The sequence below is a fragment of the Centruroides vittatus genome, unplaced genomic scaffold (genome assembly GCF_030686945.1).
Source record: "Centruroides vittatus isolate TY-2023 unplaced genomic scaffold, ASM3068694v2 contig_1168, whole genome shotgun sequence".
NCBI lineage: Eukaryota > Metazoa > Arthropoda > Arachnida > Scorpiones > Buthidae > Centruroides > Centruroides vittatus.
In genome coordinates, this window is record NW_027120749.1 from 4,366,980 (window position 1) to 4,439,068 (window position 72,089).

At 26.8% G+C, this 72,089-nt stretch overlaps 1 protein-coding gene and 2 long non-coding RNA genes across 3 annotated transcripts; 2 read left to right on the top strand and 1 right to left on the bottom strand.

The window, feature by feature from the left end:
* Positions 1–5,194: 5,194 nt before the first annotated feature.
* Positions 5,195–16,688, top strand: LOC136981405 (uncharacterized). Its single transcript, XR_010881702.1, has 3 exons — positions 5,195–5,433; positions 16,059–16,405; positions 16,590–16,688. It is a non-coding gene; the product is annotated as an uncharacterized lncRNA (long non-coding RNA).
* Positions 16,689–17,457: 769 nt separating this feature from the next.
* On the top strand, positions 17,458–18,805 carry LOC136981411 (uncharacterized). Its single transcript, XR_010881703.1, has 3 exons — positions 17,458–17,564; positions 18,231–18,416; positions 18,739–18,805. It is a non-coding gene; the product is annotated as an uncharacterized lncRNA (long non-coding RNA).
* A 3,940-nt stretch (positions 18,806–22,745) lies between these two features.
* Positions 22,746–57,508, bottom strand: LOC136982344 (transcription factor LBX2-like). The gene is made up of 2 exons (XM_067278819.1): positions 56,832–57,508; positions 22,746–23,727 (listed from the first exon to the last, which is right to left on the bottom strand). Exons 1-2 carry the CDS (start codon positions 57,310–57,312, stop codon positions 23,378–23,380), a joined length of 831 nt encoding a protein of 276 aa, XP_067134920.1. The 5' UTR covers positions 57,313–57,508; the 3' UTR covers positions 22,746–23,377.
* Positions 57,509–72,089: the final 14,581 nt, after the last annotated feature.

A 72,089-nucleotide genomic window follows, 5' to 3' on the forward strand; every position in this document is an offset into this window, starting at 1 on the left:
AGCGGATGAATTTAATATACGGTTACGACAGACGTCTGGGATGCTTTCAATGGCAATCTTGACACTTTGCTACAGACGGCTACCGCCAATCAAGGTTTTACTATCTACGCCAATATTGCCTGATATCTGATTATTGGATGCCTATTGATTATATCTCAAAGGAAGAAAAAATATACTTAAAAAAATTGAATTTTCCCCTTCTCCTTCATTACCTTTTAACTTATTCTAGTCTCTTTGATGTCTTTTTGAAGGTTGACAATGTTGAAAGTTTTATTTTTTTTTTCAATTGTCGACATGTAGATTTTATTGTGTGTAATTGTATTATTTTCTTACAATTCAATTATTTTATATATGAATATTGCAAGTTTATCAACAGCATTCTCGTTTATTACAAGTAAGGTGATAATCTCTTCTATAATCGAACACTATTGATAATAATTAAGCTTTAATGATTAAATTATAATAAATTTTCGAAGATAAATGGAAACAATTATAGAATATTTTAATCTTATTTTCCTATTATATAATTATATAAAATATTATTTAATAATAAAATTATACTATTAAACGAATAAGCTATGCTTTGTATAGGATAGAATAGAAGAAAAACTAAAGTTAAACTTTAAAATTAAAAGAATTTAAACAAAAAATTTAATATTTAAATTATTTTAAAAAATAATGACTTGTTTATACGTATTAAAAACAGATTTTATAAGTTGTTTAGCTTCTTTATAAATAATTAACTTTGTTTTTAAACTTAAATGTTTATAGCACTAATGATAATTGGCCTTTACTTAAGCTTATAAGCCTATTATAATTATTAAAATTTAAGCCTAAATTAGAAATTTTGTTATTTAATAGTTATTATAAAATTTATATACAGGTTAAGATAATTTTAAAATATATCAACAGTCAGCCATGCGATAAATTTCAGTTTTATAAGATATCTTTCGTGGTCTGTTTCAAGTATAATATAAAGCAAGCATGTAAAATCTATTATATTATTACAAAGATAAAATTTTAAGCAATAATTAATTAATACTTATTAAAGAAAATAATCTATTATAGATTTACTGTCCATTAATACATAACTTTATAATAGTTTTAGATTTAATTTACATAGTTATAGCTTGCTCTATTGAGCTTAATAAGCTTTAAAATAGTTACGAAAAAAAGAGGAAATACTTTTTGAGACTGCAATAAAACCTATAAAAGCCTTAATGAAGGAGTTATATATTCAAACATTCAATAACTTACTTATCACAATCATGAATCATGTTTAAATAAATAATCATTTTATAGACATATAAAATAGCTTTATAGTATTTCAACAGAGAAAGAGGAGGATCCAATTGTGTATTAAAATAATATACAGCCTAATTTATATATTTAGATCTACGTTTACACATTAATAACGTTTGCACTTCAGTGACGCCGCTGCATGCAAAAAATTTCGACTTCATTGTTGTCAAATGTATAGAAGTCTTTGTTCGATATAATTTGCTTTGGGAAGAGGCAAGACTGAAATTATAATCTGTGCACATAAAATCGTAGGCCATTCACTTTGCTTACTAACTTTATGTACGTTAAATATTGTATAAGCAAAATGTTTCCATTCTTTTCTTAGGAGTCACAAGCATGTCTCTGTTGTGAAAACAGATGGTTCCTTGACTTATTCTGTGAGAAACTTTTGTCCATTTGAAATTGTCATTGTGTGAGGTCGGCAATACAAAGATAAAATACTGAGAAATTAACTGGAAGATATAAAAAAAATGTATTTCTATTGTCTTGTTTTGGACTTTTCCAACTTGTTATTATGCTTGGGGAATCTTGTTAGGTTAGATATTAATGATCTATTTTGTTTATATTTTAAATAAAATTTTTAAAAAATCAATTAGATATTATTTAAATGATATTTAATTCTATTCTCTTGCTTAATTGTACTTTTTGTTGGACGAAAAACAAATCGAATAGTAGTAAACTTTAGGATTTTGCTTGAGATATGTTCAATTTGTTTAAACTTCTGACATTTTTACAAGGAAAGATTAATTCTAAGCTATAGTTTTTCATTTAAAAAGTTTAGCAAGTTTTAAATATTTTATAACCTATTATGTCTTTAAAAATGGTTTTATCCTTTTATTTTCTGGAAGTGAAGTTGAGAAATACTTTTTCAGTTAGATTGTTATTTTAACAAACTAATAAATATTTAATTTAGTTTCATAAAATAATAATTAATTCAAATTTTAAAAGATTTGTATCATTTTACAGCTTCTTAAGTTAGAGAATTAATATCAAAGAATTTTTGATAGTAATTATGCTATGTACGGGAAAGTACGGTATGTTAACTATCAGAAATATAGCATATTTTCACGATTTATAAATAAAATTCTTTTATATTTTGCATATTCATTTATTGACGTTTTTATTTTGATTTTTTATAATCTACTAACAAAGGAATGATTTTTTTAACGACTATTTACTTTATATTTTTAAAAATCTAGCAGTAAAATTATTTTTCTTCTTCTTATCTTAATATTTTAATACACATTTTAATCTTGTAACAGTTTATAAAATAATCATAAATAAATTTATTAAATCGTTCTGAAAGTTAATTCTCATAATTATTCTTCTGTTAAATTGATTATCTTCATATAAATAAGTTTAAATTTTAAATTAGTTTTTAATATATATTTAATTTATAATTAAAAATAAATAAATTATATTGCCTATTTTATTATTATTATTATTTTATTTTATTTTAATACTTAAATTGTTACATTGTACACCGTTTAAGATAGACGACTCTTATCTATTTTTATAATTGAAAATATTTGACAGATTATAAAATTGATAAAATATAAAGTATGTTTTCACATCACGTATTGATGACAGGAAGCTTTTCTATCACGAAAATGTGTGACGTCACGAAAGGAGAAGAAGAAAAGCGTTAGATTGGTTAGGACCATGCAAGAGGACACATCACGATATCTAGCAATAGATAGCATCTCGACATCTTCTTGATAGATGACTTGGAAATGACGTAATTAAATACAGGTATCACTGTCACGCTCTTTTCTGCTTCTTTAAAAAAAGACAAGAAAAAAAATTTTTGTACATCCTTGGTCACGTGATTGAATTTTCACTTCAAAATGAAACAGTTTTAATAACAGTTAGATTGGGTTTCGCTAAAATAATTGACAGAGTGATTAATCATGTCGACCTTTTTCTTTTTTAATTTAGAAATAAGATTAAAAAAATAATCAGGAAATATCTTAAAATATATATTATGAAAATAAACATTGGCAAAGTGTTTATTTTTATTAAAAAACTATCATTTTTTTAGATGAATTGGATTTTTTAAACGGTTTTTCTGTCAAGTTTGTACAGAAAGAAAACAATTTACATTCGTTTTTTTTATTTTATTTAACAGTATCTTAAACTTCTATATATATTAATTTTTGAAGAAATTTATTTATTAGTAATATTTTATATCACTTATATATAATTATAAATTTGTTAAAGATAACATAACAAAAAAAAAAAAAAAAAGGATTTGAACAGAATTCATTCTTCAATCCTCTTGAGGGATGCTTTTTCTAAAGATGTTAAACTCGATTTCTTTCTACTGAAGAATGAAAGAACTTGTATAAGAAAAGAAGGTGTCGCAGTTTTAAAAACTATACGTCAGCATTTAAAAAGTATGAGAAATGATAAGCACTGAAAGAAACAATTATTGTACCACCTGTATGACGTCATTGTGTCTCCAGGGGTGCAGCACCGACGAGTAACAAACCCATCCCTAGAACGAAGGTGGGAAGTAGGCAATTAAAGTGCCATTATGGAGGTTATCATCGATCTTAATTCTAATTCTCAAACTTGGGAATCCGATACAATCATTTATCAAGTAATGTGTGATGGCTTGATTACCCACTGCTCTTTTAATCATACTAACCAGACATCGTTCTTTCTTTCATTTCATAAATGCCTTACACAATATGAGGCTTTATTTTTTTATTTTATTTTTTTGGGGGTACCATTCTGATTAATACTTTCTTAAAAATTATACTTAAACAGATATTATCTAATTTTTTTTATATATATATATGTACTGTACTTGCATAATGCATCGTTGAATCTTTTGCATTACTAAGTCATTATCTGTAATTTAATCTATGGAAAATTTTAATATTTATATCGATATATATTTTGAGGTTATCCTTTTTGAAATTTAATGTTTGCGCCTTGCAGGAATGATGTAGTTTATGTTCTTTTTAAATTATTATTATTTTTTTTTTTGTAATTTATAGAACGACTCGTTATCTGATTAAAATTTAGCTATAAAACTGTTTAGTAAATTAAATTCATGAAAATCTCAAATTTATTCTATCTATATTTATGATTTATTTTCTTTTGGATAGATGTTCTTGTGTTCTCTTCCTCATCTTTCGTGTTCATCTCAAATAAGGAAAATTGAAACCACTCGATCAAACTTTTTCTCTTTTTTAGATGTTCTGCATACATTTTTACTTTGATTAGAATTATAAATATAAAATGGAATTAATATAATATATATGATTGAACTGTATTTTACAGTTTGATCTAGTCTATACTTAATCTGCAACTCGAAGAGACTATTTTATTAGAAAAATCAATCATTTAATAAGCTATTTTGAACTATAAACAACTTATATAGCATGTATCTACATTTTACAAACATTGTTTACTGTCTAGAAGTTTTCCCCTAAGTGAAGAAATCCCCTCTTTTTAATGATATAAATTATCATTAAAAACAGGAGATTTTTTCATTTATGAAACAAATTTAGTCTTTAATGAATACATAAAGCAAATGAATAGCTAATTTTTATAATAAATAAATAATATTTAAAGTATATAAACAATATACTATATGCTTTTTTCACCAAAAGGAAAAAAAAATTAATTAAACCAAACTTATTTTTTGATGAAATGGCAAATTCTATAACGGATAAATCAGTAGTACACTCTTAATCTGAATATAATTGGAATATAATTAATTTAATTCACTCTTTTTTTAAAAAAGTTTAAAATTTTTAATTAGGTAGGCCTATACAAATTCCTATATAACATATCCCATTATTTAATGTTATAGTTCACATTTATTACATTAACAGAATGCCCTTGTATCATCAAAATTTAATTCATTTCTAACGACAATTAACGAATGGTCAATTGCCTAAGATACGACAATTTTTATTATTTGTTTAGAGTTCGGCAAATGGTATAACATTATTTAAAAAAAAAAGTAAATAATAATGACTGTTATTTTGAGTTTAAAATCTATACATAATAAAGAAAAAAAGTATAAATATTAGTCACAGAACTTGAGTAGAGAGCAGATGTGATTGATAAATCGTTATTTTACTGTCATTAGGAAGATTAAAAAACTATATTAAAGTAAATTTTCTTTTATTTTAAAACTTAATGTTATTGTTTTCAGAGCAGCCATTTAACAATTTAGTTTTATATGCATTAATTTTTTTATAAATAGTTTATATAAATTATAAAATTTTAATATTAAAATAATAATAATAGTTTATACAAATTTTAATTCTCTGCATTTATTGTTGAAAAGTTAATTATTAAAGTTATTATTTATAAGTTTTTCTTTAAAATTACTATAAACTCATATTTATTTTGATTGGCAGATTTTATGTAGACAGAGGGCATTAAAAACTTCTATTGTCAGAAGTTAATACATAATATACAATTTTTAATTGAAAATACCAATTTTTTATTAGTAATTCAATATAATTCTATAGAAATAAAAATTTTTTATTAAAAAAACTGCAAAAATAAAGTTCATAAATACATTAAACTAATTTATAAGTATGCCTTTAATTATAAACTGTATAGGCCTACAAATAATAGGCCTATATTGTTTTAAAAATAAAATATATTTTTCTACTAGAGAAAAAATTGATTCGTATTCTTCTAATATAGTGGATCTACATTATTATATATTTTTATTATTAATAAAATTATGAATAAGTTCAAATCCAATAGAAGATAGTCTCTCTCTTTCTCCTCTCAATTACTGTAGTAACCACATATAGTATATATTGGAAACATTCATTATTATTCATCATAAAAAAGTAATTTTAAATAAATCGAAGATGTTTATTTAATTTCTTAAGAGAGCATTTTTTCCCCTTTTAATCCAATTTGTTGTGACATCAGATGATCTCAAAAAACCTTTTCGAAAATGCGGTAAAATAATTAAAACCAGACTTATCTAGTAATCAAACATATAAATTTTATAATACGTTTATAATGCAAATGTTTTTTAGTCTATAATTATAATTAAAATAGAATTTTATTTAAAATCATTTGATAACTCAATTTATCAACGGCTTAAACTGCAAATACATTCAAATTTTATACAGGATGGAATTCATTTATTCTCCAAACAAACCGCGAATGAAATTCACTCTTATAAGAAAAAAAAATCAATAAGAAATACAATAATTAAATATATTTTATTAATTACAAGATTAATAACAATAAATTACAACGTTGGCACTAACATCACTCTTATTTAAACACTTTAAATTAATATTCAGACTTGTTATAATTACAACTTTAATATTTACAAGTGATTGAAATTGAAAGCAATTAAAGTTTTTTTTAATGTACAGAACACTTAAATACATCCTTTCAAACGTTGGTTATTTTATATCTACATTATTCCATATTGTTCCACTACTGAATCCCAAGGAGAGGTCCCCTTACCTTTGTAAATAGATAAATAAATAATCAAACAAGTATAGGAAAAAGATTTGAATGTGACAAACTCACTTATACATATGTATATCCGATATCTAAAAGTTTACGCTTTATCTATAGCGCTAGTAGCCATATCTACAGGGATACCAGGGATGAATTTAAATTTTGACGTTCCTTAACATCGATTCTAGTTACGCTACTAAGTCTGAATCATTAATAAATAATAATAAATTACTGTTTTCATAAATTTATATAGTTATGTGCAATGCGTCGTAATATTTGACCATAAACATTTTCTCTAAACAGTAACAACCATTTACAACGCATACAAAACATCTACATTGATAGTAAGATTAAAATCTTGATCTACAGAATAAAACAAGTTGTGAAAGCTTGTAAAAAATTCCTAAATTCAGTCGAGATTTTGCAAAATTATAGCTTAACTAAGCTTAAAATTGATTAAAACTATAGTTCCGCACAGTTATTGATTCACAATGAGTGAGCTTGTATCTTAGTGTCGTAGGAAAAAATTTTTGAAATGCGAACGACAATAAAGCTATAAATAGTAATTAACGACTGATAATATAAAAGACTTGAAAATAGGATAAGTGAGATTGAATTCCGGATTCCCTAGATGATAAACAGTAATTTTAAACATTCCATGCTAGCTACGTGTGCATGGTAAAATGGAGATTAACTAAACGATCCACATGCTTCATTTCTCTTGTTAAAACTCATTCCGTTGATATAATTCTAGAATCTCACTTAAAATGAACGATTCCATAGAAGTTTATGATTTAAACAAATCTATTTTTTAAACATAATCTACTTATTAAATATTATAATTTGTTTCGATTCTGAACAAGAAAATTCTAATATATATATTTTTATTTTATTTTTTTTTAAGTTTATATAACGTATATTTTTAAAAAAATTCTTGTTTTATAATTCGAATTTTGATTTTTATTTAATAGAAAAAAAAATTAGTTTTTAGGCAACTTAACAGTGGGTAATTTTAATACCTTAAATGACATACTACAGGCCTAAGGTATTAACAATTTTTAAAGTAAATGCCCTATTTGAAATTTAAACTTTCATTTACATAAATTTTAATGAGTGTTACAGAAAGGAAACAGGAAAAAATATATATAATCTTTCCGAAAAATAAAAAGGCATATTTTTTTATGCAAAAAAATAAATTTATATTCTTGTGACATGTTTAAAGGTATTTTATAAAGCTTTACTCTAATGCTACATGATTAGCTAGCTTTAAAACATATAATTTTCGTACATTTTTTAAAGAAAAAATTTAGTTATAGGTCTACTAAATATTAGCTTATATAATTTTAGAATAACCGCCCTAAAAAGTAGCCTTTATTATATAAAAATCTATAGTTTAGAAATAGTCTTGACGCAATTGCAGTTTAAAAATGTATATAAAAATTATATATTTCGTATCATCTAAATTAGCTTAAAACTCTAATCTAATGAATTCAGACATAATTTAATTGCTTAATAACGAAAAAAGTTAGTTAATTACACTTATAATAATCTGTAGGAAACAATATCTTTTAGCTTTAGACAAAGAATATATAATGTATAAACTACTGTCATTACTAAACCGTAGGCAGATATATTATAAATTCTCATAGTTTAGCACTGATATAAAGTAATTTCAAAGAAAAAAAAATTATTAAATTTATGTTTAAATAAACCCGTATACGGTATTTAAACATCAATGAAGTTGAATGTAAATACAGATATTTACAGCATTATTATAAATTATTTTTAAAACTTGATACATAACGTTAAAGTGGCATGAAAATTTCTAATGTAGACTCGTGTTTCTAGTAAAAGAATATCAAAAAGTATTCAGTTTTATAAATAAAACACCTTATTACAAAAAAAACCCACTCAAAGTCTAGTAACCTTTATCATATAAAATAAATATTAAGTTAATCTTGTAATATATATATTTTTATTGTAATAGATATGTCTAAATTATAAAAATATAAACGTTTTAAGATCTAGAATATAAAGTTTGATAACCTTTTTTTCTGTATTCCTGTCATGAAAACATGAATTTGATTCATCCTCGAAGGGTAGATCCTTGTCTTTATTGCGTATTAAGATGGTGGGAGGTTATATTTTAAGATCTGGAGATACTCAACTTAAGATATATAGTTCATTTTTATAAATTTATGTATATGGTTCTTTTACATGATTTACGGTTTAATTTATAAAAAAGAAGGAATTTTTCTTATATAAAAGAAAGTTATTTTTGATACGATAAGTAACAAATTTATAAAAAAAAACAGAGAGAAAAATGTTGGTATGTTGAATAATTTTTTAGATTAACTTATGATGTTTCGAATGAAAGTATGCTACTGTATAAACGAGTAACATAATAATACCTAATTATTTTCTTATTTTTTTATATAAAACATTCAAAGATGATACTGAAGATTATGCAAATTTAAATGTCTCTTCTCTACTTAGTAAGATGACAAATCGTGTTGAGCACATGAAAGATTTTTGTACGTAGGTGTTATCTTCATTCAACTACAAGCGATTAATTGAAAGGTTAAGAATAAGGAAGAAGAAAAACAAAACAATAAGTGTCTATAATACAAATTATAGATAAGTGCTGTGTAATTGTTATAGGAAACGAGTAAAACAAAATTATCTATTATTTTCGTCATAAAAATATATTTTAAATTGTCAAATATAAGGAAAGAAAGGATATAAAACGCTATTAAGAACAGTTATTTAAACTTTTAATATTAAATTTAAAAAAAACTCAGCAGTTATACGCTTGATAATGCTTTAATTTCTCTCATAATTAGACTTACAAATTAACAAATAATTGAGAAATTAAATGTATTTTAAGGCTTAAATTATTTAAAATAAATGTTAATATCAATGCTTAATAATAAGGAAAAACATGAAATGTTTTTATAAACTGTTATTTAGACTTTAAATATCGAATAAAAGAAAAACTGTTAATTGTTCGTAATGTAATTTTTATAGCTAAAAAAACTAATCTACATCTGAATTATAGGGAAAGTTTATTAAAATTTATTTTAAATAATTCATTATCTATATAATTAAGAAGTAGAATATTTTCTTAAATTATAGAATAAGATATTAACAACAATTCTTTTTTTTTTTTTTTTTTTTTAATTTAACATTCAAAAATGTAAATAACAGCTTATAAAAATATTTTATATTTTTTTCTTTATAGTTAAGCACTATTATTAGGATTTATTTTAAATAAATTAAAGTTTAAAACAGATTTTATTTTTTATCATTAATTAATTCATTTAAGTTAATTATAATAAGAATTTAAGCATAATTAAAAGAAGCAATTAGGACCTATATACATTAAAAAATAAAGTATTCAGTAAGTTCTAGTTAAAATTAAGATGAAGAATGTTGTTAAACTTAATTAAATTTCAAAATTTATTATTTTAAGAATATATATATATCATTTAATTGTCATTTAATATTAATTTTGAAATGGCCTTGTGTGAATTTTGAACTAAATATAGGCTACTGTTACCTAATTTCTTAGTAATTTTAAAGTACTTTATAAACTTAAGAATTGTTTAGTTAAGCACTTCATATTTATTTTTGCATTCTTCTTGGTTATTTATCATTTTAAGAATGGAAAGAAAAATGATTTGAAAAACCTCTCTAAACTCTTTTCTCTGAATTAACTTGATTCTTTTACTATTTTACATAAATAATATCGGTACAAACGGTAAACATGGTCAAAACTATTCGAAGAATTTATCAATTTTAAAGTTTATAAAATTAATTTTTTGATGATTAAATATTTCTATTTTTAAACATTTTATTTACTTGTTTATTTAGTGATTTGTAACGTTAATTTATATATACATTTTATTATTCAGAAATTTATTTATTTTTATCATAACTTGCCATTATATTTGTTAATTAGATCAGTAAATGCTAGTAATTTATATGCACTTTTTTTAATTAAAAAATTCATTTATATATTAAAAATATAAAATAAAATAACTACAGAAGGATTTTAAAAGGGAAACATTAATATTTAAAAAATAATAATAATAATTTTCTATACAAATGAATATTTCCGTTGCACATTTCTCTCCTAGACTAATGTTAGCCTAAAGGTGGATTCTCAGTTAACAACATTAAAAAAAAGAACATTTTTTCATTTTTTTGATTCATTCTGAAGTCGAAATAATTGAACTTTTTAGTAAGTAATTATTGCACATTGTTCGGAAGAAGTAAAAAGCGGTCATATGGCTAATTATAAGTAAGATGGTCAGAAAACCGCACCTCATCTATTACCTTGAGTACTGATTAGGTGGAAACCTAAAATTTCTTACGATTGATAACTGATTGCCGCTGTCCTCGCGATTACTAGATATTCCCTCAGGTTGTACTACAGGCTAAGGAGCTGATACATGCTGAGTAGAATGTATTTTTGGCACCTGACATATTATGGTCGCTATAGGAGAAGTTTCAGCTTGTCATGCTACGTCGTTCGTCATTTCACAGTCACTCTGCCAACACCTTTGTCTTCTGGATGCTTGCCAATTGTAGATAAACTGCCTGCATGGTAATTAAGAGCAGTTTCGGTTTCTAGATCATTGCAGCTGCTTAAATCTCCTTAAAGAATGCTATTTAAAGTGCAGACGGGAGTGAAGATTAGAATAATTTACTTTTATGTATTGTAATTTATAAAATAATTACAAGAATGAAAATGGTAAGCATCTGTATATATGAAAACTTTTTTTATGTTTTAGATGAGAATTTTTGTGGTTATCGTAAGTTATTTATATATGTATTTATATAAAAAAAGAAATTAGTTTTAAAAATGTGTTAGAAAAAAACTCAAGTTATTGTTTCTAAACGTGAATTTTTTATAAAGAATTTCAAATTAAAAATAAATACGGGGGGGAAAAATGCCGAATCTCCAAGGATTTCGTGCAGTATTGCAGTGTTAAATGTTCTAGAACAAAGAGTATAAAAATAAAATGCTAGTTTGTTAAATATGTCTGTAGAGGTTTTCGTTTTAACATTACATAAGCCTATTGAAGTTGGATTTTATTTTGTAATTAATTTTATCAGTTTTTTTTTTTTTTTTTTAAATCGCAAAAATTTGTATGGTTAAGAGATAGATAAGAAAATATTGGAGATTATCTTAACCGATATATTATGAAGAATATGTGTGATGACACAAAAATGAAAGATATACCTATGTTAACACAATAGAGGATAAAATTAATCTTTATTTTCCTTTCCTTTTTATATAAATAATAGCTTCATCCTATTGTTATCCTTTAGTCTTTTTTAAATTAAGTTGTATTTTATAAGAAAAATTCAAGGGAGGAGTGAGGTGTTGAAGTTTTGTAATAGCCTACATTTTCCGTAGGTTCCGTAGAGAGTAACTAAGAAAAATATGGTGCATATCGGGTTAAAGAGTTTAGTAGAGTATAGAGAAAAGAGACATTTTATTATATATAAGTTATAGAGGGAGTACAAAAGTAGGTATAAAGTAGGTCTAAATTGTTACGGAAAAAATATGGAGAAAAAATATAAAAAATAAAACATTTTTATGCTTAAATTAATTAAATAAGGAATACGGATAAAAGAATCCGGATGAAAAAATAATAATAATGAACATCAAACATTTGTTTTTCTCAGACTCATAACTGTATAGATGGAAAATTAATTATTTAATCAAAAAATTTACAAGTGTCAATGAAAACAATCATTAATTTGTTTATAAGAACACAACTATTAAAGTTTATATTTGTCGTTTATATAACTCTAATATCAGTTTAATATGCCAAAAAGGTTATTTTTTTGAAACAATTCAAATATTATTAAATATTTATTAGAAGTTTATAAAAAAATTATGAAAGATTTATCTATTGGTTATATTTAAATAGAAGGACGATATTTGTTTTAGATATTTCTTAATTTAAGTATTTTATCACTCTAAAGAATAATCAATTCAAGCTTTAAACTACTTTAAATGCGTAATTCTTAGAATTAATTACAATTCAAGAAAGGTTACAGTATGGAAGATAATGTAATGCGTGCAATAAAAACTTTATTGTAAACAATAAAGTTTAATTATAATTTAATTATAACAAATTAACAAATTACAAAATAATTTGTAAATAATTTTTGCAATTTTTCTTTTACCAAATTGTTGCAAAGATGCAATAAACTCACATATTGGCCATTTTTACGTAAGTCATTCTATCTTTTCAAAACTTCTCAGCTGTAAAATTAATAATACTATTAATAACACCATTTAAACTCTGCTCCTAATAAAAATATATTTAATTTGTTCTTATTAAATATGTATAAAAATTTATAATTTTTAATAATTTCATTTAAATACAAAAAAATTTTTAAGAAGCGCCAATATAGAAGAAGAGTTTAACATCTTAATTTCGGAAAAGTCGTTTCACGTCCACAATCTAACCACTTATTAAACTTGCCTCTAATAGATCGTCGGCCAACCTCTTTCAAACTAAGATATTGGATTACCTCTGTCCAACAAGTTACTACAGTGTTTCCATTTTGCTATATTTCCTACCTGATTTATGGTATCTGAGGTTAATGCGGCAGCAGTATTTCATGGCCAGCATATGTGACACGAATACTAAAGACTTTCGGCAGCACCCCACTGTGGTTTTCGGCAGAAATATTAGTGTCCCGCAAGCGAACGCGTGACCGGACCAGATAGAGTCGCAGAGGAGGAAGAAGAAAAGAAAAAAAAAAAGAATCCTTTCTTGAAGAACAAGTCCTCGTGGAAGGCTGATTAACTACATTTGGTGTCTGTAGATACCGACAGAGGTATTGTCTGACTCTGTTCACGTGGGGGGTCCACACACACTCCCTCTTTCGCCTCCACCACCTGATATCTCTTTAAGGAGACCTCCGAAAGTGGTTTAACGATCGTAAAACAAAAAAATCACTAAATTCGACTAACGATTATTGTTATAGCACTTGCCAAAAATAATAATCGGAAGGTCTTCCATTATATTTTCGTAAATTGTGACTGCCTTTTTGCATTCAAATTATTTTTGTCTACACTTTAATAGATCTAGAAACGTATTTAATAATAAGAAGAATTAATATAGCATAAATGTTATTAATTTGAAATATAAATATATGCAAATTTTACAATAAATTCGCTTTTAATTGATTAAATTCTAAAAGTTTTTAATTCGCAATTATTTTAACGTGATAGAATATGATGTGGAAGTGTTCTGAATTCGTAGTTATTATATTTATATGGTAAACTTTTCAAATTTCGGAACATAAAATATAATATACAGATGTTTATTTCCTTTTCAATGGTTAAATAGTGATGATTCTATGGAGCACCCTTGCGTGCATGAACCCTAATGGCATCGTGATCGTTCATGGGTAGCGTGAGAGGAGATCAGCTGTCATCAGAAATACTGAGCCCACCGTACAAGTATTAGAGAAATTTATAGGTGATGAGCGAGGAACAATCACGTTTCGTTTTAACATCTCACTTAACCTAGTAATCTCACACACCTCCAGAGTTTGATTCATACCTAGGTCTACATTTATCATTGTTAGCTAGCAGGAGACATGCAAAAATCTTACTGATGTTTCCGGCTAATCAATACCTATCATTGATTATCAAATTTTCTCGAAAAGAAATAGAAAATATTTTTTTATTATAACTTTATAAATTCACTTGTCTGTCTTTATAAATTATTCTTAGAGAATCTTTAAATGTACAGTACTTAACACAAAAAGTGAGAAATCTGTTCACACTTTTGTATTCCTTCTAATGAATACTTAATGTTTTTCTTTGACTGCAGCACCTGGCAAAGGTGGGAGAGAAAGTAAAGATGTGAAGATTTTATGAAAGAAGAGCCACGTTCAGGAAACAATTTGCCAGGTGCGCACATAATTACAACATTATTCAGCAAATATTTTAGTTATGATGAATATAACTCAAGTGCTAAAAAAAGCGTAAAATATATTTAATTAAATTTTCTCTTTTCTATTTTTAAAGAAGTATATAGAGTCTATATATTTGTAACTTCATAAATTGCATATTCTAAGGTAGAATTTCTCATTTTTTAGATAGATAAGTTTATTTTACACTTTCTCAAGTAGATAAAACTTATTAAAAATTTAATATCAATCAAATAGTGAACAGTTTTATGTCAATGTTACAGATGGAAAATATTTCTTTCGAACAATACTTCTTTATTATTTTATAGCTTGGTTTTTCTTGACCCAATTAATTTTTTTTCAAACAACTCTCGCTTACACTAATTGATTGTTGGGTTATAAACATAAAAATTTAACAACAAACGTTATTGTAGAAATGAAGGATATAAAATTTTATGTTATTTGTTTTTTAAATACTTATTAAAACAAAAGATTTAAAAAATACTGTATATATTATAATAACCTCTTAAAAATAATTAACTTTTTTTATTCATTAATAAAGTCAACACTCGGATAAATTAATAAATATTACTCTATGTACAGTATTTAAAACTTAGCGATAGATCAATTACGTAGAACGGATATGTATTTAAAACATCACCTAATTTTTTAGAATTAATTTTTTTTATTCTTTGATCAGTGAATAATAAATATATTCCCTTTTTTTAATAGAAAATTCTAAATTTTAAATCTAAATTTTGAATTGCTATATTCTAAAATGTTTATATCTTAGGAAAACAAACGTGTATTTATGTGAACAAGATTGTTTTCTCAAATCTATATAATTTGAGTTCGAATTTTTGAATGTGTATTAATTGTGAAAGAGAAATGTTCTGTATAATTTCTTTATTTTTTTCAATATGCAAAATGTAAATAGAAATGTAATAGATTTAATTTAACAAAACTTTATGCTTGTTTATAGTCTATTTTATAAATTATAGATTATAGGCCATAGTTGTAAGCATAAATTATGCATTTTGATGCATTTCATTTTATAACAATTAAGCAAAATAGTATCCATTCAAATTTATTTAGTTCATTTCATCAATTTCAACAAAAAAAATTAGATTTATATCAATTTGGTTATATATTTTTAAAGCTTAATAATTCGGAGGAAAAAAATTGTTTTGTTAGAGTTAGTATTACATTTTCTTAATTATTTAACGTTCCTAAACTGTAAGGTATGAGGTTTCTAATGATAAGACTAATCACGTTCTAAAATAATTTTATAACAATATTGAGAGAAGCAGATTCTTGCTTTGAATGTTTGCATATTTAATAATTAGGTATTAAGAGAAAGAAAGACGATAAGGTTGCTCTAACAACAAACTGGATAACCTGCAGAGAAGACACAAAAGGCCTTTTGCCCATTAATTACTTTTTTTGATGGTAACGATGACGTGGAGAATCACGAAGAGATTGATGCATCCTTCAGGTGTGTCACACTTCTGAGTGACGCTCCAACCCTCTTTTAATCCCTCAATCATCGACTGAGATTACATTCTCAGCTAATATTCCACTTAGTTTCAGCATAGACAAGTGTGTCTCTTATATGATTGATGAAGTCACCATAAAAGGACAAAATTGAGCATTAACAACATGAATTCCAATTTGTCATGTAACTAAGGAAATGGTAATAATTAAATTGATTTTACTTGATCCTAGCTTTTTAATAATATGGTATCTGCAGTTGATTTTAAATAATTTATGTGTTAATGATTTATCGTCTTGTATTTTTCATAAATTGAAAAAAATGAATTTGAAAACTAAAATCTTAGAAGAGTTTTTCTAGATTATATATGCCTATTTTTCTTCAGAAATCTGCTTATTGTTTCATTTGATGTTCGAATTGCCTCGAACACCTTTTATTAAGTTTAGCAAGAGAAATAGAATACATACTTTATAATTCTAAAATGATAAACTAAACCATCATTTCATCTACTATAGCATAGACCTATTATTTTAATTTTTATGGTAGATTATAATCTTAAAACAGTAGAATTAAAAAGAAAATAGACTTTGATCAATTCATAAAATAATCATAGACTTATTGTAAATATTGCTAGAATTTAAGTAAACAAAATTTTTATTGTTCTAATCTTATGAAATACCCAAATATTAATCATTTAATACGACAAAGTTTTCTTTAATTTAAGAATATATTTCCGAGTATGTAATATTCACTTAATTTAAATGAATTCTCCTCATTATCCTTATGCAATCTTCAAATGTATAAAATTTATTTTCAATTGCTTTTTAAAAATTTCAAATTTTATCTTAAAAACGTCATTCTCTTACGATAAAATTAAAAAAATAATAATTATTTCTTTCTGAGAAAATACTGATAAATAATAAATATAGCTTGCAAGACATTTATAATTAATGCTAAATATCTTGTATAGAATTTACTCAATTTATTATTAAAGATACTTCATTAAAGTATTTCTCTTAATTTTTAAAAAGTGAAGCAATTGAAGCCAAATTTATACATTTTTTTAAGTATCTAAATATAGTTTCCAATTAGATAATATTTAAAAATTAAGTGCTAAAGCTTAATTGACGCTTAAAAAAGAAACGATGAATAAAGTGTTGTGAGGAGTCTCAATTCTTGGATTATTTACATCTAAAGATTATTTCAGACCTTGACAAAGTGCTTATGCAGTTACTTCAATTGATTGAAGAGATGACAAACGAATTAGAACGTGACAGAAAATATATAACTCAGTAAATATAAAGGAGAGATGTCAACAGAATAAAATTTGACAATAGAGAATGGGATGATGCTAAAATTGGTACGAATTACTTAACAAACAATAGTCAACATTCATGCAAATGCTAAAACTTACATCAGCTTGTATACTTTCGAATGATCTCAAAAGCACCTCCTCTTGAAAATAATTAATCAAATCATTAAGATGTCGTCATAAAGGTGCAAAGCGTGAAAAGGTGTCTCGATATTTATAAAAATTGAAACCATTCCAGACGTATAAGTGATAATACTAACCTAAATATAGACCTAGATGTAGGTTGGAATGTTTCTGTGGGGAAAATCCGAAAGGAATATTTTCGTTATCGTTCCGGTGAAGTAAAAATGGTTTCACATAAAGAAGTATGTGCAATTGGACAATCTATTCCACTTTTATAGAAGATGAACAGAAATAGAGGAACCAAAGCTATCATTATCTGAAGTAACCATCATCTACTTGTGAGGTCTTTAGTGAAGAAACTATCTCTCCTATATTATGGTTACTTGATTGGAGCAATTTGACTACTCTGAGTTCGTGATAAATTGTGGTTGTTGTCAATGACTGCAGAGAAACCTTAAAATAATTTTGCCAATTTTTAAATTTTATTTTAAGAATTACAGTAGCTAGAATTCATTACAAGTATCCATCTCGTATGCTGTATAAAGGTATTATTAGATAAAGGTATTTAACGAATGTTTAAATTTATTCTAGGTTCTTAATACGATTTAAAACTAATTACTTGATCAAGAATGACAGATTATTCTTCTCCGTCTGACAAGAAACACATTTGCAACACGTTGAAAAAAGTCTACAAATTTCTGTTTCCTAATTGTAGATGCTAACTCGATATAACAGCCAAGAAATGATGCCAAATACTTTTTTTTATTGGTTTAAGATGTATTCAGAAGTAGAAATCTTTTAAAATTTATAATTACATAACTTATGTTGACATTAAATAAATTTTTCCCGATAAGAATTTTGTCAGAATGATAGCATATTTAATTTAATTGGTAAGAATGAATGGGATGAAATATGATTGATCATCGGAATGTCTATCGTGTTATCCATGGAGATGATCCAAGTACACGATAATTAATTTAAATTTAAATAAGCTAATCGGTCTACCAATCGTTTATATGTATAAATACATTTTTAATTTTAAATGTAGTTATGAAATTATAAAAATTACATCTACTAACAGATGTATTCTTTGTTACAGATCATATTAAAAAAGAAGAAAGAGTAACAGCTGCACACATCTGTACTGTGATATAACCAACTCGGATTTTATTAATATTTAGTCTTTTTTATTATGTACTTTTTTTTAATAAAATAAACATTTGGTATATGCTATTTTAGTTTTCCAGATGGTTGTTTATTTGTAAAAATTCAAACATAATCGATTACACATTTTTTTAACATGATATACAGGAACTTATTCGATCTTACAATTATAAAAGTTTGTATTTTGAAGATATCATCTGAATTTGCATGAAATTCTATGAAATAGTTAAATTTTGACATTCAACATGGGTAAAATTTAAAGCTGGGAAGTTAATAGGTAAGGATAGGAAGAATAAACTTCCCTATCCCTAGATTTCCTAGATTAATATGACAATATTAATGTCGTTTAACATATGATTATTTTCAATTATATAAATTAATTTATTAAACTCATTTCAGTTTAGTTTATATTAAACATTAAAAAAGTTAATAATACATTAAATTTTCAATATGTTTGTATTGTTACAGTCACATACAACATTTGATCCAACATAATAGTTTTAATTAATAAAATATTAAAGCAAAATTAATGGAGTTAGAAAGTAAAATCACTTTAACTATTTTCTGTGTGATCTAAGATCGAAGTTGTCCCTTAAATTTTGAATCTCCAGTCAACTTTATCTCAACTCTGGTCAACCAATAATAAACATTTCGTTGATTCACGCGACATAAACTATGAAGAAATTGAAAGTTAGCATAAACTGAAGACAGCCTAAACATTTACGTGAATAAATTTCTAACCTTTTAAGAATCGTTTAATATAAAAATAAACTTATATTCAATTTACAAAACTTTAAACAATGTTTTTCTTAATTTTTAAGTAGATTTTTTTTTTATTTTTTAAGCGAATTTATGGTTAATCAACTTTTCTAGCGCATTACAATGTAGCTTAAATGAATCTAGCTAAAATAACGTAAGAATAAAATTATTTCTTGAAAGATTAACTTCATTCTATTAATTTTAACAATATTATTCGTATTTCTCTTAATAACATACAAATCTTTTTGAAAGCAATTTGTTTTCTGAAATTCGAGTTTCGATAAATATTATTCAGTTTTCTATTTACTGTTTGATCTTCATATTATATTTTTTGATCAATGCTATTTAATCACACTTTAAATTATTATTATTATTTAATGTTTCTGTATATATAAAAATGAACACACAAAAACAATAAATTCTGGTAATTTGTGGAAGTTTCCATAAACTACAAGAATTTAATTTTTTTTTTCATAACTTGTAAAAAAATTTCGATTATAGATTTATAAATCTATATTCCTCTTAAATAGCTGGTCATTTGACAAATATTTATTTATAAATAAAATTTATAACCAGAATTAAATGACACATAAGCATATCATGATTACTGGTTTGAAGCTATTGATTATATGATTTATAGTTTCCACAAAACATTTATTCTAACTCTTCCTGGTATAAGGTATACATGTAGACTACTAAAGCTATTATTTAAGCAATAATAAATCGTTGTAAAAAATATCATTTTATTTTATTGACGATTTTCAATTTATTTTAAATATTTTTTTCATTGTAATTAATAATATGCTTGTATTTTATAACTTTAAAAGATTTTAATCCTATTTTACTTTAATTTTGTTTGAAAAATCTCAATTATTTTGTAAGTTAATCGTCTAAATAAATAAAATTAGTAAAGCTTTAGCTGATTCATTAGTTATAAAATTGTGATATTTAATATTCTTCGAAGTAAATTCGCTCGTTAAAAATAATTTAGTTGAAAAGTAAAATTTATTAGATAAAAAAGAGACTTCATCAGCGACAAAATATTTTTAATCGTCAAACAGAAGAAGGTCTTGTTTTGATTTCTTCCGGCGATTCTGCAGATAACTTGGAACAGACTATCTTGTTTATGGTCCAAGTAATCCCTATAATCAAAACAGCTGCCAAAAACCTGAGAGTGAGTAACTCTAGATGTCTTGTGACCCGAAACTCTACGTCAGAATGAATGATAATAATCTGTTGTGCTCTTTTTTGTCATATCTTGAATTAAAGTGGTAAATGTAAGCTTTACCTCCTATTAACTTTAAGAACATTAAAATGAAACTTTCACATTTTTAAAAATAAAAATAATTTCCTTTTATTTTATTATTTAAAATGTTCCGATTTTTCATATTAAATTAGTCTTTTATTTTCTGTTTTCTTAAAGGCCTAAATATTTTAACACTTTTTTTTATTTATATTCGTTAATAACATGTGTAAATTATCTTAATTTACTTTAACGAAAGATTTTCATAAATTCGTCTCAATTATTTCGTTAAATTTAAGGAAAAACCATTAACAAACTACATAAAACATTTGTATTAATTTATGTCATAACTTATGAATAATACTACTTAACTTTTATTGAAAATATTATTGAATTTTCTGGGATTCGTGCTAGATAAATCATACACAAAGTCTGATTATCTCGATTAAAATTGTTAAAACTGCCTCTTTATCTATTTTATATGCTTGAATTAAAAGATTAAATTGAATTCTAACGTTTTGATATATTGAAGATTCTCAAATCAAGAAATGTTTGATTTTATTAAATTTTAATATTGTTCAGAATCAGATATTTAATAATTTAGATTAATCGATTACCCGATTGTTTAACTTCCCATAAATTCCTATTTATAGTTCCGTAAACGTAGTTTTGGATGTGAACATTTAAGAGCAACTATTGATAATACACACAGGTATAAGTATCACATAAGTTACATGTGTATCTGCACATAGATATCAGTATTTTTAGCAGTCTAAGAGCGAACTTTTATGGGCGTGTGGCTTAATGCCTTCCTATTACTAGAATTATACTCTCCAATCCTCTAGTAAATGGAAAACTTGACTTCTGTAATTACATATTATATAAATCAATCTTTATTACATGTTATTAGAAGAAGGCAGTTTGACACATTAAATACAGAGCGAGCAACACCACAGGGTTTTGGTACACCCCTCTCCGCTTTTGTCTTGATATTCCGAACTGGAATCTGTTGGTGGATTGTCACTTGGTCTTAATGTCACCAAAACCCATTAACAGATGGATCAAGTGGCCAAATTGCCTTTAATAAAATTATAATTTCTATTAGATTGGACTTTTCTATGGGACCTCCTAAGAAAAGTTTTCCTTCTTAATTCATTGAAAATTCATTAAATATTTTATTATTTCTTTTCATCTAAACTTTAGTTATAAGTGAGTCGTGGTGTTTTTTCGAAAGCAATCACGCATTAATTTACACCAACGTTTCCTGTAAATAAGGAAACACTGGAAAACTGTATTCTACAGTACCTTGTAGGAAAATATTATTTTTATTATATTTTGATTCACATGAAAATAATTATTTTATAAATTTTAATAACGAGTTAATTAAAATGTAATTAAATTACTAACTAAACTTCAAAAAAAGTTACTTTCACGTACAGATTTCTCAATAGAATATTCAGAAAATATAATCTTAATAAAATTATATTTAAAAGTCTAAGATTTTTATATTTACTTATAAAAAAATGTACTAAATTCAAACAAATTTTTGATAAAAACAAAATTAATAACATATGCTATGACTTAACGTGGGCTAAATTAGTTTGCGATATCAAAATTCAGATAGGTCTGTTAACAGTCCCATTTGGATACAATTACAGAAAAATAATTATAAATGCCCATTAAAAGAATAGAAAAATATGTTAATAGGAAGTATAGCTTATAAATATGCAGAAAGGAAATGAATAATTACTTCCGTATTCACTATCACTAATAAAACCGAACAACACTTTATCATCCTTGAACACTTACCTTTACAACACAATCGCAATTCAACTTCTGACATTGTAACGGTCATTACTGTAATCAGAAATTAATAATAATAATACATGAATGAGTAATAAATATGTATTAAAAAAGACTACTAACAAATTTCTGTGGAAGTATATATTTTATTTCAAACACTGGAAAGTGCAATATTGCATGAAAAGCAGCCTGAATGTCGACCTACAGATATATATATAGTTTTATATATATATTTATTTTATATAATATATTTATATTTATTTATATATATATATGTACATATTCCCTCATGTCAGAACAATCACAAACAAGTGCAGATTCACTTGAAGACTTCGAGAGAAGAATAAAATTTAAAAGCTTTCTAGAATCTAGATACTGTACAGAATTTTAACATACCTACAAGCCTATAGGTCCTAGTATTTTTTTGTGTTTTTTTTTATTTAAGTAGTTCTAAAATTTTTGGAAAAGCTTTGAATAAATTTATACAAGGAGAAACATGAACAGATTCCACGCCGAAGTATTTACACACAAAATGCAAGGCACTCAGTACATCGGGGCTATGTACACGTGATATGTAAAATCATCCGGGAAAGTACTGATCACCCTGTAAAGTCTAGAATTATTATTATTATTATTATTATCATTATTATTATTTGTGTTTTTAATTATTATTTTTGTTTAAATTCTGAATTTATGTAAAAATCCAGACATGATGTATTCATCTTTTAAATAAGTGTAGTCTTTTAAAAGTAAAATATGTACACAATGGTCAATTAGTCTTTTTATGTAGTTCCTTTTTTAACAAAGTGAGATCTTCTATATTTTCGAGTAAAGCTGAGTGAATGGGTTGAATCTTAGCAGCTGTAACATCTTTCTTCAATTCTTCCATGTCTCTCTTCAATTTTGCTCTCCGATTCTGAAACCATGTTATGACTTGGGCATTAGTAAGACCCAGCGATTGAGCGATTTCATCTCTGTCTGCTGGTGATAAGTATTTTTGATATAAGAATCTCTTTTCTAGTTCAAATATTTGATGATTTGTAAAAGCAGTCCTGGATTTTCTCTTTTTCTTTGGCTGTTGTCGATTACTGAAGAGATTCAGATGATCTCTTGAAGATTCTAGAAATTAAACAAAATTTGATTTAGAAACTTCCCATTTACAATATTTACATTTATAAAAATATAGATAAAATAATTTGTTTTTATACTCAATATAAACTAAATATATATTATATATCCCCATATAGGCCTATAAAGTTTAAAATAAAATATTCTAGCTTAATTTATAAAAACGTTAAGGCTGTCATTTTGAGTGTCACGTATAAAACTTACAATCGAAATATATTTAAGAAATTGTATCTGTGCTCATATTCTTCATAACTTGCACAGATTTTATTTATTAAAATCTCTTAAAATTAGAGGAATTCTTTAAAATCTTTAATTAAAAACGAGATACACAGATTAGTTTGTTAGTATAAGAACCAAAATAGAACCTTGTTTTACTATCTTCCACTTTATCTAATTTTAAGAAAATTTAATAAACTAATTATATCTGTGCTGTAAATCTGAACGAGAATTCATTAAACTTTACTGTCAATCAATCCGCAACTATTTATAAATTTTAAATAATGTTAAATTTCGGAGTATTTACTGTTTTTATAATTGAATTCTTTAAAAAATCTCAAGTGTATGAATCAGAATTATATAAATAATATTCATTTGTTACATGTATAAATAATAAAAAATAAATAAATTAGCTTTACTAGGAAAATCTGTAAAATAATCAATTAAAGGATTTTTAAAAAAATGACAAAAATTTACAGAAAGAATTATTTTTTTGTGGTATAAAAATTCTCGTGGAAATTATATTGCATATCGCATTGATTAATTTTTTTCAACTGTAATAAAGAAAATAATAATCGTAAAACAAAATTATTATCTGATTTATCAGATATAAAAAAAAATTTATTACAGTTGCACAGTACTGTACATTACAGTACTTCATTGAAAAAACTCTACAAATTTAAAGGAAAATTTTTATCTATAATTTTTATTTTTAATTCAAATTATTGTTCTTTAATTGTTTTTTCAATTTTAATTAAAAAGAGAAAATCATTTTTTTTAAATATCTAAACAAAGTTTTACAAAAAGCAAAAAAAAATTGATTTTACGAAAAATGATTTTTAAATACAAACAAGTATTTAAAATTACTAATTATTTAAGTTTCATTTAAAAAATAAGATATTTTATAATTTTAACTTTTATATAACGTTAAACTTTAAATTATTCGAAGTTATAATGCAGAGCGAACTAACGTTTATAGAACTGTATAAAAATTGCGATGACGATGAATATTTTCTTTTATATTTTGAAATTTATAAAAAGAAAGATTTTTAAATGTATACGTAATCATTTTATGTATTATTTAACGTATATTTCAAATGAAATTCGTTTTGTTATTGTGAGTAGTCTTACGTTATTACCAAAATCTGATTATTATCAAGCCATTTTTATACATAAAGTTATTTTATACACTTGTGAAAAACTTAAAAGTGTAGTTTAAATCATGCAATCTAAGTTTTAGATAGGTGTAAACCTTATATAATTACATAAAAAGAAGAAATAAAAAATAGAGCACGCTTAATATAGCGCAATAGGGAAATTTGTAATATAATTACTTGACCAACTGCCAATTGTATCCGACATTTTATATAAAGATTTATAAATTTGATCAATTTTATTCTTATGTTGTCATGAATAAACGTAAGAAAATAAAACTTATTATTATTATTATTACGTGATTTATCAGTTAATTTTATAAGAAGACCGCTAATTTATTTGCCTTTTCGTAATCTGTTTTTGTTGCCTATCTGAGAAATATAATACTCTAAATTGAAAATGTCTTGTATTTTTTATGCTTTATTAAGTTATATATAAACAAATCACGTGCTATTACATTTTTATTTAAAAAAAAACAGTTTATTTCTGCTATTAACCATTAGATATTAATAGATATGTCTCTATGAAAATAAACATTACACATGAAAATTGTATCTCATATTAAATTAAAAACTTAATAATATTCACTAGGTCATTTAGAATCTAATTATTCCTAATTAGTGTAAATTAAACATAATTAAATTATTAATTTTTGACGTCAAAATGAATTACAGAGCGTAACATAATTGAATAACATATCTGTAACAATCATAAATATGAATGATAACATTTAAGAGATTTTTAGCAGACCAAAATCTCGATTGTATAAATTGTAAAAGTTGTTCTTAGTAAAGAAGCAGAAATTAATTTTATTATCTCAAATTTATTATTAATTTTAATAATTTTTTATGTGTCAATTGATAAATTAAACAATATTGTTAATGAATTTGATTCTTATATATTCAGTCGAATTAGAACGGGCGAAATAGATCCTGCCTACACGAAAATGAATATTTGCTTCAAAATTGAATAGGCCTGTATGAAGATAAATAGGTTCAAATAACGAAAAATGGAAGAGAAATGATACAATTTTCAATATAAATTGTTTTTTCACAATATGTAAAATGAATATTTATAATATTTATGTAAATTTCTATTTATTTAAATGAGAAATTGAAACTCGTATGTAATATTGCACTCCGTATCTCTAAGCTTGATATGGAAGGTATGAAAGCATTTCCATTAAAGTTAACGTGATCAATATTGAAGACAATTTTTATAAAAACTAAATTTAATACGAAACTGTGAAATAAATACAGTTCTAAATAAAATTAAGCGTAAATGTATAATTTTATTTACTACATTTAAGTTCTTACTTCAAAGTCTTCTTACTTTTGAGTAATAGTTTATCTTTCTATATATAGGCCTAATAATTTTCATTTCTTCTCTATTTATAATAATATTTTTAAAATATACTCTTCAGATAATATTCTTTTGTTTTGTTTTTTAGTAAATTAAATAAAAAGTCTTCAGCATATTATGGCGAATGAAACAAATTTGTGAAAGTGCCATAAATATGTCAAAAATTAAGTATTTATTATTAGATTTTTATGCTAAATCTTTACTATTTATTCTGTTTTGCATGAAATATAGAAAGATTAACTTATTTCATTTATAGATATAAAAATTAATTAATTACGATGATAATTAATCTGTTTAAAAGATTGTTTAAATTTTAAAAAATCTAACAAACGATATTACAGTTTATTAATATTATTAAATCGGTCCCGACGAAAATATTTATTTTTTATAACTTTAAACCTAACTATATTGAGATATAACCGACTATACAGTGAGCTACATTTGTAAATAGTAATTCTACAGTAAGCTATAACCTAATATAGAGTAGATTATATCTCTAAATAGTTAGATTTAAAATTAGATTTACTATTAGAAGATTTTAAATGAAAAATCGTGAGCTAAGTTTAACTTAAAACAAAATATTTATTTGACATTTCTCAAAAAAATAATTTATATATTTATACTAAGAATTGCTGTGTGCGTTAAAGGTCTATGCGTTAAGATGCATTCAGCCTCAATTTCATTAGTTTCTATGACATACTTTCGCCTTCTGAAATCCGAAATTAATTCTTTAACAGAAATCTATGAATTAAGTAGTTTACTTTCATCTTACTGGGAAATAATTTATGAATTTTTAGATGTTATAAATAAATTAAATTGAAATTTTTTTCAAATGATTCGCATATTTATTTCTTCTAAAGGATTAAAATTATATACTACGAATATGAATATAAAGATAATTTGTAGCTAGCGATTGCAGCTAGCAAAAGCTAGCTAACATCTAGACTAACTTTAATGATACATAGAATAACTAAAAAGCTATAAAATAAAGTTTATATTTAGATAAATTTGGTTTACAATGAATAGCCTAATAACGTATAAGCAAATAATTCTTTCAATTTTGTGGATTTTCTCATATAGTAATTAAAAATTTATTAAATTCGTTTAGTTTTAAATCATTTAAATTACTAGCAACGTTTCTGATAATGATTTTCAATGATAACATTTAATATTCTGCAATTTATAATACCTTATCGTACGGTAATTGATATGCAACTAAAGTAAGCAAATAATAGTTTGTTGTTAAAACTGCAAACCTTTTAAAATATATCAAATCTATTTTAGACTAAGCTTAAAAGAAAACAATGCTTTTTATCGGAATTTTCTGCGAATCTCATCTCATCGTATCTCGAATCTTATCCAAGAACGTAACTAAAACCCGAGTCTTGAAGGATAGAAGGGAGAGTGATGAATGTGCCACTTCTAAGCGAGAGACAGTCCCATGGTCAAACTAAAATTAGTAACAGACCAACGAAGATCCCCACCCATCTCATTTAACCAAAATCAGTCGACAGTTCTCCACGTAATACATAGCAGCAGTGACAACTGGCAGGCTGTCCCTGCCTACCCTGCTGTGTCTAAAGGGGCAATTAAAGGAACTAATTGCTCCCAGATCTCTCTACACGTTTTGGCTGAGAAAACAGGAAGTGTTTTGCTATTTTATGAGTTTTACTGACAGCGATATCTTCACCATAGCACCCTGTTCAAACATAAATACAAACGAGAAGGGCAGTACTGCTACTTTGCAATATAATAGATCTGTCCACTGAGGATTTTAGCGTGTGAATTCTTAGTACAAAAATCCTTATTATGTACGAAAATTTTCATAGTGATGCAACAAATAGATAACAGTTTATTAATTTTTATAAGTGGTACTCTCTGGCTTTAATATAATAAACCGTTTAACAATCAAGTCAACAAAATCGGCCAATCTGAAGTAAAATTCTAAATTTAAATTACTCTGAATCTATTAAATTCCCTGATATATTATGCGTTAGTACGCGAATTTATGAAACATAATAGATTATTCAGAGTGAATATCAGCTTAAATGATACGGATACATTAAGCTACTATTATTATCCTTCAACATCGATTGCAGCTAGCAAAAGCTAGCATCATCTATATATGAATAATGCGTATCTGTCTAAATATTCCCAACAGATCAAGTAGATAGACAATGCAGAAAAATCACATAAAATCCATTAATTTGATTGAATAAGCATGGGCTATTCTTTATGCGGTTTGAATGCCGTCTCCCATAATATAACATTTACCTTCATTGCCAGATTTAAACGCTTTTTGACAGCTATAATTCAGTAGAATCAGTCACAGTAAGAGAAAATTTACTGGTTGAGAATCTATTACGAAAATCCATTGTTACATAACTCGGCGGAATATCGATTTATCTCGTCGAAGGAGGAAAATGAAAATTTAGCTTTTCGACTTCGTTACTTCACTTTTAATTGAGTAATTATTTTCGATGAATAGTGTCAATTCATATGGTTATTAGAGAAGAGAATAACTGCACTTGAACGACGCCTAGACCCAATTGAGTGTAGTACATAACTAATATAAACAGACTAAAGTGTATTGTACTGCACCGTTGACATAAACAAACATTGTTTAAGTCTTTTTAAGTGGATTCTAAAGATTGAATTACAATGTTGACTAGTGCATTATTTTTATTCAGTAACTATACGAGTGGAAACAGTCTCGGCAAAGCTTCATTTAATACTTCGAAGCAGTGAAACTAATCTAACTTCTACTTAACTGCGATTCTAATTCGCTTCAAGCTTTCATTTCGATTTAAATTAACCGGTAATCAATAGCTTATCCATATCATGTAATTAATAACTGGATTAAATGCGAATACATTTCAATTAATGGCAATAAACGGAGATTAAAGTTCACTTAAAAATTTTTCGCTAGATTGCAACAAGTTTAAATAATCTTTACTACTTACAAAATTAAATTTAAATTTTTCAACTTTTATCGATAATTTAGAGTCTAATTAAATCTGTTGTTTCAATGGAAATCGCAATTAGTGTTTAATTGGGTTCACTAATGAGCTATGCACGCTCTAGATAAGCTTATTTAGATGTGTAAACAATTTAAAAGCTTTATTGTTTAATTAAAATTATTATTAAAATCGTAATCTATATAATTAGAGTCCGATAACTTTGTTAATCATTTTGAAAGAACTATTCGATTCAAGTAAATGAGTTTCTCTTATGATTAACATTCATTCCGTTTATTAAAATGTGTTCCGTGGAGACAAGAACAAATCCAACGTAGCACTCTTGCTTAGATGTACAAAAATCATTTTTATAATTGCATTAATGAAAATTCATTACTATTTATATCCATTTGAAGATATTATGCATTATAATAAGTTTTAATTAGCACTAACGAGTAAGAACAAAGTGATATTTTACTCTAAGCGTGAATGTGAATGAACATATTCTATAGCATGGTTTCGTCAGAACTCTAATCATATGTTTCTTAAATACAGATCTAACAATTATTAATCGAAAAAATGTACGATAAATTATAATTAGGCCTGCAGTAAATAAGAGAAAATGTGAATTTGCAATGCATATTCTTATATATTTGTAGGATATCTAATAACAGTAAGAATTACGTGAATTTAACAAGTCTTAAACTTAAAAATTGGGTTGAAAAGTTAACGCTTTTGAAATATTTACTTCGTAAATTTATTTTAAAGCTATTTAAGATGCTGTATAGAAGTTTATTTATACTTTGATCAAAATAAAGCGCTGCAAATGTATCTAGATCTTGTTTGTTAATTATAACTTTATATGAAATTTGATTTTATTTAAATGTTTTTTATATATGCAAATAAATTTATTATTATTTTACAGGCCAAGGAAACATTATTCACTATTAAAACTTTGTTACGTAATAAAAACAGGATAATAAAGAATATTGTCAATTTTTAAGTTTAATTTTGAACGAAAATTTATTATAAATAAATATATATCAAGCCTAGATGCTCATTAAACTTCACAAATTTTTTAAAGTTAAATAAGTATATTAGAATAACATTTGAACAGTGTAAAAATAGTGTGTTTCACTAAGGAAACAATCGACAATGAGACTGTCTGAGCTCGAGAGGGAGGAATGGTCGTGACATACAATAAAACTGTCAACTGACTCCATCAAAGCAAGAAACAGGTGTGTCTCTCTTAGGTGAGGAAGAGGAACAAGTGACAGGCCACCCTGGCTGAATACACAATCCAGATCCAAGTGGCATCAGGGGTATGATAAGAAATAATTCAATATTTCTTAGAAAATATATACTTGTAAATAAATAAAGCCATCTAGACTATTAGATGTGTGGTTAACAGGTGATTCTCGGTGGTTCTCGAGGAATAATGAAGACAGAAAGAGATGTGGACGTAAGAAAGTAAACAGAGGACATGACAGACGTCCTGGTTTCTGTATGTCTACTACACATCGTAAGCTACTCTCCTAAATCACTTGACTCAGAATCGAGCCATGTGCAATCCATAGGGAACTCGAGAAGTTTTACGATTCCGGTCATAATTTTAATAACTGAGTAGGACCTATCATTGATAACTAAAAGAAGAATTACGTAGAGAATTTATTACATTAAAAAAAATTCTTTCCCATAACTAATAGAAAAAATAAAGTAGATGTAGACTTGATGTTTCTGAATAAAAACATAACTGATAAATATGTTTATAATTCTTAAATTTATTCAAATCTTAGAGATTAGCGTAATAAATTATGTTTTACATCATAGTCAAATGTAAAAATGAGGAAATTTTAAAATAAAATTTAATAAAATATAATTATAAATGGCGTAGTTAAGTTAATTTTTTTCATTATTGAACATCTAACAATGAATTCTTCTGAAGGATACTTGACGCTTGTATAGGCCTATTGGCTTCAACTAGTAAAAACAACTTAAAGAAGATTCATCAGGTGCTTATAATGTCAAGATAGAAGTTAAAATGCCCGAAGATGATTGATTGCATCATTATTGATATCCGAAATCACAATATTTGACATATAGAAGCAAATTTGTTATATTTGCCTCTTAATATTTATCTACAGATTAGCCGGAAGCCATAGAAGTACTTGTTCAGGTTTTTCACTTAAAAAATTTATTACAAGCACTCAAAACTTTAAGTCGAAGTTTATTATTTTTATTTCCAGTTGATTACTGTATTTTCCAAGTGCATTACGATTTACTCGAAACGTTTGCATTGCTTCAAAATGAACAATTCGTGAATCATTTTGTGTAAATTTACACAAATTTTATTGTGTTTTCGTGACGAGTGACTTATAATTAAAGGTAAATTTTATAAATTTAATTAGAAAGTCGGGAATCAAACTTTTGCATAAAAACAAGACAGTTTTAGTATGTTAAATATTATGAAAGTCTTTTGTGATTTATTCAAATTTGCGTGACGCAACTGCAATTATTTTGCTTAGATATAATTTTCATTATATTTTACATAAATTGCTAAAATTTTCGGTAATTTGTTTAAAAAATTTTTATGATATAACTGATAATTAGAATGTCATAAATTTACTAATTTCGTGTTGGATAATTTTACAGCCGAGAAAATTCCCTTAATAACATACCCGTTTTTCTTTCTTTTTTCTGTCTACATTATTTTGTTTTCTTGTGATATTAAAGTTAATTGTTTTTTCCCTCGTCTAAAAAGATTAAGCATTATAAATTTAATTTATAGTTGAAGAATGTTATCGTTGCATTCTTAATGAATCACTTATGCTAGATGAATTTTGATATATTCTATTGTTTCTCTTGGAATTAATAACAATTTATAACTAATTGGCTTAGCTCGATTAACGTTTTTCGGTTGATTAAATTATTTTATAAATGAGCATAATTAATTTCTAGAAAATTATTTATTTTATACAACCTTACAAGTCAAATTCTGTGAAGATAGACTAGGAAAGTCTATTCACACGTTAGGAAATTTACATAACTTCCAATACGTACAAGAAATTCTACACTGCTTATGTAGGCCTATATAGTTAAATTCTTCTTAGTTTATACTTAAAGCCCTTCATATCTAATATCTATAGGCTTGTAGCAAAACATATTAGATCTATATTAATATATTCTAGAAAGTTGCTAGTTGACGCTTTATGGTTTCCGAATACATAAATATAGGAATAAATTGTGGATTGTGATAAAAATTAAGATATAAAATTGATAAATATAATAGTGTTTCATATTTCGCAACTGAAATAACATGGTTTGAATCAAATTCTATAAGAATAGAATTAGTTTTCGATAAAATAAACTCAGTTTCCGAGGAACAGAGAAAGAATATTTTATTTAATTAATATGGTTTTCCAGATATCTTTTAAAGATGTGTTTCAAATGATTTAAATATAAACTATTTTTCATTAGGTTTTTCCGTTGATAGGTTTGTAGAAAGCCTATAATTCGAAGGAAACTTAATCTAGATTAATCCGTTATTAGAATAATCGTTTAGTGAATATATGAAATAGAACACATTACTTTTTAAGTTGATATAAGCTCGATCTTAGTTCACATTACTTGGACCATTCATACTAAAAGTTTCTAGAATTGTCATAGATCTTTTTAAGTTTTTAAAGCAAATAAATTCTTATTACTTGAAGCATATTTACAGTATAAATTACAAATACATCTTTTAATAAATTTACATTATATAATGAACTTAAAATTAAAAAATGGCCCTATTTAAATGATTAAATTTGTATTACCGCATCTATACTATCACACGGTCTGTAAGCATAGCTATAGATTCTTTTGAAAGTAAAATATATAAATAATTTAATTAAAACTTTGAAAAATTTGAGGAATTTTATTTAAATGAACTTCTTAATAAGTTATTTAATGAATTCTTTAATATTTAGAAATAAAAATTAACCAGTGAGGCTACATTTTTTGTAATATGTATCAGTAGCTTGCTTATTCGGGTATATTAAATGTATTAAATAAATGAACAAAAATACAAAAAATTTATAAACTTATTTAAATTCTTATGCATTATCAATTTTAAAAATTGAATTTATTTTATAACATATTTAGGCCTATGACTTTTAAAGTTTATATTTTATATTTAAAAAATTAATTAACTAATTTTACATTTTACAGTATTTAAGTATGGACTTGAATGTTTGTTATATAGAGGTTATATTTGGCAGATTTCAATTCACAGAATACGATTTATACTTAGATTTAAATCGATTTTATATATATAAGGCTATATATAAATTTGTCTACCCAATAAGAAATTTAAGCCTGTGTTGTACTATTGAAGCTGTTTCATGGAAGAAAAGTGTGTCTAGGAAAGAAATTCTTCGCCTAATTAAAATCCAAATTATAGATTTATTTTTAAAGATGTTTAAGAGAATTATATTTAATTTCATATAATATTAACTAGTATTAACTACTTTAAATCAAAATATATAAGAGGCCACCACGCCCATTTGTCGAAACTAATTTCAATACTCCTCTTCTACTTGGTGTAGGCGTTGCGTACTAACTGAGTGATGTAATATACTGCACCCAATGTGATAAATAGCTGACTAACAATGTCAGAGTATGTGCTGGTGACGGGTTTCTTGTCACCAACCAATGGAAGATAAAATAGAAACATCTGGCTGCTTGTCCCATCTCAAATGTCTAGAACATGTTAACACGCAAGAGAGGAAAAAAAATTAGTAACAGATACCTTCGAGCAATATGTAATAATTTTAAAGGAATTTTTTAAATTAGTTTCTACCTATCAAAATCGCACGGTCGGAATCATGTCATTGCCGTTAGGCCATAAACAGTTGGCTAGATTACAACATTGTATACCTTTTCTTAGACTGTACTAATCGTGTTTGGATGATAAATTTTCTTGATTTATTAAGCAAAACCATTTAAATATATTTATAATTGAAAGTAATTATGAATGATTTTACTGTTATTGCTAAAAAATAAAAAAAATATGCCCACTTTATTAACCAAAATTTTCTATATTTTGAATTAGTTAAAATTTTTTAATTTTTTACAACAATATCGCGTTTAGGCCAAATTTCCGTAAATTTTTATTGACAAAATCTCTAAATAAAGGCAAATACTTTCAAATAAACTCTAAAATGTAAATTTTTTAATGAAATTTGTAATGAAATTTACAGGTTAAGCGCATAAATTTTACATTTGGCAAAATTTCATTAAATTTAGCCTTGATCAAATTTTATTGACAATAAGGCTTGTCACTGATAAAAATAATAATAAACTAATAAAAAATTAACTTGATTTTTATTCAAATATTCTTTGTTTCAGCATAATTTTTTGATATTTCATGAATATTCAATTTGCTAAAGATTATTCTAACATGAACTAAACAATAAAAATTTTAATTGCACAAATTATCTGAATATCTATATATAAGATGATGTATGACTTTGACACACATGAAAAAATTAATTCATTATATGAGATCGAAATATCATCAAATCGATAACCTTCGATAGAAGGGTCCAAGTGCAGCGACAAAAATTGCTTCTCCGACCGGTTTTTTTGTATGTTTGCGTGAGAAATCAATTCATTCTACAGTACAGAGACAGGTGTATGAGCGGCAGATGACTATCATTTCCACAAACCTGTAATCTAACGTGGAACCGTCTAATGCAGACCCCCCATCAAGAGAGTGTTGATGTGAACCACTCGGAACCGAGAATATTCCAATTGTATCACATTTTACAACAGTATCTGGATGATATTTGAGGAAGGCTCCATTAATGGCGGTTATTAAGGTCTGTTGACGTCAAATAAGGCGAGACAATGATGTTAAGGAATGTCACAAGTAGTTTACGATTATTACGCACGCTAACCGAAGTATCCCTTCTCTAGTTTAATGTTTTGAAACATAAAACAACCAAGCGCATTCCATTGTTTCCAAATGGACGATTATTTGCTTGAAAATAGCAAATTTACTACTTAAACCATGAGTTTAAACTTCACTTTACTATCGCGAAAGAAGTAAAATGACGAGGAAAAACTCTTAGAAAGGAAATGAATTTTTTAAAGATTAAACATTATAGAAACTCTCACTTGTAAAAGCGGTAATAAGAGCTTTATGCTGGAGAACTTAGAATTGGATTTTAGAGAAATTGCTTATTTTAAGTGCTTGAATTCAGTAGACAACTGCTTCTTCTTGTGAAATTAACTAGTCTAATTAAAAATTAAATTTTAAAAAATTCCAAAAATATATAATATAAAGCATAAATATTCCATTCAAACATTTAGATAAGAAAATTTTTATTCTTTTCTCACATTTACCATTAAGATATTATCAGAACTTCTCTATTGTCATCACATTGTTAGATTTTTTTGTAGATTATAACCTTGCGTTCATACAATAAGGGTTAATTGATCATAAAACAATGTAAAAACATCAAATCATCATGTAATAAAATAATATACAAGTTGTATTTTAAGGCCAAATAATAACTACCAGAAAAAAATTAATTAAATTTATCAAAATATCTTTCATAAACTTAATAACAGTCAAGATATTTGAATCAATTTCTGCCTTCGGTTAATCTACTTTCAAATTTGTCATCTTATTTTTATACTTTTCTTCTAAGTAGCCATGAATAAAAAAGGCAATTTGAGATTCATCACATTAATATGAACACTGTTAGAAGCCAGTCTTGTTGCTATAAAGATCCAATACATTATTCAAGGTAATTACCAGTTGGGAGTAAGGAAAAAAAAAAAGTAAAATATCTACTTAAGTGAGGTTTGGTGAACTTCCAACAAGAAAGCGATTAGACTTTGATGATTTCTTTTTAATATTTTTATCCTAAGAAGAAAAACTCATATCTATAGTATTTAACGTCAAAACTGATAAATAGAAAATTGATATTAAAGCAAAAACTTCCATGTAAAATAGTAAGAAAAAATTGTAGAGAATGTATTTGGCAAATTTCAAAGTGATCGAGAATCCGCTTCTTATATAAAATAATTAATTAGTTGTATGAATATAATAAATTAGTTGCCTGCAGGTATGTCAACATTAATATGTCAACACAACAGCTTTTTTTTTTCTTTTACAAAATATAGAAATATAAAGTTATGTTTAACATTGATAAATTGTTTAAGGAAAGCTATTGCGATTATAAGAGCATTTTAAACACACACAAAAAAAATAAAGATTCTTAGAATAAATTATTATACTTTTCATGTTCTTCACGTTTATTTTTCAAGAAATATTAATATAAAATCTATTCCTCAATTAAAAAATTAATGATTAATTTATTTTTAGATTATTTTACGATAATTTTGTTTGATAATGAAGTATCAGCTTTCTGAAGGTCATTAAGAAAAAATTAAATTTTTTCCGAAATTCTGATAAAGCTTTAAATTATTTTCTTCTAAATCTTTGTTGATGAAATTCTAAGAAGTATTTGTTTAAAGCTAAGCTTATCATAAAAAAGCTATGCGAATTTAATGAGTAATTCTGATTTTCACAGAAGTTTAGCTCTAATAAATACATTTTAATAAGAATTATAAACTCAAATAAATATTAAAGATGCAACTATTTCGAGATTTAGATAGATGACTTCAATTACTTAAAAACAAAAAATAATTTTCTATTTTTAAATTAATTTTCTCGAGATTAATTTAGATAATTTTAAAAAAGTATTAAATTAAATTTACACCATATAAAATTTAAAAAATATCTTAAATTTATTTTATGTAGTAATTAATTAAAGGATAGAAAAATGAAGTTTTAATTGATGAACCATCGAAGAGGGGACATTCATTAGAAAGAGATTATAACCTAGTTTTTAGCCTCAATTTTTTTAATATTTTTTTTTTTATAAAGAGACAATATCTTTCAATAACTATCAATCTAGCACAAAGTTAGTTTCACAATGAACAGGAAATACGAGACATAAGCCTATACATCAAAGTAGCTAACATTGTGATTGATATAGGAGAAAAAGCCTGAGGGTCTCCTTTGCACCGCGTGGGCACGTTAAGCGTTTCGCCCATCTGACATAACATAGGAAGAGTTATTAAGATGTAGTCGGGTTAATTAAAGACAAGCAAAAAACAAGTTTGTTAGGTGGACGTAAATGAGAAGAGGCTTGGCATGACTGACGCATACACGCATACAATATAGTGTAAGATCGGGGAAAGTTCCTTGTCAAAAACGTTAATTTTGTATCTTACTCATTTTCTACCTTTTTTTAAATTTCATATATTTATTTTTTCCCCTCGAAATAATTTACTTTAAAAAATTGTTTTCGTTAGATATTATAAATTATCTCGTGACTTTAATTATTAAATATAAGCCATATTTTTCATACTAATGTAGAGAAAAATAATTAATTTTGTCTGTCATTTTGTTAAAAATTTAATATGCTTTCTTCATCTCTTTCGTACTCGAAAGTTAAACAAGTTTAATATGTTTAAAATGTTAAATATTTCCATGTAAATTTATACGAAAATCATCAAGATGTATGTAAAAATACTATTCATTCGCATAACTATCAAGTAGAAATTTAAAGTCTAATTTTGTAAATTTTTACATTACAAAGATTCAACAACACATTTTTATATATTCATATAACATAAAAGTGAAAAAGTAAACCGAGAGAAAAATCAAACCCCAAAAAATCCATTCCTCTCGTATAAAAGTAAACATGCCAACAAAAGTGCGGAGTGTAAAAATCCATTTTGTCAGATGGTTTAGCTGTAGCAAAAGTGAAAAAAGAAGAGAAAAAAAAGATTATATTTATCATCTTTACTCGACTAAATGTAAGCAAGTCACAGATATACAATTTGCAGAGAGATAAAATATATTGTGAAAGCGGATAGGGAATGACAAATAACCGTCTACTTTACAAACCCCAACATAACAGTAAGCAACGAACCAATGGCTGATCCTCTCTAGTCGACTGAGTATTTGCCAGGAATCTGCCATTTGTAAAGCCATAGAGAATTCTGTTGAACGGTAGCTGCAAAATGATAATACGGCTGAGTGAGCAACCAATCCTGCGCTAAAGTGATGTCATCTATCTCTGGATAGACTCCATTATTCTTGCACTCTACATACTCTTCGCTATCGTGTTGAAGCAGATCGATAACTAAATGATGATATCGCACTACAGAAAGCTAACGATTACAAAGCAAATTTTGTTTCTAAATAGCTTAACAAATAGATAATCAAAGCTTTATTATCCTATTTAATTTAATATTCAAGTTTAAACTCTTTATATTCTAATTCTATGTGATCTGTAACCCTTACACATTACTCGATTCAGAAAAGTTAAAAATTCAGGAAAATTTAGCAATTAATTAGGAATTTTTTCGTGCAAAAGTCATATAATTGTTTAATTAAAGTAGATTTTAAGTTTAAATAATAAATTTTATTATAATTTTATAATATAAGATTTATCTATTTGTCCATTTGTCTCAACTATAAACATTTCATAAATATTCTTCAGTTACAGTTTTTAAAATAAAAATTATTTATTTAAATCTGAATTTAATAAAAATTTATTTATTTATTTATTTATTTACTAATTTAGTTAAAAATCACTAAGTTTTTAAAATTAATTAATTAATGACGATTTTAATGTAGGTCCTATATGAAATTGAATAATCGTATAAGAAAAATAAAATAAATTAAATGCAATTAAAATTATTTTGTTTAATTGATTAATAGGCCTAAATCAGATAAGGCTGTTTTTAGAATTTAAATAATTAAATAAATCTGCTTAATTTGATAATATAGTTTAAAATGTGACTCGTGTTAAATAGGTTTAGAGTTTTCAATATTGTAATTAAATTTCGTTAAAAATTATATTAAAAATGCCTTTTTTGACATTTTAATATATTGAATTTTATGCTAATTCATAATAATAATAATAATATAGTCTATATAATATTAATATATGATATTATTGTAGATAATATGTATACTAAGCTATCAGTGCATTTAAAATGTATTTCAAGAACTCTAAAATAATTTAAAATTATTAAAAAGTAAACTTTAGAAAATAAAAACATGTAATTATGGGAAATTCAGTTATTTTTTATATAATATAATTTACAAGAACATATCCATCAAAATAATAATATTAAAATAAAATAAATAATAATAATAATATTTAAAAACACAATTAATAATTCGATAAAGAACAGTTTCAATTTAAATCGACAAGCCTATAGGCATTTTTAAAGCAAAATTACAGCACGTGCTACAAGCCATCATGCATTGAATATGGGATAAAGAACAAATTGAATCAAAGTAAAGGCAGAGCAGTCTTTCCTTACTGTTAGGCGCCGCTATATAATCAGAAAGGCACGATTTCTATGCCACCCCTAATGGCAGTCAGACCCCCCACCCCATGCACGAGCCTTGCAGTAGGATGTCGAAAATTACATGCTGTATCTGATCTGTGGTGAGATGGGACGGGTAAAGTAGGCGATACTGCCACAATAAGTTTGCACCGAATCAAGTGTAGCTTATTCACGTCATCATTTTTCCTCCCATCTCTCACTCTGTTGCCTCGAGGCTTTAAAAATGTAGTTTCATAAACCTGTATCCTACAGGCTTATCGGAATTGGCTTATCATAGTCCACAGAGTGTAATCGTTACCGCTTCAGAAACAAAATGTTTATTTTGTAACATATTAAATTAAAAACTTTAACGTGTATTTTATGAATAAGAATTAATAAAAATTAATTCAAAAACTTTGCCATTTCTTTAATCAAAAATTCAAATTAGCTAATAAAAATTTAAGCAAAAGTAAAGAAAGAGAAATTATTAATGATGTTTCAAGATGTATTGTATATTTAATAAATGAATTTAATTCACTAAAAAAGAAAGTGTTTGTACATAATTTCGCACGAGTTTTCAATTATTTTTCAAAGTAAGAAAAACTCACGCAGAAAGAAACATTTCAGAATCGAAAATGAGATCTTCCCAGTTATATTTTTAAAAAGCAGAGCTTTAAATCTTGCAACTCACGTTTTTTTTTTCCTCCTAAGTAAAGAGATATATTCAGACAAACACGTGTGTGGATGTTAATTTATTCGACGCCGTGTAATCTTTCATCAATCTTAATAGTAAAGGCGAAAAGTATTGGCCAACCACGTGTTAAAGCGTGCCTAGTAGGCCGGAAACAAACCACGTGACACTATTGTCGGCATCGGGTGGTGTGATTTACACCCTCCAGACCCGTTAAGTACGCACGGTCCACGGATAAGTTAAATACAACAGGAGTTGCTTCAACGGGCCGTGAATGTTGCTTCGAATCAATCTGCGTCATGCAGAGCTCCTGCAAGGCATAAACTCAATTTAAGTTGGTATGCTAGGCATGACAGACCATGCTGTAATGAACGGTGGGATACAGAGAATCTCTCGACGCCGCTTGAATTGATCGTCTACACTCTAGGTGCTGATACTGAATTGGAGATGTGTAACGTTCTTCCTTTACCGTTTAAAGAATTACTCTCTTAAAATGTAGGGCCACCGACAGCTGTCGAGCTGTGCGTAAGGGCAGGTGTGTTGAGGCCTTCAAAAAACCATTCATACGTCCAAACCCATTAAGGAAGGCCTTTGCTTTTTACGCTTTCTCAAAATCATTCCTCCAGGCCTTTATATTTCTAAAAAGTTCTTCAATTATTAAAAAAAAAAGAAATTACTATTTTACCCTACTGACCTTATTAATTTTGTAAAATGTAAGACCAACACGTGACAAAACCTATAACTTCCCAATTCTTTTCCGAGATAATTCGTATTGCAATTATTATTTTTTATATATATATTTTTTATAAATTTTTTTATCTGCGTGTGTGGGCATCGTACAAATAATTTTTAGTGCATTATTTATTAAGTATTGTGCGCCATTGTGCAATTCATAATATTAAATTCCACAATTGAAACTGAGAAATGTGAATGGTAGAGGAAACGGTCGACTACACCCGACAAAATGACAAACCGCAAACAATGGAAGTGCAAGTGAAGTGCTTACAACGAAGATGTATTGATACATTTGGGCCGCTGGCTAATAACAGCAGAGCTGTTCCCTACAAGGTACCACAAAGGAAGCCGGCAAGCGGGCAGGACTTGAGCGTGACCAAGCCCGGAGAGCCGACGTGTAATTAATCCCGTGAGGTGCGAATTATTGGGCCAGCAGAGCCTAAAGTGCGAACAAGGACCGGACCTATGGCACCACGCCCCGTTATCCCCATCCTTTAGAGTTTTTCCGACATGCTCCTGTCTTTTCTATGCCACTATTGAAACAGGTGCAACTTTCGTCTATCTTTTATTCTAGCCTGATTTTATTTTTTCGAATATTTATATCGTTTACAGGATGCAAAACCTGTTCGGAAGTCAAAATAAGCGTCCAAGAGCCTTATAATTTTTCGTTCGCGCCTATCGTAGGCGTTACTATAATAATAGCCTTTCAAGAGCCTTAATGTGTTAGGTATTTCTCTAAGGTATATAAACTTATCTAAAAGCATGTTTAAGGATTTACTGATTATTAAATTAAAAAAAGAATATATAAAAAAAAAATTTTGGAAACAGATCTCATTTAAAAATTCCTAGTTATTACGCGCTAATGTTGGTGAGAGATAAATCATCATTAATTTATATTTCGCCCTGTCATCATTATGTTAAATTATTAAAAAATTAACTTATATTTTAAAGTTCGTATTTTTAAACATTTAAATTTCCATAAATTTATTAAATTTCCAACTTTAAAAACATATTTATTGCAATTTAAGCTTCATATTTATATGCCTATTAAGTTTTTGTACTCTGTTTCTTTAATTTTACACAATTTAATTAACAATTTTGAGATGCTTTGAAGTTAGAGTTACGCTTCAATATAAATTAAAAGCATATAAAATCTATAAAAAATTGATTTTATATGTTATATAATTTGATACAATATTTTTTGCTCGAAAAAGAATTTTTTTCTCAGTTTATTTATTAAAATTTATGAATTATTTATAAGAATATTAGCATTTTCCAATAGAAATAAGTAGGAAACATTGTTGTCGTGGTCTACGTTCATTTGTAAGGATAAACTAAGATAAAAATCACTAGATTATAGGCTTGAAATATATATTTTAAAACCACTTTTATATTAATGATTTTTAAATTTATAACTTAAACCCAAAAAAGTGTATAAATTTTAAGGATTTATAAATAATTCTTAATGTATTTTTACAAGACAATAGAAAGTTAATCCAAATTTACGTCATACTTCGTAACTTTTTAAAAACTTTTAAGAATAGATTTTTAAGACGTCATAAATTTATATTTATATAATATAAAATTACAATGTCTTTTCTTATTTTCCTTTTAATATTTAAATGATTAAATATCATTCAATTGCTTAATCTGTTAACAGTTCAGGCATATTGCCAAGCTAATCCCAACAATAGACCCACTTGCGTGATAGTAAATTATAAGGTATACAAGTAGTTTTAGAAAACTTTAAACATCAATTCTTCCCTATATAATTTATCGAACCTTTTTAATGATCTGTGGAAAATAACTAAATTAACTCTAGTCTATTATTCTTTTCGTCTTAACGATGGTATAACTTATAAATTTATTTTTATAAATTATAATGATAAAAACCATTTTTAAATGCTTTGCTAAAAATTTTAGAGTTTTATAATTCATTTTTGATAGAATATTGGCCTTTATAAGTTTGAGAAATCACGCGTGAAACGAAGACCAGGAAGAATTTTGGGATGGTTAAAGACTATTTTCCACTATTAATTAATTGATGATCTGTTCAAATGGCGTAACCTCAGATTATAAACAAAGGTCAACGGTTAAAGTCTATCGACATTGTAATTTTAATATTAATTACTTAAAATACACTTCCTGATCATTGCATCCTTTATGATCAATAGCATTTTTTTCATTATTTTGAGCTTTCTTTGTTAAGCTCACTAGCTACTGAAGGGAATAATTTTGTACGCTTTTATGTAGTTATAGCCTTTTAAAAAATGTGTAAGCCTTTAAGCAAGTTAGATATATTTAGTAAAAATTTAATTAAAATGTGATATTTTAAAGAGATGATTTAATAAGAACGTGATAAAATTTGGCATCTAGAGAAATTGCTAAGGACAATCGGAGGTGAAGACAGACAGATAGCGAAAAGTTCTTTGCCCAAACCAATTACATTATATACTAACATTTGATTTATTGTGTCGAGGTAGGTGGTGTGCCGGAGATGTAGCACGCACATGCGCAAAATAACGGTTCAAGACATTTTAGTTTTCTTACGAGTCACGAACATTGTATAGACATGCGGTAGTCGATGGACAGTAACATATATCCAATATATTGTCTATAATAAAGTTATAATTATGTTTTTCCAGTTACATTTCTAGAGAGGAAAGATTAAGAAATATGCCTTTTTTCCTGTTTTCTTTTATTTATATATTTTTTTAAATAGTTAGCTTAAACAATGGAAATTTGCGACAAGTAATTTAATACGCTATTAAATCGATTTATTCCCTTCGATTCTATTTTTGATAGAACTAAATTAAGGAAAATCAGACTTTTTAACTGTCTTATATATATCTTTAGCTGTAGGTCTATATTAATCCTGTTTTTTTTTTTTTTTTTTTTAATTATTGTGCTGATAAACATAAAAATAAAATGTATGCAATGACGTAGAGAAAATATAAGAAAATTTACTCCAAAAATATAAAAATTTGCGTGTTAAAGTTGTACGATTCGATCAAACGTTCTTCATAAAGAAAATTCTGGTTGTAAATTGTTATAATTTTCCAAATAGAAAAATTACTTTTTTAGAAATAAGGTTATACCTAATGACAGTAAATTAATATAATGCTATGAGACTTTTAAGAATATTGTACCGATTTATATATGTTTATATTCTACAAAAACCCTATTAAAAGTTAATTATTAAGAAGCTTTCATGTTTAAAAAATATATAAAATTTTATAAAAATGCTTAAAAAATTTTAATTTCATCTTATAATTAAAATTTAAGAGTGTTTTGATTTATTTTGAAGAAAAATGATCACAAAATGGTCTTTCTAGTTTTATAATCTTCTAGCAAAGTAGAGGCCCTAATAAATGATAAATTATACATTTACGTGCGTCACGAACCTACAAAGCAGAGTATTGATGCTTACATTTGTCGAGAGTAAGACAGTGTGTGATGGGTGGCACTGATCTTATCTCCAAAACAGATGGGAGGTTTAGTGGTTTAAATAGTGGTAGTTGGAAATAAAAAGGGCGGAGCCTTCACACTTTTATCTCAAAGTTCCCTACCCAACGCGGGTGGCAAAATACCCCAAACTTGCAAATGTGCATGGGAGGAGACATCATGAACTGAAAAATTGCTTAGCTTTTGACTAAACTGCGCATAATTACGCCGTTCAAGTAATAGAAGCGCTGTAAAAATTTATGCTACTTCAGCATCAGAGTGCAAGCTGGAATGACAAGTTCAACACTTTACTACTATTAAAAGGTTCAAGACAGGAAAAATGGAGGAAATTTAGTTTGTTCCCAACGTCAAGCTTCAGAGATTTTATTCACTAAACAATGCTAAACGTACAAACAGTACAAGGTCATAAATCAATCTAATTACCTTCTCCCAACACAAGCAGTCTCTATGGCTAGTCCGCACACATGCACACACACACATAGTTTACTTTGCGTTAGAAGAGCATTAAAATGAATACTTTGTTTACTGAAATATTTTTACATAATCTGTTTTTGTTATTAATTAATATGCGTTTGTTCTGCGTTAAGTAAATTTTTTGAATAAATGTGTTATTTAAACATAAATTTTTATTAAAAACCTGTACATTTATTATCTCTAATAAGTTACTTTTATAAAGTTGACCTATTAGAATTAAATTTTTTAAAAATTTATTTGGGAATTTTCAATTTCGAATTGATAGGGATTGAATATAGTTAAGTAACACTATAATTATTGAAAATAGTTTTAATTGATAATATCTTAAATTATGCAACAGAACTAAATAGTCTATATATATATAACTATATATCGAAATTAAAAGCGTGGCTTAAATCTTTTGATTTCTAAGTTCAGATTTCCGAAATGAGATACTAAAATTCAGTAAATAGACTATAGGCCTATATTTAAGAATATAGTAGGCCTAAAACAGTAGACTTAGAATATATCTTCCAATGAAGAATCTTGAAAGATTATATCTAAAAAAAATGCAAAATATATTTAATCTCGATATAAGTTAAAATGCAATTCAGAAATTGTCTAGCAGAGTCTGGAGGCCTAATTGTATAAATCCATTTTTTAAAGTATATAACCGTTCCAGGAGAATATAGATTTTTCAATAAACTTATTCGAATTAAAAAGTTCCATTATACAGACTTTACTCTCTTATTTATTAACCTATTGAACCCGAACCTTAAAGAAATATCATAGATAAGTATCAGACTTTTGAAGCAGGCCATAAAACTGGATTAAATGTCAAAGTTAGCCAAACACATGTGACTGGGTCAAATTCGTTAGTGCTTATGTTTATTTATCTATCACAACATTGTAGCAAGCTGATCTTTAAGCCCTTCGAATCGTTGTTAGAAGGGCAGGTCGGGTCGAGACAGAGTTATAAAATTCTAACCGTTTATTTTTCTATTGGTATCCGTTTTCTAAAGATGTAAAGACATAAATCTCGCTTCCTTTTAAAATTATTTAATGTCAAACGAAAACTAAAATTTTATACGAGTCTACCAAGATATACGCCTATTAAATTCCTCAACTACGCTTATCTTTAGATAAGTTTACTCACTATAGATAGGTTATATCTTACATAATATCTAAAATTTAATGCACTCAATGAAAATGAATGCGAGTATCGGATGTAAACCGAATATTCTAAATTGGAATATCGCTATCAGAATGATCTTTTGAAGTCGGTTCAATGATTTCGTTATTTAAATCCTATTAATTAAACGGTAAACCTATAGATTAATGAGTTAGATCAAAAATCTTTTAAAATGTTTGTGGTCCGTATAATATATACAATTCATCCACATCAACTAGAATTGTATCTATAGAAAAATGATTGATACCTATATGCAAGCCGTGTTTTTATGGAAAAGCTTTTTATTTCTTTACTTAAATTTTGATATCATGTAAACTTATCAATTAGTATGCTAATTCGAGTTTGTAGCCTAAGTCATTTAATAGTCAACATTGAACACACCAAGGTCAGTAAAATCGTGTAACTATGGCCATACAGTCATACTTAAGATATCTGGCCTAAATTTATAGTACACGTTGATGTTCTGTATTGAATAAATAATGCTAAGATCAATTTAATAGACTCAAATTGAATAGGCCTAGTTACTTTTTATTGTTACATTCTATTTTAAGCTTAATTATTTTGTAATTTTGTATGAGTGTATATATACTTAAGCTTATACTATAGCATGTATATATTGAACTGTGATAATAAATCATTCTTAATTCTGAAAACTCAGTTTAGAGTTCAATGTTTATAAGTCTTACATTGATGATGCTATGTTGTATTAATGTTTACAATAACATCTTGCTTATTACATTATTTAATTACATTAACTTAGATCTAGGCCTATAATGAAAAAAAAATATCGTATAATTAAGAATATTAAATATTCAATTAAATAAGCATAAAATTATAAAATTTATATATATAATCAATTTATAAGAAAGGACATTTTAAAATGTAGATAATAACAGGCCACATGTTCTAAACTTACTCGTAACTGGGTTTAGGCCAACAAAATTTCATTATCAAAAATCTTTCAAACACGAATTGTCACTTTTGATATATTCAAGAGGTAATTTGTAACCTAAATCTGCCAAGAAAGTTAAAACCGAAACATATTATCATGCGGAATAAAATAGAAGCTTAACCATTGAAAAGGTATTCACGAACACAAGTTTGTAGAGGTTAACAAGTTTTAAGGCATTCTCTATCACATCAAAGTTCTTAAGAATACCGTCTGAGAGAGAGAATTCTTGATAAATGATTCCAATAGACAGATTCATATGACAAAGGAATTTCAAAAATTTATCAAGTAAACAGTAAAGCAAAGTATTCAGTATCTACTTTGATTATTGATTTGTCACTTCCACTAATAACCTGTAGGCGGTATTATTTAACTTTCAAGCACAATTTAATTTTTGTGGCCTGCTGAAGGATAGGATTTCGGTTGTAGATGTTGTAGGCGGGCACTTGTCAATCTATCTTCGGTCTAACCTCTATTTTGACAGAGCTGTTGGACAACTTTGATTTGTGAAATGAGTAGTTTTCGAATCAATTTTAACGCCAACAATCAAACTACTACGACAACCGTTTCCTTATATAAGCTGTATTTTTTTATATTCTCTATACTTTTTATGATATGTAACGTTAATTATAAGATTAATAACAATAAATTACATAAATTTAAAGTGTCTTAAAGTAATTTATATTAAATTAAACTGTTACAATATTGCTTATCCGGTTTAATCATAAAGCATTACGAGTGTTGTCGCTTTTCGCTATGTTCAAAGAGCTTTAGAGTAGGAATTTGTAGTAAGTTAAATTGACACGATAAAGTTCTGGGTATAGTTTAACCTAGAACCTAATAGCTCTATAAATCCAAATGACTTATCTAGACTTATCTAGAAGAAATATTAACGCAAAAACTTAGGAAAATGGACTCAATAAAATAGACTGTCATTGCATAGTTATTATATATCGAATTCAATCTTCTTACAAATGTTATATCTCTCACGAACACTTATCTTTATTTTAATAAATTATTTTAGATTTCGGATTTTAAATTTATGTATGAAATTATAGGCCTGAAATTTATCTTAGTCAGTAAATTTCCGTTAAAAATGATGAAATCACGAAGAATAATGCTGCATAAGTTTTATCTCAACGTCTTTAAACTAACACAAATTCAAACCGTAGAATAGGAAGCATGGAGCCTTGCCAGTAGAAAAAAAATCCTCAAAAAATTAATATATTTGCTTATTTATAGAACTAATCTAACATATAAAAATAAATTTCTATTAAGTTTTAAATTTGATTTAATTTTACCTGTTTTATAAGTGTAATCAAAAAGCATGAACAATATGTTATGACGCTGTTTTTTTTTACATTAAAACAGTTTAATACTTATATTTTTCTTTAATATATTGATTCATAAATTATTAGAATAACTTTGATAAATATTACAGACAAATAAAAAAATAATTTAACTTATATAAATTAGACCCGTTAAAATTTTAAAATCAAAACTTAGCATCAATGTCTCTTCCCGAATATGAATGTTTCGCTTGGTAGCCTATATGATTTTGATTACGTTTGAAGATTAGTTTACTTAAAAATTCAACTTTGAATACTATACTAAGTCTAGAACTTATCAGATTGCCTATAAGTAAGATATGATGCAATTGCAAGTTTATAGAATCTTATTCAAAAATTACATTTCTATAGGCAAGGCGGATACTTTAATTTCTTTGCATGGAAAAAAATCTTAAACACTCTTAATGATATATCCAGTAAAAGAGGCGTTACTTATGAATAGGAAGATGCGTATGTGACTAATAAACATTAAATTTTGTAACAAAAGCAAATAAAATTAAAAGTATAAAAAAAAGATCGAGGTCAAATGTTGAGGTCTCGCCTGTAAAATGTCAAAGGTTAGACATTTTCTTAATGACACCAACACATTTAAGACAATGGGTGGAAGCAATAATTAATGGTGCCCTTTAAGAGATTTCGAATGCCTAAGATGAAAACTATGTCCATTAAACTTAAACATGCTAGGCCCATTTTTTAATTAGATACCTTTAAAGAAGACCTTATCTTTTGATGACAAACAGGCTATGAAAACTCATCTATATTAAGTCTAATTTGAATAAAAACTAACTCCGCCTAAAAACTTAAAAAACCGCCTGTTTTAGGCGGAGCTTACAATGTAAGTGTTAAAAGAAATTTATGTTTTGTTTTTTTAGTTTTTTTAATTGAAATATTTTACGGATTTTTATGCATAAAATTAAGAATTAATTTCTCGTTAAGATAAGCTATCTCATAAAATAAAATTTTCCAGGTATATTTAATAAAATATATATAATTATGCTAGAAACGTAAAGAATAATAATAGCTCATTAACTTATTCTGCGAAATATTTTTATTAAAATATATTAAAGACGTCTTTACAAAACTTATTTTTGACGTAAAAATATATGCAATTAATAATGTAACGTAATTTATTAAAAAATATTGATATTTTAATTAATTTACTAGCCACAGTTCCATTAATAAAATATAGTCTACATATATAATTAGGCCAATGCTAAAGACCTAAACAATCATTTGATATAGGCCATTTATTTAGGCCTAAAAGCTGCTTAAATTAAATTATATTTATATAAAAAAATTTTTTAACTTTATATAATTTGAACTTATTCCTATCATCTATGCCTAATTTTCAGTTGTGTAAGCAAAGATCAATTTTTTATACTTGATTTAAACCCAGCTTTCGATAGTTTTTTTAGTTGTTTATTCAAAGGAAAATGACAAATTCGAAAGCGTAAATCCACAGTTGCTATAGATCTGAAGTGGTTAAATGAAAGACAGAGATTTTTATTGACAATAAATTCTCTAGTAAAAACTGTTTACAGGTTTCTTAGCTGTAGAAAAACTTTTATAAGCTTTAATTTATAATTAGTTTATCTGTTTTATACTTTTTTTTTATGGTAGTTAAATCTTTTATCGTGTTTAATGAAATGTTAAAAAATAAACCATATTCTCATCTGTTTAATGATTATCCTGTGCATTTTCTAACTTTAGAAAACTTAATATTGAGATTTTTTTCATTTTCTTTAAGACTTAAATAATTTATTTATTTATAATACAACTTTAAACTATAGATTTGATAAGTGTTGAAATATACAGGTAAATAATAATATAAATATTTGTTAAGTTAAAATTTCCAAAGGTTTTAAACTAAGTGTTATTATGAGAGGACATATGCAAGTTTCTGGATTTATTTAATTAAATTAATTAAATCAAAGTCACAAGTGTCCAAAGGGAATTAAAAAAATATTTCAGGTCTTTCTCCTACACAAGCGATCACGTGACTAGTTGACAACCTCTTGACATTTGGCAGCCAGTAAGATTTATAGTTGCTTGGTCAAACTCTGCACTTCTCCAGCGATCTGCGGTCTACAGCTGCCGGCAAAGCCTTAACGGCCAGCCAGGCGACGATGGACAGCCAGACAGACCGCACATCGCAGTCGTAAATTATACAGAACGTTTGTGTATAGTTTTGCTAACACATCGCAGCCATTTACTTCTGTCGACCGTCTTTCATAATAGGATAGATGCATAGGCCTTAGCCAAAGTGTTAATAGACTGTCTTTTAAAGAGAATCATTGTTCTGTTGACCAAACTGTGTTTCATGTTTAAAAAAAATTATAGCTTTTTAGCTTAAGTGTTTTTCACACGCAATTGTTGCATTTTATTTCTTAAACTCACGTAAGTTATGGTTTAAATAGATGGGTTGTAAAGCAAGTTCAAGTTTCTCATTTAAAATTCTTATTAGTAAAATGTAAACAAAGAATAAATGTAATTTTTAACCAACGATATAATTTTTACCTGATTTATTTTAATATTCTCCACATTATCTCCATTGTAAACAGTTTTGTTCCAGAGAATTTATTAAATATTTCAAACTTTACTAGGCTCGAGATTATTCTGTACGAACTAAAATGGATTTGAAGTTAGAATTTTAAATAGGCCGATCTATAACTCTAATTTTAGATCTAATTTCAAAATTAACTTTAATTCGTATTCATTGTTAGATTTTAAAGTTTATGGTAAAATATTATAGCTTTTTATTAGGAAAAAATCTCCGTACTTTTCGAGATAACTTAATATATATTTTAGCCTGACGACCGCAATAATTTATTATTGAAAACATTAGGCCTACTACTGATCTAAATTGTTGAATTAACAAGATTTGACTTTGTACTATATTCGGTTTCTAACCTATCAGTTCTCACATTATTGTTTACATTATTATTTCTTATAACTAAATTTAATGAGAAATCGTGTAAAGTGAAAAATCGCATTTATAGTTTATATGTTCGAAATTATCTTTTCATAAACTGGACTGTATTATAATGCATTTTATATTTAAATTTTTCATACATTAATTTATTTAGTGATTTTAATTACAAAATAAGTTAGTTCTGTTTCTTTAGGCCTATATTTCAGATTGAAAGATTCGTTTTAGATTTAACTAATTTATTGTAAAATTCTGGTTAATTTTTAAAATAAATCTGTTAAATTTATGTGAATTATTTGCTTAAGTTTTAAAATCTTTTAGAACCAAATTCAAACTCCGATTCAAATTCTAGGAATTTGAAAAATTTGAATTTATTGATCCCGAGCATCAGATTAATTTAGGTCATTTAAGTAGTTAAGTTCTCTTTAACAGCCTACAAGATATAATGAATCTTTAGTAAATTTAGCTTATGATCTGATTTAAGGATGTGAGAACTATTAGTGCCGTACTTTTATGTCTCCGAACCGATTTTTATAAAACCAACTTCACAATTTCCGATTATTTTTTTTTCAGACATCTATTCTTACAATAATCATTGTACAGCTTCATTTGATAGTAAATATTTTATTAGTGTGCGATCATCATGATATCCATTAGTCACGCATCAAATTTGATCGATGAATAGACATTTTGAGCTTAGGGATTTAAAAATTCCACAATAAAATTCCAATGAATGAAAATAATAATCACATTATTTTATGCCATTAACCGTGTTATATAATTATATAAATTACTTTTTTTTTCCTATAGAATAATATAGTATTATAGGCCTAATAACTTTATAAAAAAAAAATAATCTTAGTTATTTTGACATTCATTAGATACAGTTGACATAGTCTAAAATCTTTAATGATGCCGAAATGTAAGATGAGTCCGTAAGCTTTCATATAAAGTAACATGAATCATGAAAGCTTAGGCCTGGATCATTAACTAGTGAAGTAACTTTTATGTATCAGTTGCTTAATTTGATATTTGTTTCTATTAAATTTTTCAAATTCAAGAAAGAAAAAACATTTCCCAATAAACAAAATACTTTATTAGTAGACTTAGTAGTGTTACGTCTTTACTTACATTTATAACAGAATTATGCCTAAATTCCAAACATTGTCTAAAATTACTCATTTGTATCTGGTATTATAAAAAATAAAATATTTGAGTGATGATTGTTGATTAATAATCAACAGCATAAATTCTTCTATAGTTATATTTAATATTTGTGTGATAGAATATTTAGTTTTTCTACAGGCGGCTTAGTTTTTGATTCGGAAATTCCTTAAACATACACTCGAAAGCTAATATTGCACTGTTGTAGGCCTCGATTGATTTTGTTTACGCCCATGTATCAAACATTTAAAAAAATACATTTTGCAGATCTAAATAAAAAACAGCTTAGGCCTATATAGGCTACTTTGTATTTCATATTATTCAAATATTATAAATTCACGAAACTCCAAGTTATCATTAACAGTTTAGCCGATAGGCTTGCAGATGCTTAATGATTGCTGGAAATATAGGTCCCTAAGATTAATATAAATTTTTACATAAAAAAATGGATTGCTTCTGTAGTAGGCCTAGGCTATATGTTAACCCCTGTAATAAAGATTATGTTAAGTGATCTTTTCTAAAAGCCTATAGGGACTAAAGTTATTTTAAATTTGAAGATTAAATCGCATTATAGAATAGGAATATACTAATCATATTAAACTTTATTCAGATTTTTGTTTATACACAGTGTTTATAGTGTACAGAAATCTTGTCTTTCTTTATTTTGTAATAAACTCTTAGTTTAAGTTAAAATTATATGCCAAAAATTATATAAAATGGATTAGAAAATTTATCAGAATTTAAGTTCATTTAAACAAACTCTTGGCCTATTACAGCATATCTTCATTGAAAAGATCAATGGCCTAATATATTTTTCACTGAATAATTCCTATGGTCTAATGCTGTTCATCAGTATCGAACAGGTCCTACGGTTTAGTCTATCTTACTGCATAGGTCCATTAGCCTAGCACAAAATATATTCATCGAATAGGCCCTACGGCCTAGAACAGCCTAACTTGATTGAACGGCCCTAATGGTTTAGTACAACTTATCTTCATGAAAAATATTGTTATTTAGTCCTGCGGTACATGGTTGTTATTAACTTCTTTACATATTTAATAGTTTTACTTAAAAAATTTTCAAAATTATTTAACTCATTTTTTTTCTTTTTTTTGAGATTAAGCTTTATAAAGCAATTTTTTAAATAACTTTATTATGAGGTATAGTAAGTCAGATGGTCAATTATGAACCTCGTTAAGATGAATATGATATATAAAAAAGATCTAAAATCGAACGTTTTATTTATTAATATTACTTAATTACATTTAAGCATTTCGAAATGATAGACACAAGCTAAATATTAAGAACTTTGAAGAGGCAGAAAAATAGGCACGATTGCAGACACCTATAATTGAAGTCGAACATTTGTCGATCAGCATTTGGAAAATATCCGATTCAAATGGATGTTTAGTGTGACCCAAAGGCATTTGATGTCACCATGAAATATGAACCAGCTACATACAATCCTTCTTGGGCCATTAATAACTGCGAAAATTTCCTACGTCTTATTTTATATTAGCTTCGTGTATAAGGAAATGTGAAAATGAATTATGATATTTCTATAAAGTCGTACTATTCATTTTTCATGTGGAGACGAACGTCAAAGTAATAGTTGATAGAAGAATGATTTAAAGATGTTGTTGCTATCGAAAATAAGAAGATTGCTAGCCTTTCATAAGGAGAAAATAGTGATAAATAGATTCCAACTAGGCTTTTTCTGATACAATTATTCTTTCGACTATTTGATACTAATAACTTTATCGATTCAATAATTATTCCGTTTTAACGATTATCACGCTTAATATTAACTTATAAATAACTACGGACTGTTATTTTGCTATATATTTGTCTATGGAAATGATCCGTTTATTGTATCAAAAGTACTCATTATAACTTAATTTTAATTTCAGAAATAAGCCTAAGGCTATATTTTATGATAATGTTAAAGATGCAAAGTATATTTAATAATATTTCTTGTATGAAATAACAAAATATATAGGCTATATCTGACATAAAAAATCTGTTTAGCTATAATTTAGCTAAATTTAATAATTATTATACTTTAACCAAACTACAATTAAAAAGGTGATTAGTTATGAATACATAGAATTATTTCTGAACGAAAATATTATTTTAGTTTAGTGTTTACTCCATGTTTCAGATCTTACATTATTCTAGGCCTTAACCTTCATCTAGATTTGAAATATTTATTTTTCAAGTTCCAATTATGATTTAAGAAACGTGCTAGTTATCACCTAGTTACTATTGTTTTGATCTTCAGTTTATATTTTAATTTTAATTAAATAAATAAATCGGTGACAAATTCAAACTTTATTTTTGTAAATTAAAAATTAAACTATATATTCTCTAGTCAGTTCTGAAGTGCTGATCTACTCTGAAAATTAGAATAGGCGATTGACAATGAACCAAATTCATCAATGATATCTAACTCAGAAATTTGTGATTACAGTAATTCTTTATTTTATTTAAATTCATAAGATAACGTATATAGGCCTAATTATTTAAAATGTAGAGAAATATTTTCAAAACATCAAATAACTTAATTAAAAAAATTCATACATGCCTCATATATTTTTTGAAACTTTATCTAGCTAACGAATAGGTCAAGCATATTTAATATTACATCTAATCTATTCAATAATTAAAATCTTTTTAATGTAAATTGTTATTTATTTAAATGCACGTGTCTATATGTTTCCTTTTACATAATATAAAGAAATTTTAATTGTTAAAATAAAAAATTCTTATACATAAATTTTACAGCTATAATTTTTTTTTAAATAGAAAATAGTATTAATTATTTTTATTTGGTGAACTTAAAGTAATTAATTATTTTTACTTAACTGAATACAACTTACTAAATTTATTATAAAAACAAAAAAAATTCTGATTTCTTTAATGTTGCATCTTGAAATTCTATATTATAACTTACTTGAACATATAATGTTTTTAGTATGTGAATGGTTTATAAAATGTTAGTCGCATATAAGCCTACGTAGGCTATAATGTTACACATTGAATATTCATCAACCAATTAGATTTATAATTTGGAGTGCTAATTAGACACAAATAAAAAGTTGGTTATATTATATAAATAAGGTGATCCAATTAACTTTTAGGCTAAATTAATCAATGATTCGAAACTTAAGCCTATTTTTATATACCTAACTAAATTGCAATATATTTTAAAATAATTTGTTAGATAAAACCAATCTTCATATTAATTTAAAATATTATTAAAACAAATAAACCGTGTAAAACATTTCTTTTATTGATAAAAACCATCCTTAATAACCTAAAATTTAGGCCTATGTATTTTGTCTAAACTCTATTTATTTCATATTCTACTCTTTCATAATATAGGATATATATTGTAGATTTAAAATATTTTAGTGTAATATCTAGATTTAAATTGCAATATGCCGTGACCGATAATATAAATTGACGTAAACATTACATAAATGCATGTAGGCCTAGGTTATTCAAATATAAATCGAATTCTGTTTGTTGTAGTGTATCTATCCTCTTTAGTATAGTCACACGGATTTTTGAAATAATTTATAGCATTTTGTGTTAACAAAATATGACGATTTTACTTGTTAGAAACATTTCGCATGCTAAAGTAAATTTTAACAGTGGATATTGATTACAACAGAAAAGAAAAGTTGTACTCTGTTGACAAGAACATATCTACTGTCAACAATCAATCATTGAGTGTTCTCATGATTTCACTTTCTATTGCTCTTTAAACACTCCTCTTTTTTCTTCTACGCAGAATGATCATAAATCAAATCTACCATATGACTATGTCTTACATCTATTAAAAATCTTGTAAAACATTTAGCGCTTGTAAAATCCATTGGGACCTTTAAATTATAGCTACAAGTTAACTTTCTAGCTTTACTAGTTAAGTTACATGCCTACTGTTCAAGAATATTGAACTAATTAATCATTTAAAGTGCTACTGATAAATAGGTAAAAGGCCCCCGGGTTAAGGATTGCCTATCAGACGACTTAATCCTATTGTCATTATTAAAAGAAAACAGAACTAACCGGAATTCTTCTCGTTAGCCTCCAGACCTTCGAACGCTTTGCTTGTCATCTCAAATAGTGCATCTAGAGGAGAGGTATTTGCGTTTGAAACGGATGGACTCTCGGGAGAATCACTTTCGGATCTTTCAGATCTTGAGTCCTCATCTGCCGATCTGGGCCGTCTGCCAGAAACGGTACTGTTGTCCAAATCCCAAGGCCGGACAATTCCCTTGTCCGTAACGTTCGTAGTTCGCCTATGTGTTGCTTTATGATTCAAAATGTCCTTGATGAGAAAAGATGTCAAAGGTTTAGGTTGATTCGGTACCGGATTTGGCACCATTCTTAATTTTTTTATCGGTTTAAAATATTCGTCTTCAGAAAGTTCTTCTACCGCTTCTATAGAACTAAGGCTTTCTCTATCTTCTTTACTCACTTGACAAGGCGACATGGCCGAAACGTCGTCCGGAGAGAGACAGTCCGAATCAGCAGTTGACGAAGACATGATTAAAAATAACACTTAATTATTCCGTATATAAATGTAGGCCTGGCCTTTTGGCAGGCCTAGGCCACACAGTCGTTAGGATTTGGTGACAAACTGTCTGACAAATATGGTGTAGTTTCTGAGATGTCAGCACTTAGTCCACCAGGCTACTATGTTCAGCCGGCTGAAGGTGCAGCCACAGCAGTGAGAGTAACTAGACGGCTTGAAGTCAACAAGCTGAAAGGCGGACCAATCCAGGGCCTCTGACTATGATTGGCGTACGTAACAAACGAGCCGACGAAAGGAGGAGGAGCTTATTCGTCTTGCCATGGAATTCATGTGGTGATCTAGAGACGTCCCAATGGACGGATACAAAGTGAAGTATGATGTCTCATTGGTTCGTTTTGCTTTCTCTTTTTTATACTACCAATGGCAGAAAGAATTTGCAACTCGACAAATTAATTCACAAATGTAGAGATTAATGATTAAACTGTATCGACAATACCAGCTAACTGATTTGTTTTCTTTATTATAAATTTAAAATATAATATTTAAAATTTATATAAATTGCTAACGATTACATTTGTTTGTTTTTTAATTGCAGATGTTCATAAATTAATAATAATTTACGAAAAAAAATTCCATTTTGTTATTACGCAGGCCTACGTTAAAATTTATTTCTTTCGTAATTTAAAATGTGAAATAACATAAATTTTATTTTTAAATAGTTAATATAATAATTGAGATGCTAATAAAGAATAATCTTAAAAATAATCATTAGTTAATGAATATAATAACATATCATTTAATTATATATATTAAAAAAATCGATTATCAATCATATAATGTAATTAATTTTAAAGATAAATTTCTAATTATTTACACGAAAACATTTTACTAAGGAATAGAAATGGAGGAAAACATAAAGAATCAACGGCAGGTGAGTTACGAGAGAACAAAAACGGCGTTGAAGGTTTTTGTGATTGATGGAAAGGCATCGTCCAGTCAATGGTTCGTCTAGTGGCTTTGTATCCGCTCCCCTTAACACGGTACGGCTCATTGAGCCCTTAATAACGTCACTCTAAACTCGAACCACAATAGTCAGACGACTGAGGCAACTTTCCTCTCGTATACAAAAGATTGGCCAACTGGTAAGTTATGGAGTGTAACAGAAAGTCGCTTGTTCCTACTTACAATACTTTGTCAGCGCAGTCAATAAAGACTTTATATCGGTAGAGGAGTTGTATTCTGTATAGACTCGCTCCTACTTAATATATACACTTTCAGCCGATAACTTCATTGTTGTTCTTTTATAAAAGACCCACTCGTATTCTATCTCAAATACAATTCGGGTTTTTTCTACTTGACAATTTGTGAAAATTTTTCAAGAGGCCTAAACTAGCATTTCCTGCGTGGTTACAATACATGTTTCTGAACAGTAGACTAATTGGGTGACATGTTGATTGATAACTAGATGAATGATTAAAGAGAAAGTAGTAGACCTACTACAGAATAGAAATTTGGTATTATTAATAATTCTATCAAAATTCACATCATTTGCTATGTTATTTTTATTTATTTTTAAATATTAACAAGATTGTTGCCTGGATACTTTCATTTTAAAGTTTACTTTTCGTTAAGGCCTATAAATTTATAAGTGTAAGTTTAACTTTTTATTAAGTTATATTACATTTATCAGTGGACATCAGTATTACATTCAAAATTATAATTTGAAAACTAACATCTTTAAACCTCAGAATATATAAGATTATAACGTAAGATTGGACTTTTAATTTTAAGTTAAAATTTGAAATTCAAACTCAAATTCAGGTAAAGTTTGAACATATCTCATTGTACTAAATCATTCAATTTAGTTAAAACTCTGACAATCCATATTTAATAAATTTGCTGGCAGTGCTATTTAATAAATACGTTTACAAGTCCTATATATTTTAAGCGTACAGGTGTATAATTAAAAATGCTATGCTGTATTAATAAATACAATGTTAATTTCTATGACACATTTAATCAAAAAATTGGTCTATTAAGCTTATATTATTTATTTGCTAACACTTAAATATAGGCTATATAACTTATCTTTACAATAAACAACTATAAAATTTACAAAGATCATTACATTTTTAAAAATTTTTGAAAAAAATATTTATACTATTCCAAGAAATTATAACATTGAAATCTTATAAAATTGTAAAAAATCATCTATTTAATAATTATTAAATAAATGATTTATTTAAAGTGAGAAATAATTTCAGATTTTTTCCTTGAAATGGACGAATTTTTCTTTAGATAATTCTTATTGATAATGAGTCTTCAGTAATTAGTAAAAGAAACATTTGTGATTTTTAGCTTGTCTTTTCTGACATGGAGGCAGACAGCCTTCACGGTGGATGCTTTACTGTATGGAGGACCACATCTGTCTGTAATGAGAATTTGTCTTCTCCTGATTGGAAGCTGTTCACAAGACAGCCGATAAGTGTAGGACCACTTTGTCGGCACTGACTGCTTGTATTAACAGAGGTTAAAGTTCAGAATTCTGTAACAAATCGAGCGAAACTTTAGCATTCGGTTACCATATGTAAATAATTGAATCTTCCGGTGATGTAATGATATAAAAACTAATAAGATTTTTATAATAATTACTTCATAGATTAATTTAACGCTTCATTTTGTCCTTCGGACATACTGTAATAGTCAATCTTTAGAAGTCTTCTAGCTTCACTTAAAAGTCATTAAAAAGTAAATCAATACATACTAAATTTACTTATTTTATTTTGTTAAAAACAAGCTATCAATTTTTATAAAATCAAATTAAAAATGCCTAACCTAATATAATGGGCTATTCTAGGCCTATTTAATTATTATAATTCTTTTAAAAATGTAGGCTTGAATACGGTTTTTGTTTTATAATTTATAGATATACAATGAATATAATAACCAGACTTTCCGTATAAAAAACTTAATTCTTACTTTACGAAGTACTTTTTTCTTAAAATAACACGTTTTTATGACAATCTACAGACTATAAAACGCTTAATTTATGTATTTGATATAGAATTTACTCCTTTACACCTCGTAATAAAAGGCTAATTTAGCTTAGCCTAACAGATTATCAAGACAGGTGCTTTTTAGACTCATGTGAATATTTTCATTTCTCACAATGCCTTAATTATCTTCTGGATTGTTTCACACGCCGACAGAGTAATGGCCAGTGCTCTATTGTCTTCAGCCGACCATTAAAATTTGTTATGCCTTTACTTTAATCTCTTTACAGGACTCGGTGTGGTCCTTCACGCAACTTTTGATGATATAACGTGAGTTTTTCTGTTATTTTCTTATCAACTGTGCATTTAATTCTAGAAAGAAAATTAGCCTTTAAGCAAACAGAACTAATATTTTAAAAGGTAATCAAGAAAATTAATAATGTAACTAAATAGTCGATACACTTGGTTAACGAAGCGATTAAAAATTCTGTTTTTACCTAACTAATACACTAAAGTTAAATTTATCTGCTTGATTATCGGAGTAAGTCATTAGTCTATATTTCATTGTCTGAAAATATTGCATTGCATGGTAGTTAAGTGTAATTCGTTCCATGGATGTATGCAGTTTACATCATTATCGTCTTATATTTAATCGTATAACACTAGTAACTAAAGAAGTCTAGAAACAGGTGCAGAGAGATTACAAGAAGAGATACCCAGCATGATAACAAGCAGTGGAGACGGCCAGAAACATCTCTGGTTACTCAGACGAGCACAGAAAAGTATCTAGGACGTGCTTCTATGACAAGAGATGATCTTCAATTAGTTTAACCATCTCTAGACTTATCTGCTGTTTACTAAGCCTTTTCTAGTGATATAAAAAGATACTAACTTCTCAGGAAGTAGATGCTGATTACTAAAATAAAAATAAATATTATCTAGCTGAGTATCGACGAAAGATATCTTCTTTTTTCTAACGTTTAAAAGGATTCTGCTAAAAGATTTCTCGTCTTGTTTATTAAAAAAAATTTGTTTAAAATATTTTAAAATTTTAGGCTTTTTTTTCTTACAAAAATAATTTAAACTGCAAGCATAAACAGTAACTAATATAGGAAAGTAAAATATCTGTAAGTTTAAATTTAACTCGAATTAATTGCACTTAAAGTTTATAAAATATATTTAGAAAATTGCATAAATTTAAAAATGAATAGCTCAGTATTTGAATTTAATTTTTGTTAAAATTAAATTTTGCTAAAAAATTTAATTAATTACCTATTTAATTTCTAAAGTTAAAAAAAGAATTGATAAAAATTAAGACTTAAATTTAATAAACGAATAAACGAAATGTTTTAATAATAAATTAAAATTAGTATAAAATATAATTATTCAAATGATTCAGCATTGAAAAATTTATCAGAAAATTAGTGAAAATGCTAAAATATAAATTATTATTTAAATTATTTCTGTTATAACGTAAGCTATTATCATCATCATTTTTCTTGGCGAACAATCGCTTTGATCTTTCCCGCAAGACAATATAATATTGCAAAGAAGTCTACTAAAGAAGATGCTCAAGTTTTGTAGAAGCTAAGAATTTTAATGACACAGAATTAGGTATGCTTTATTGAAAAAATAATAATAATAAAAAATTAGAACCCACTCACAAATTGTGCCCTAAGAACTTTCATAAATTATATCTTTAAATTTTGAACACATAATTTATGAAATATTCGAAAAATAAATTCTAATTTAAAACTTGTAATTATCTGATATTAATTTTGTAACCAAAATTAATAAAGCAAGGCATTAAATGTCTTTAATTAAAAATTATTCTGCCTACTTAAAGGATTAATTTAACCAATTAAGTGGACTATAAATAAATATTTTAAGCGCATTATATATGAAGAATATAAATAAATAAAGGGTTTTTTTAACGAAAATTCTTTACAGAATTATGTTAAAAGAACTTTAAATATATTTTTAACTATGAAAATTTCTAAAATTTAAAATACGGTTAAAATAATTTATAAGATTCAATAATAATTTTTATGAATTTTAGATCCTACGGAATCCAGGATAATATGGAAATAGTTTATGAAAAATGTGGTTAAAAAGTTGGTTTTTAGAATTGTTCTAAGTTTTGAATTAGTTTTAAAGGTTAATAAAACTGTTGAAATGAACCAGTTGAAAGTGGAAAGATCTGTAATTTTAGAAGATTTTTTTGAATACCAAACTATCACAATATAATTTTTGAAGAACAAACACAGCTTTAGTATACTATTAAATTTCATATTACAGTCCATTTTTTTTAATAAATTATTTTATGTAAGAGACAGTATAAGCTACACGTTTTCTATATTTGTTCCGTTAATGCACTTCTTGTATGCGAAACTCTTTTAATAAAGGGAGCAGATGCAAGAATGAATCTATTAACTTTTGTGACTCGACGTATTTCGACAAAGAATCGCTTCCACTTTTTATCAACCCGGAAAGAATCGAGATAATTTAGATGTCTTAACAGAAAAATTATGCCAGGTGTAATGGAAGCCAGATGACACGTAATTAGGGTCGAGCATAACTGAGATAATGTAATTCGTAGAATTACAGTATATTGCTTAAAAGGGTGGAGAAAATTATATTTTTTAATCATGTTTAAAAAGAAGAATTGATATTTCTATTTAGAAAACTCGATTTTATATAAGATATAAGTGATTTAAATTTTATTTATTTTTAAATAAAAAAAAAACTCAATTAATTTAAGAACGTAATTTATGTTCTTTGTTACTGATGAAGTGATGCGATTAATTAATACTTGCTACAGATTTTAATTAATTTTATGAATTTTATTAACTTTAAAATTTTAAATTTGAATTATTTTTAAATATTTAAATGCTCATTTTCTATAATAACATAGCACATAAGTTTAAAGACTAGAGCTAAACTGCTTCATCTGTAACGAAGAAAATAACTTACATGCTATTAAATTAAGCTTTATAACTATCATAAATACCAATTTTAAGCGACAAAATTTTAATATTCTTATACTAAAATAAAAATTAATTTTAAGTTTCAGCTTCAATTTATTTAAAGAAATAATTAACTTGCATATTAAGAAAGTTAAGAGATAGAAAGACAAGAATTTTAAAAAGTTGAGACATTATAATTATAAATTTAAATTTTAACTTCCATAAACATATTTAATTTCCTCCTTTATACAAGAAATATTTAATATATTAATTTTTTAGAAACTTTTTCAAAGAAAACACGAAGCAGTGTTTCAAATTCATACAACCTATTCGCTATTTATTATAAGAAGAAAACATACTGTATCTGTGTGCGTGTGTAAGTAATTTTCGGAGTTTGGTCTAAGCTAATAAAAATTATAATGTCAGCAAAACTTATGAAAAGGGAATGCTAAAATATATATATATATATATATCGTATATACGTATAAGCTTTAGCAGAAATTACTTAGTCAAATCATAATGATCGGCAGACCTACGTAGACTACGTTGTCTTTTGTAGAAGAGACCATAAAAGACAAGTGTGTTTATGGTTGTCATTCCAAGCACGACTAGATTGTCGTAAAAGCAGCTGTGTGTGCTGCATTCTTACATATCCTAAGCAGATTTACTATCCTTCTACTCAACATGAATGCAAACGGTCTGTGTATAAAGAATTTTTACTTGATTCAGGTGCTGTTTGTAAAACGTAAACGATTGATTGAGTTAGATGCTAAAATTTTACAAAGTAAGGCCTATGACCCGGGATGTAGGCAATGTAATCTGTACTTTTTAAATTATATACTGTAAATTATTAGGCCTACTTTTTTCTTTTTATAAAGGTATAATCGTAGGCCTAAAGCTTCTTAGTATTATATGTTTCTCTCCTCCTATTTTGAGATTTAATGTGCAATTAAATTGAAGCGAACGAGAATTAATGTTTGGAAACATAAAATAAAATGAGATATGTTATATTTTTTCTGTTTTGCGATGATTTATAAACTATCCAAGATGTTTTTTACGTGACAAAGTTTTATGAGTGAAAAAGTAATAAGCCTAAACTATGTCTGTCTAAATATCTAAACCCATACCTAAGCTTCTATACCATAAGAATTCCTGCAAGCTTTAAGTAAAGACATTTTGGCATACGCTTATTCTCTAGATCTTACGTTTGAATCCAAATTTACATTAAATTCAAAATTATATTCATTTTTCTTTAGAATAAATATTATTCAAATTTTTAATAGTAAATTTGAGCTAAACATTAAAACTTTTAACTTACATTAGCACTTATAATCAAAATTCTGACTTAAAAAACTGTTTGTATCTAGATACGGTCTAGATATGAAAATATTAAAATTAAATCAAGTGAAGGCGTAATAGAATGGCTTGAATAGATATTTTAAGTGGAGTCGAGAGTATGTATAACATTATCAATTTTTTTTTCTTTATCAAAGAGCTCATGTGCAGCGAGAAATGAAACCATGTTTTACAGCAAATCTGATAGATCCTCCGAGTTTTCCAGACGAGCTGACATACTCGACAGAACAAAACCATGGCTCATAAATCACCCTAGATGCGACATTTTCATTCTTCTATTCTTCTCTTATCTTCCATCCTCTCCATTCCGGAAATTTATTTCCAGCCACTAAGGTAACGAAAAATTCCGACCAAAACTATGCGCTGTCCCAAGAAGACTGCGTGTAATTAATGATAGTTTTTAGCATCTGGCATTTATTGTTATTATTATCATTCGCCAAGGAGAAAACTTTGTTTAGTGTAATTAACTTCTCCCCCCACGTTTGAGACTCCGTACCTTCCCCATTCTGGCAACATTCATTAATTTTCCAGTGTCCGTAATGAGAACTTAGTCATGCAGTAAATATGTTGTCCCTGCCCCGGCTTCGTACATCTCCTTTCCGCGTGCATGCCCGCTTTCACCCACCCTGCACGACAACCGATATTTGCTTCTCTTTACATGGTGACGTGCTTTGAGAAAAATCGACTCGCTGCCTTTTGTACGGCTTGGCTTATCGTAAAGTTAGCTCGTGGTTAGAATATAGATGGACGATGCATCTAGATGCGTTTCTGTCGTGCGTGCACGCGGCTCGTTTACTCCTCTGCTGCATCATCTATCCATCCATCTCTTATCTTGCAGATGATGTGCTGGATACGAAATGATGCTTACCTATTTTAACTTATTCATTTACTTAATATTTTACTATTAAAAGGCATATCTATATATTCACATATTAAATATTAATTTATCAAAATTAAATTTGCTAGAATACGTGCGACATTCCGATATATTTTTTCTTGATTTCAACTCTCTTGGAAACGATATTAACAATCGAAAAATTATACAGATCTAAATAATTTATGTAGATTTATGTAGATCTAAAATTGAAAAATCAGCTAATTTCATCTGTATTTATTATTATTTATAGCAATTTAAGACACAAAATCTGGAATAGCATTAAAAAATAATCGTATTTAACAAAATTTAATCGAATATTACGATATAATATATTATAATAATGATATACGTTAGTTTCTATCTCACTTTTTAACCTACAGTTATCAATTTCTCATGATTGAGTTGACTTCTTTCAATCAATATAGTCTCTTTTATGCGCCAAATTTACTTCTCACTTAGTATATTAGAAAGGCCACATTTTTATCTTATATTAGGAATTATATATGGCCGACATTACAAATTTAAAAGAATTACAGGCTCTTATGCTTTTTAAATTTACAAACTGTATGGAATTATTCACAAGAGATTATTACAACCATTAAGCATGCAGCGGCACAATTAAAAACTCTTTGTTATGCGAAACATAGCCAGAAGCTGACCTCCAATAACACGTTCTTTTAAAAAATCCCCCGAAGGACTCGGTGCACAAACATTCAGAGTAAAACTACATATAGCGAGAGAAGGTTAGGAAGAAGAAGAAGAAAAAAAGTCAAGTCCCGGAAAATGAAGCCACGGAAATAAGCAGAGAAAGATCAAAAGAAGCCGACGAGTTCCACGGTCCCCATATGGTCCCAATAAGTTAGTGTGCCCCCAGGTCTTTCCTACTGTCTGTCTACCTAGCAACTTGTCTTGAGATGTTAGCCGACGACTTTGCTTCAACACTAACTAGAAATCATTCTGACGTCATAACATATAAAAATTCACTTTTTCTCTCGTTTTTGATGTGTGAACCAACCCACTCTTATGCAGTTTTGTTATGTTCGCTTTTTCCTACTATAACTACTAAAATAACTAATTTCATTATTTAGGCCTAATTAAATCTTAATTCATTAATAAAACTAGAAGTCAAACGAAATGAACCACTCATATGCTAATTTATTACCAAATTTATCTATAAACTATTTATTAAATTATAGAAAATAAATTTTATCAATTAATCTTTGAGAAAATTGAAACAAATTCATAAATAGAACTAGAATCATTTTCCGATTCATATTAAATTATCGTTCTAATTCAAATGCTTTATTTTATGAGTAAAAAGTAATTAATAACGCTAAAAACGTTAGAATAAAAACATTAAAGGGTTATTAACGAGATCATTTAATAGGTTTTGTTCTCGAATTTAGTGTATGTAATTGAAATTTAACCGATAAAACGTGGTGATAAAAACGGAAAGAGATTCTATAACTTATTGATATTTTAATTAAGTTCGTGAATAATTATTCTCTCCATTTATTCACCCATTTATATCGCAATTTGTTCGAAATAATCACATCGAAACAGGATTTTTAGCGTTATTATACACCGAGCCTATATCAGGGCTTAGTCCTAATACAACAAACTATATTTTATTCGTTTAATAGGTAGTGAGGCCGACAGCATTGACAGCTACTGACGGTGCAGAGACAAATAGCCTTTTTCAGAGGATCTACAAGGCCGTGTCATGAGTCCAATAAAAGTCTAGATATCTATTTGTGTGGTCGTTGTTCTTAAAGTAACTTAGGCCTCAACAAGAAGACTTTCCAATTAGGAAAGTAGGGGGTTGAGCGAACTTAAAGCACTAATAAATCACATGCTTGCAGTTATCCCCCCGTATTATATAAATTACAACTTTACGGCTTGTTTTCTTTATGACGACTTTGGACCTCCGAGCTTCGAGAAAGATAAGAGACCTTTATAGCTTTTCGCTGACTAAACTATTGAAGCGGACGGTTTTCTAAAACATTAAATGTCTTCTTGTTCCGGCTTGTTAGCGATAAGAGGACAACCGAATGAAATGACCCGCGGCCATCAGACAGAATGACGTGCGTAAAAACCTTTATCATTTCTAAGTCGTGGTTTATACTTCGAATGACATATTCTATTAACGTTTGTCCTATTTTATAGAAATGTCATTTTTTTTAAACAGGTTTATTATATCAGTCGAAGTTATATCCCTTTCAGAAATCGACAATGTGATTCGGAATTTTGGATATTTGATCGTGACTTGAATAGGTTATATAGTCAAAACACAAAAAATAGCATGATTGCGAAGCCTAGTTTCTGAATATCGCATTATATGAGATAGACTTGACAAAAACTATAAATAATGCTATTAAATATTTGCAATATTTTATAGCATTGAATTATTTATAGTTGAAAGTGTTGATAATATTTATAAGCATATTTAGATTTTTAAATGAATTTAATTAAAGTTATGAGTAAATTGTTATCTCATAAACATTGTCATTATGGACATTATCATTTTCTAAAATTTCTGACAGAAAATTAGTAATCGTTAGAGAAGATTTCAATAATATAGGCAGTAAATCTTTAAATATAGAAGCTATTTATCGTTTTCTTTTCTTATACATTTTTAAATATGGAATATATTTTTTAAAGAAATTAAACTGGATGAATCTAGAAGGAAGGCTTGTAGTCTTATATATTCTATATATTTCGTAATGTATAATTATTCATATTTTTATTTTATACCATTTATTTTTATTCATAATGAACAATTTTAATGAATAAATTATGCATTTACTTTTAAGAATATCATTTTATTTTCATAATGTATAATTTAAAATTATTGTTTGCTAATTTCTAATTTGTGTAATTGTTAAAAAATCATTTTATTAAAAAACAAGATAAAAGTAATAAAAAATTTCATTTACATTAGACTATTCTATAATTTATTTAATCTATTATTTCTGCCTTTTCCCTCATTTACTCTTACCTTTTCGTCTCTTAATCTTATAAATTATTATAGAAGAGTAAAAGCTTGTAAAAGTACTTAGCATAAAACAGAAGTTAGATTAAAGCAATTTGGAAACTCATAAAAGCCTAATTATTTTACATATTAAGAACAAAACATTCATTTCTGTAATCCTATTACATGGAGATTAATTTAATAATTCGAGTGGAAGCTAGAATAGGTCATTTTTAACATGTGAGGTCTAAAACTGAAAAATGACATCGAAGACATAAATTAAGCAAGATATAACCATCGGGTAGTCATTTCTGAAGAAAATAACGACCTTGAATGAAAATATCATTAATCTAAAAGTCTATTTAGGGGCGTAACTGATCGGATATCTCCTCAGAGCAAAGAATTAGAGGACTTTAGCTGAGACGTCATTTGATACTTTCGCTTCTCGTTGATCATCAATAATGCACATTATCTTAATTGTTAAATCTTGATAATTTCAAAAATAATACGTTGCTTATATTCTAAATACGGGGTTAAATTTTACATTGTTTTTATCATTCAAATTATATGGATTGATACCTTTCATATTTTCTGTTCTTTTGATATATAAAAGTTCTTTAATATAATTAGAAGTTTTAAATTTGAAGGGTCTGAATTAAAATTAATATAATGATGATGAATAGAGAATACTTTAATGAGACAAGAAAAATAATGGAAGTTTTAATCATTAATATTTATTGAGCTCGGATCATTTAAAAATCACACAAGAAAGAGCCTTAGGCTTGATTAGAGTATGTGTAAAAATTAAAATAAATACATAAAAATCTCTGCAAAGGAACATTTTCTTTATAAAGAAAGGCCTTTGTCTTCGAATTTAAATTTCTGGAAATATTGATGCTGTATAAATTATGATAAATCTTCCGTCGATTACTAATAAGCTTATAGATTTAATGTAGACAAAAATTATTGATTTTGTATATTGTTTTTAATGTATAAAAGATCAATATGAAACTGATCAGGTCATTTTTCTAGGTTGTATATAGAACTTGTTTAATTGTATACTAATTATTTTTAATTATTGCTTTTTTATAAAATTCGATAGGGCGTTAGCCCTCTTTAAAACTTAAGTTGGCAGGTCAGTTGTGTGAAGTAATGAAAGGCTTGTCGTCAGTACAGGCCCCTATTATTATCTTCTGTCTCCTCGAACTTAGTTCTAAATTACAAGAAAGATTTTTAACAATGGCAGGCGTAGTAATATAGCCAAGCTGACCCTTGCGAACGTCCATCATTACATAGGCATGTTTACCTCCACCCTTGTAGTCACCGACCGACAAGAATTTTAAAGAAAAGCAATGTGTATTATCAAATAATTGAGAATTGTCTTTAACGATAATTAACCTTTTATGTTTATAAAGAACAAGCTTATGATGCTTTGACTACAATCCTATTATTTTAATATTAGAATGTAACATCTGCTTAAATGAGATTATTTTCGGTTTCAAAGCGCTAATTAAAAATGAAAGCTAACTTTTATCAGCTTATAGTAATTAAATAAAATTTAATCAAACTTGAAAGTATTAAATATAAGCTTGCTTATTACTGTTCAGCTGCATTTTCTTTGGAAAATGCCAAGAATTAGATATAGAAGAGAAAACGCTTTAAGTATTATAATTTTAACAGGCAAAATAGAAAGTATTGAGAAATTCAAAATAATAAGTTAATATTTTAAAGAAAGAAACAAAAATGATGCCACGTGCAAGAGCATCTCGGGAGATAATGAACACCTCAGTTCTTAATGGCAAGAATCTGTATCCACCGCCCTATAGACTTCTTTGTCGGCAACAAGTGGGTTGGATAAATCGTGTAGAAAGAGTGTGTACAGACAGTCGTGCCGACACTGGCCATACATCAATTCTTGGGACCTTTTCATGTCTTGTAATTATCCATTTCTACCTTCCGGGGTGTAACTTTACTCCTTCCTATAGCAAGAGCATGAAAATCCAGTTTTATGATGCGATTTTATTCATGTAAGATTATAGTTTAATTTTAGAAAATCTATTCAATCAACAAAATAATGTTTACAAAATTTACAATAATCCTCTAACTATAGCGTTTGAAAATTCATGAGATGGAGATTTATATATTGATATATGTATACGAAATTACAGTATTTTTTAGTCGTGTATTCTTTAAGAATTCTAAAAGAGAGATTAAAAATATAGCTTTTTAAACTAAATTATATTTTAAAAAATCTGAAAATTAAGATGTAAAAATGTTAAATTCGTTAATTTTGAATTTATTTGGATTATAATTGTTGGGAATTTATGTAGTTGCCTTCTCGATCAGTTCGACATTAAGAGTGACATCCTCTTTATCTAGAGACCAAGTGGCACGTGTGAGTTGTGTGATCCATTCGGCCCCATTTCACCTTGTAGCCGCAATAAATAGAAACTGGGTGGATCCTGCACAAGGGTCACCACTTCCTTAACGATATCGCATGATCGGATGCTATTAATCAACTTAGCTTTTTCTCTAAGTCTTCTGCTTGTTTGAAACCTTCCCCATTTATGCTTCTTTCGTGACGCCTGTCACGTATGCGTAATTTACCGTGAGAACAGCTTATTACGATCAAAATACGAAAATGTTTTATTAAGAATCAGCTGTCCTATTAAGTGCACAAATTGCTAAAGTGTCGCTTCCCTTTCTTTTAGGGAGTTTTTACTTAAATTCCACCACTCCTGTAACTTTGAAAATGGATAAACTATTTAGGAGATTAAAGGTATTCCCTACTAATCTTTGTCGTGCCGCTCCGATATTTTGTGGCAATTATAATGCCGCCTATTATTAGACTAATTCACTTCCGTCACTTAACAATGATTTGATTGTCCACATAAAATGTCCAGATCTATCGAAGGAGAACAAGCAATTTACTTTCCACACTAAATTAGTTACGGTATAAGACTATTTTTATGAGATCAAAAATTTACTTCCTCGTGTATATCGTCTTCAATAAATCTATTGAATATAAACTATAATAAATGCCACCTAATTATAATTTGATGTTTATTTAATTGGTTAAATGTCATTTTGAGTAATTTATCAAATAATTATTTAGAATTAATTAGCGTCGTTAAGATGATTGAAATTTAAATTAGGAGAATATAATTTATACCTAAAGCAGCCATTGGTTGAAGAAATTAAAAGTGGGAGGAGATAACAACTTTTCCTCCTAGCTTCATTTTTCAGCCAATCGAGTTCAGAGAAATATATCTCCAATCAATCTTCGGTAAAGTCTTTTAGTTAGTATATCCTATATTTGGCATAGAACCACTCATGTTCATATCAATTTTTGTATTAATAGTCCTATTACTTTTTTCTTTTTTCTCAAATTTACGATACATATCAACGATTTATCTTATTACAAGGAATACTATAATACTGTAAAAATATTTATCAAACTACAAAAATAAAAAAAACATCTATTTCACTTTACAAATGGAATATAAAATTACATAAAAATATAACCAAAATAACAAACTATGAAACGGTTACTTTTAGTCATGAATAAAATGATCAACTTATATGTCATAGGCTAATATTTTAATTCAATTCTATATAAAATATCA

What these genes read in the sequence shown, in the direction of transcription:
- LOC136982344 (XM_067278819.1), bottom strand. Translation starts at nt 57,312, where the DNA reads ATGTCTTCGTCAACTGCTGATTCGGACTGTCTCTCTCCGGACGACGTT. An exon ending in GGCTAACGAGAAGAATTCCG is followed by an intron (nt 23,728 to 56,831) that starts GTTAGTTCTGTT and finishes TTTAATTTCTAG; the next exon opens with AATCTTCAAGAGATCATCTG.